The sequence below is a fragment of the Canis lupus genome, chromosome 25, assembly GCF_048164855.1.
Source record: "Canis lupus baileyi chromosome 25, mCanLup2.hap1, whole genome shotgun sequence".
Classification (NCBI taxonomy): domain Eukaryota; kingdom Metazoa; phylum Chordata; class Mammalia; order Carnivora; family Canidae; genus Canis; species Canis lupus.
In genome coordinates, this window is record NC_132862.1 from 1,808,460 (window position 1) to 1,880,043 (window position 71,584).

Consider the following 71,584-nt stretch of genomic DNA (forward strand, 5'->3'; position numbering starts at 1 on the left):
TTGTACAAAAAGGCCAAAAAAAAAAAAAAAAAAAAAAAAGCCCCAAAACACCCAGAGACAAAAGGGTAGGGGGAGAGACAAGAAGGAAGATACAAAAGAGCAGGAAGAAACCGAAAGACAAGAGATTAGCATCATACATACACAAGATCAGGTGAGGGGGAAAGAGCAAGAAAGATGAGAGAGCATTTAAAAGTATTTCCCCACACAGCCCTGGTGATAATCGGATTGGAATCAACAACAAACACAGCATGAGAATATTAAGAGGTTTAAAAAGGCAACAGTGGTATGGAGACTGGTTATCGCCAGTGTTGAGAAAGAGAAATAAACTTGTTTTAGGCACCAGAGACTGGAGCACTGCCCCTCCCTCCCAGAGGATGACAGACTGGGTAAGAGGAAGCAGGCCCTGGGGCAGCTGCCATTGGTGTGTGTGAAAAGGGTCTCCTCAGGTCAATCTCAGCATATTTCCCCCATCTTCCCCCAAAGTCTTTGTGCCTAGACTCCAGGTGAGGGCTATAAGATGCCACTGGGAGAAAAAAGGTGAAGACCTGCCCTTGTCCACACTGTTCAAGAGCAGTTGCTGGGAAAGTGGAGGGCTGGGTAGACAAAGCCCATTCCCCTGTGGAGAAGGCACAGTGTAATTCCTGAAGGTGAGATGGAGGAAAACACACACCCCAGGAGAGGTATCAATGGAGTCCTCACCACCTGCAGTTTAACCCCATTTGTTACACTTTTTTTTTTTTTTTTTTTTGATACTGAAGGGAGTTGAGGGACAGATCACCACACCTCTTCTCACTTAAAAGGGACAAGGAAGGCTGGGACTGTTTGACAATAAGGAAAGAGGAAAAGGGGACAAGGTACTCATTTCTCTCGAATGTGGTAGAGGAAATCTTTCTGGGTTTGGGGAAGTCAAACTGGAAAGATCTAGGGGAGGAATGAAGCTAGGGAATCCCCACCCCCCCTTTTTTTTTCCTTTCCTAGCCTTCACTCTAAGGCAAGTGAGCCAAACTGGGAAGAGGGAGTAGGAATTTAAGCTTAAGGCTGCTTAATATCCTCCTGGGGGCTGGTGTTTAGGGAAGGCAGACAAAGAAAAGAAACAGGTCAACCTCAAAGCTGGTCTGCTCATCCTCCTAGAAGAGGTCTGTACCCCAGGAGGAGAGCCAAGAGAGGCACCAGAGAGAACACAGGCTCCAAAACAAAAGTAATAACCTGCCCATGTTTTATCAGCAGTTTCAAAAGCAATGCTTTCCGGGATTGGAGGAGTGCCATATCCTCCTCCCTTTCCCCAAAACTACTGCTGCCACCTTTCATCCTTGCATATAAGTTACTGGCTCTCTTCTAAGGGAGATGAAACTCTGAGATTTCACATTTCTCTTCCCCACCCCAAGAGGCTACCCAGCTTTGAATAGGGGGAAGGAGAGCTATGCTAAGGGTCCCTCACTTGAGGCAGCTAGACTATCCACATTTCCTTGGTACCGGGATCTCCAAAAATTGTTTGCTTTGATCCCAAGGTCCAAAAGGCATCAGGGTACTTAAAATTGAATGAAAACTCTAAGCGAGTAGCACCAGGGCTCCCCCAAAGCATAACAGGGGCCTGATTAATACCCCCAGAAGAACCCCTCACAAAGTATATAAATTTATTGCGTCCTAGCAAAGATCTGCAGCTTCCAGTATTCACACATTGTGAAGATATTAACAATACAAAATATATTCTGAAAGTCAAACATCTGCAGTTCATAGTGCTTTCTCAGATTTGTTAAAAAAATACAATGCTTAGTTTCCTATATAGGATATACAAAAGCAAAAAATATATATATATATGTATATAGTAGAAATAAATCAATCAGCCATAGTAATTTACAGCTTTTGTCTCTAACCCTCCCCCAATCATAATCTTTACCCCACACTTCAGTCTATACTTTCTGGGATCAAGGGTTCTATTTATTCTGAATCAGGCTGAGAAATATCCATTAAATTGCATTCTGCATAGCACCCACAAACAGGGTGCCAGCTGGGAGGTCCCTGAAGGAAGATGGTGTGGGTTGTTACTGCTCTGGGTTAAAAGTGAGACAGTCAAATGGCACGCAGATGAATGTGAATAGGCAACCTGAAAGGGCAAGGGAATGAGTGCTTTAATATTACCACTCCTCTGGGCATCCCCTGCCCCACAGGTTTGGTCATTTAAAAAATTTAAATAAAAAAGCAACTCATGAAAAAAATGTTAGAATCAATATGCCTGTCAGTTACATTAATTTCTGCTGGCCAAAATGTTCAGGGAAAGGGATTTTCAGCAATAAGCTCATGACTCAAGGAATGTAGGCTCCTAACTCCCTGTGGAAAAGACTGAGCGGCTCACTGCTGCTGGGAGACAAGAGCAGAAGCTGCTTCAGTTTGGGGGCCAAACAAGATACTGGATCTGGAGCTTCCTTGGTGATAAGGAAAGAGGGTAAGTGGAAAGAACGGATTATGAATTCACTTATAGCAATGTTAATGGAGGGTCGAGGGTAAACCAGCATTCCAACCTAGACAAAATCATCATGAGATAACCTTCTAAACACCTGTAGTCCTCAGCATCATTAAGCTGGTTTATATCAAATAATTTCATACTGGGGAAGATTCCATTCCTTGAAATTCTCTAGCAAAATACTACACGCTATGGTGAGTTATCCTGCCCCTTTCTTCCAAAAGATGCCTACATGTACATGATTACAGACATAAAATAACAGGTTCTGAGTTCTGCCTTTCAGTGGGAATAAAGGGTGTGTGATAGGTGGCTGGGCATGGATGATTTTTATTTCAATATTAATTTGATCTGGGGAAAGTTCCTCAAAATAATTCCTGAGCGTGTTAAAGTCTGCAGAGAAAGGACCAAATGGAGCGAACTACTGTTTAGAATATTAACAGTTATTGTATTTCAGGTTAAACAACAACACAAACTTACCCAGACCCTAATTTGAATAGATTTGGTATAAAATATATAGTAGAATCATAGCATCATCTATTTGTAGTCAAGGTAAAAAGACTTATGAAAGAAACTAGGACTCTGGTATAGTTCTGGATGTTGGTTTCACTTTCAAACACAAAAATAGTTTCTTCTTCAAAAGTGCAGTAGAATATCCCCCATCATTAATTGTAACTAATTTAGCATAAGCAAAGAAATGACCTCAGGAACATACCCAGGTTTAAAGACAGATTTCTAGGTAATGGGCCTGAAAGGCATTTTGAGCTGAATTTGATTTATTTTCCAACAATTTCAAATATAATTTCTCATCTGTGTGTAGATATATACAGGCACAAACACACACTCACACACAGTCATACACAAACACTTCATTTTCTATCAGATCAGGGCAATTTTTTATTGCAGGTCTCTTTTTAGTATAGGCTAACAGAAAACCTATCCCCAACCTAACAGGTTACACACATACACACAGCCATTTCCACACTTCCTCACAGTGAAAAGCTCTCTGACAGGATACCAGAAGGTCAAGAGAGACAACGTTTTAATGGCTGGGCCTTGAGGACAACTCTGGTTGCATTTAAATCTCAGTGCCAAATGCACTAAGAGTTCCCTGCCGCTATAATTTTTGGATCAGTCTCTTCAGGAATCAGGCCATGGAGAAAGCAGGATGGTGTCTCCCGATCTCTCTTATAAACCACAGTGGTAAGACAAGATTTCTTTTTGTTCTGGGCTATCACTCCCATGATCGTGTGCTTCCTTTTCCCTCAGGAACCACCCAAGGAAGAGTTAAGGGAAAAGGTCAAAGAACCTCTGCCTTGCCACTAGTACATGCTCTGGAGTTCTGCGGAATGGAAACCCGAACAGATTCATTGGCTGATGTTCCTTAATAACATGAGAAAGAAACTACTGGGGATGTTCAAAAGAGGAAGTGCATTTCCTTTCAGAATATGACCTCAGAAACCCATACACCAAAGCTCAGAGCTACTTTGGAAGACAGCTGTACAAATGTCCAAATACTCTACTAACTCCTGAACTGGACTACTCTGAGTCACTTCCACTTCTGAGCACATCATTTTCCTATTGAAAGCCCCTAGCTTTTACTTGACCATTTTTGACAATTTATACAAACTGATCCCAGATTATATAACCTTTAAAGGGTCTTTTGTACAATTCCATAGAAAGACGTCTGACTCTTGATGCTTAGAGCAGCTAATGAGGAGAGGTGCCTTGGACTCTCCAGCGCCAAGAGGGTGCCTGCGTCAGTAGTATTTTGAACACTCTCTCCACAGCTAACTCAAGCATCAGCCTGGGCTTCAAGGCTCTCTCCACTCTGCTGCTAGGACCAAGGACCTTAAAAGATTGACAGAAGTGCCTCATCCAGGGATCATTATCAAAACCAAAACATGAAGTGATCAGGTGAGAGAAAGGGAGACAGAAAGGTTGAGTCAAGAAAAGAGTACAAGAAGCTGATCCCAAATAAAAAGACAAAATTAAGAAAAAACATTATGTATGTATATATAAACTAAAAGCAGAGCATATGAACGCTTAATCTGGTGGGAAGCCAAGACAACATCTATAGAAAAGCTTGATGTGTCACAACAAGGCTCAGCCATAGGGAAATAAGGCAATATAAAAAAATGACCAAGGTATTTTTGGTCACAGAATGGTCTCCTTCCTCCTCCCAGCCAACCCCTGCAAATGCATCTCTATATATCTTTTATATATATATATATATATATATATATAATATAGAATCTGGTTTTTTTTTTTGTTAAAAAGTATTTCAATGATCATATATATTTATCAAGGCATGATGGCTTTAGGAAAGGGGGGATCCATCATGGGGGAGCTGAGAAGGGAAATGCAAGAAGGGAAAGCTGGGGAAAGAAGTGTAAGAAACTGTGTGGGGTCAAACAAATGCTCATAAAGGGTGGCACCAACAGAATTTTCAATAACGTTTCTCACTTCAGGAGGTACTGATGATAATAGATGGATGCCAGGACCCCATCTCTTGTATCCCTCCCCCAATTCTTCCCACCACCATGCATTTTAATGCCTCATGGCTCTCTCTCCCACATGTCTCTTGGACCCATGCTACCTTGTATCCCAGGGTTGATGGGTATGGCCCATATGTCTCTGGCCCCGGGTGCCTGATCTCAGAAGCCATTGCCACTGATATTAATGGACTGCAGATCTGCCACCTGCATGACGTTGATGCCACTGTTGGCAAGACGGGCAATACCCTCTGGACAGATGGCCTCCATGGCTACCATATTGGTGGTAATAAGGGCTGAAGGGGTAGCAGTGCCGCTGCCTTCTGAACCTGCCCCACTGTCCAGGGGCAAAGTGCCCACACTCAGGGATACACCTGGACCTCCCTTCTTATTCTGGTGGGTCTTGATATGCTTTGACAGGTGGTCACTCCTCATGAAGCGCTTGGGACACTCAGGGCAGGCAAATTTCTTCTCACCTTGGTAAAAGAGAAAGAAGACAAGAAATGAACATCTTACGAAGTAGGGTTACCTTGTCCAATTTACTGCTTTCAAACTATATGGGACAGAATATTAGTCTTAGAAGGTAATAAAAACAAGAAAAATCTGGTATCTTTTTCTTTTTGAGAGAGTGGGGGCAGAAAAATAGGTAAAGGTCAAAGAGTACTAGAAAGGAAGGACTACAGTAGAAAAGTAAGGTAGGACCGAGAAGAATAATGGGGCCATGGTCCTCCTTTAAAATCCCACTGAACACCTAGCTCCTTCCTTCTGAAAGGTTTTCCAGATAAACTCCAATTCGAATCATTTATGTTCCATATATTCACTTTCAAACTTAATTACTCAGAAATTTAATTATTTCATAGATATATTTTGTGTCTTTTTATGCTATTACTATTTCTTTCCTCCCGGGGCTCCTTCTCACCTGTATGTGTGCGTTTGTGTCTTTGTAGTTCATCCGAACGTGTAAAGCGTTTCCCACAGTATGACCAGGTACACATGAATGGCCTCTCGCCTGTATGCCAACGCAAGTGTGCCCGTAGGTGTGAGGTCTTGCCATATACTTTGCCACACCCTTGGATGTGGCAAATGTGCTGTTTCTTTTTGCCGGGATCCCCAGAGCCTCTGAAAATAAGAACACAACTATTCATAATGCATTCTAGAGACAAGAATTAAAGAACCCCAAAATGTTAACATTTATTACCTGACCCACTCAAAACTAACCCAAATTTCTATTTAAAAACAAACACTTCTCTTGGGGCACCTGGTGGGCTCAGTCAATAGAGCAAGCAACTCTTAATCCTGCTGTCATGAGTTCAAGCCCCATGTTGGGGGTGGAGGGAGAGAGGGAAGGAGGGAGGGCAGGCTTCTCTTTAGTACCAAAATATCAATCTTTAGGGGTGCCTGGGTGGCTCAGTCAGTTAAGCATCTGATTCTTGATTTAGGCTCAGGTCATGATCTTGGGGTCATGTGACTGAGTCCCATGCTGGGCTCTACGCTCAGCATGGAATATGCTTGAAATTCTCTCTCTCCCTCAACCTTTCCCCTACCCCTGCTCGTACCCTCTAAATAAATAAATAAAACAAAGACATAGATCTTTAGTTGATGCTGATTCTTAATACCCCAAATTCAAGTTTTAAATTTTTTCTCTACTGGATATTTACTATTTCCTGTTTTTCTATTCCTTAATCAATTCTGATGTTTGATGTATGAAGAGATAATTGCTCTCCGGATGACTTGTGAAGTCTGTGAGGCTTCTTGTATTTTTCACAAAGTTTGTCTTAATACAAGCATTTCCTTCCTCCCTCCCTCCCTTCTTTTCCTTTTCTTCTTTCTTCCTTTCTTTTTTCTCTTAAGATTTTATTTATTCATTCATGAGAGACACAAAGAGGGGCAGAGACTCAGGCAGAGGGAGAAGCAGGGAGCCAGATGTAGGACTTGATCCCAGGACCCTAGGATCATGACCTGAGCCAAAGGCAGACGCTCAACTAATGAGCCACCCAGATGCCCCCAAGCATGTTCTTTTTCTTTTTTTTCTTCAAGATTTTATTTATCTATTCATGAGAGACACAGAGAGTGAGGCAGAGACACAGGCAGAGGGAGAAGCAGACTCCCTGCAGGGAGCCTAATGATGTGGGACTCGATCCCAAGACCCCAGGATCATGACCTGAGGCCAAAGGCAGATGCTTCAACCAGTGACCCACCCAGGTGCCCCAAAACAAGCATTTTCTATGAGAACTGTGAATATATATTAAAAAAAAAAAAAAAGAACTGTGAATATGGTGCTATTTTTGGCTAAGAGCTTATTTAAGGAACAAAAGATCTTGCCACCTGAACACCTCATGGAGAACTTTAAAGAAAATATAATGGTTTACAACTATGAACTTATTTTCTAAAATAAAGGTCAAGAGCCAAATGGTAAATATTAAAAGCTGAAAAGCCAGAGCACTATCAGGGACTTCAGTGGAAGAGAAAGATGGGCTAGATAAAAGTTAAAAGAGGAGAATAAAAACCCTAATTTAAGGTAGGGGAGAAAAAAAAAATATATATATATATATATATAAAGCAATATATATAGTTCCCCCCTATATAAAGTAATCCCTAAGCTCCTCTCAGAAATCAGTACTGAAATGTTTTTGCCAAACCAATTTGTTCCATGTGTGATCCATTAGTGGGTATTGGGGAGATTTCCAAGAGGGACTTTTCTTGAGTTTTAACAGCAGAGAAAAAAAACCATAACGGAAATGAAATCACATTAGGGGGAAATCAGAGTTTCCTTTGAAAATTTAAATCCACTTTAAGTTTTTGTTTTTTTTTTTAAAGATTTTATTATTTTTAAGTAATCTCTACACCCAACATGGGGCTTAAACTTACAACCCCAAGATTGGGAGTCACATGCTTCACTGAGTCAGGTACCCCTCAGTGTTTCTGATTCAGATTTTTTTCTGTAATGTAGGGTTGACCTATAAGGAACTTAAATTATATTTGGTTTTGGTGCTTTTCTTTTTGTACTTATTTCTGTTGAGACAAAACTTAGATTTTTTTCCAAAGGCATTAAAAAATCTGTATGACTTTCTATATTCTTTTTCAAAAGCAGTGAGTTGAAGAAAAACAAACTTGGAACTCTCCAGAGATAATACTAAATAAAACCAAAATATTCTACTAATGAGAAATATTTGTCAGAACTTTGTTCTACATGACACATTAGATTCCATGATGGAAGAATTTTCTATCTGGAGTAAGCATGTCTATTTTGAGGGAACATAGACTCTGAAAACCCTTATAATTCTCACACAGCCACTGTAAAAAAAAAAATAATTACAGTAGGTATGTTTCTTTTTCTTTGCAAGACTATTTTACAAGCAATATTGTTAAAACCATCTCAAAACAGACATATGGTAATAATCATTTGACCACTGGCTCCATCTGATTACCTTATCTCTGGAGAAGGCAGGCACCTATTAAGGCCCAAGGATTTAGAGTAGATGAAAGGATCAGAGCTGGAAACAAAATCCTAATATAACCCAATCAAGTGTACTGTACTATCTCTGGTCCCTTTGCAACACTGCCAAGTCTTAAATGTTTAAAAAAAAAAAAAAAAAAAAAAAAAATCAACCCTCTTCTGCTTACCTCCAAATCCATTATTTTTTCTCCTTTATACTCTTAAAACTGGCTTGGTAAGAAACAACTTACCTTCCTTCACTGTCTTTACAGTAGGGGCAGGTGCATGCTTCCCGCCTAGTCCTCCGACCAGCTTGGGGCTGGGGATCTGGGCTGTTTTCCCCTTCTTCTCCACCTGCTGTGTCATCATGTATTCCATCACCACCAGCTCCATGAAGGCCAAGCTGAGCTCCATGATCACCTTAAATTAAGAGAGTAAAAGAAAGAGTCAAGGTGGGAAGTAGAGGAGGTCATCAAGTTGTGGTCACTTAGTGATACTTTACATTTACAGCACCATTTCTTCATAGCTTTGAAGCCATATTTACTGATACGGCTATCCATTCTTTAAAAATCTCAGGAACCATTACTGAAAATACAGAGTTAATAAATATGTAAAAATATGGTCAATCTCATTTAAAATTTATTTTAAAAAAATAAATTTTATTTTTTTGAAGGGGAGGGCAGAGTGAGAGAGAGACTCTTAAGCAGGCTCCAAGCCCAGCACAGAGCCCAATGCTATGCTCAATCTCACACCCCTGGGATCATGACCTGAGCTAAAATCAGGAGTCAAACACTTAACCAACTAAGCAACCCGGGCACCTCTAATTTTTTTCTTTTCTTTTTTTTTTTTTTTAAGATTTTCTTTTTAGGGATCCCTGGGTGGCGCAGCGGTTTGGCGCCTGCCTTTGGCCCAGGGCGTGATCCTGGAGACCCGGGATCGAATCCCACATCGGGCTCCCGGTGCATGGAGCCTGCTTCTCCCTCTGCCTGTGTCTCTGCGCCTCTCTCTCTGTGACTATCATAAATAAATAAAAATTAAAAAAAAAAAAAAAGAAAAAAAAAAGATTTTCTTTTTAAGTAATCTCTATACCCAGTGTGGGCCTCAAACTTATAACCTTGAGTTCAAGAGTCATATGCTCTTCCAATTGAGCCAGCCAGGTACCCCATTCTCATTTAATTTTAATTTTTTAAAAAAATTTACTTATTTATTTATGATTGACATAGAGAGAGACAGAGAGGTGCAGAGACACAGGAGGAGGGAGAAGCAGGCTCCATGCCGGGAGCCCGACATGGGACTCGATCCTGGGACTCCTGAATTGTGCCCCAGGCCAAAGGCAGGCACCAAACCGCTGAGCCAGGGATCCCTCATTTAATTTTTAAAATGCAACTCTTTATAGGGAACTTTCGTAATTTTTCACCTATCAGATCACAAAAAGTTAAATAAAAACCCCACGAAAAGTCAAAACTAAAAAAAAATTAAAAAAAAAAAGGAAAAGAAAAGCCAAAACTCTAATAGTACATAGCATTAGCAAGGGCATGGAGAAATAGGCATTTTTTTTTTTTTTTGAAATAGGCATTTTTATATATAGGTGGTGATAAATCAGCACATTTTGAAGTCCAATTTGGCAATATTATATTTTTTTCAAAGATTTCATCCAATTATTCATGAGAGACACACACACAGAGAGAGAGAGAGAGAGAGAGAGAGAGAGAGGCAGAGACAGGCAGAAGAAGCAAGCTCCATGCAGGGAGCCTGATGTGGGACTCGATCCTGGGTCTCCAGGATCAGGCTCTGGGCTGAAGGCGACGCTAAACTGTTGAGCCACCCAGGCTGCCCATGGCAATATTATTAAAAATTTAGGGGCAGCCAGCTCAGTTGGTGGAGCACATGACTCTTGATCTCAAGGTCATGAGTTCAAGCCCCATGCTGGGCATAGAGCTTACTTAAAAAAATAAAATTACATTTAAAAAATTTAAACATATATCTTCAAAGTAATTCCACTGTGAATCAACAATATCCTATGGATATATTCATAAATATACAAAATTAAGTGACAATAATACTTTCTATCGCTTTATAACAAAAAACTAGCAACAAATGGTACACATCAGAGTAGTTAAGTAAATTATGATGAACTTATGCAACAGGATACTATACACCCACAAAAAAGAATGAGATAAAGTTACATACTGTTACGGAGTGAGTGGCCAACAAATCTATTCTTCATTCCCAGTGCCAAAATACTATAGAGCCAACCAAATAGAAAGGACTAAAAATAACACTAATTCCAAACTAGAAACAATTGAAACTTCAGAGGTAAAACTTCCAGAAATGAGCAAAAAATTGTACCAAACATTCAGCAGAGGATAGTACATTTATATTATCAATTTTGACACAATAAACAGAGGAAAGAGCTGAGGTCAAAGTTAATTCCGTACAGCCAGCTATATATCCCAGGGAGGTTTTGATTTGGGACTAGATGATTTTCACAATGTTAGAAAAACAAAGAAAATATCAAGCATACATTCTGTCACTTGATGTCATTTACTTTTAAAGATAAAATCTGTATAAAATCACTATAATTGGGACGCCTGGGTGGCTCAGCGGTTGAGCATCTGCCTTTGGCTCAGGGTGTGATCCTGAAGTTCTGGGACCGAGTCCCACATCGGGCTCCCTGCATGGAGCCTGCTTCTTCCTCTGCCTATATCTCTGCCTTGTGCTCTCTCTCTCTGTGTCTCTCATGAATAAATAAATAAAACCTTTTAAAAAATCACTATAATTTCTGTTCTGGTTAAAATAGATAAATGCTACAAAGCTCTAGGTCAGTGTTCTTCAAACTTTCTAAACTTGTAGCACACAGTAAAATATATATTTGACCTGTGACCTAGTACATGGATACATAATTGAAACAAAAGTTTCACAAAGAATGCTTGCCCTTTATAATAAGGGTATTCTGAAATTTGCTGGGCTCTATTTAATTTTTTTTCCTTAAATCTGGTCATGACCCAGTATACTGATTTTATGAGTACTAATAGGTCACACTTAACATTTTCAAACACTTCTCTAGGTCGGTGAACAGACTTTTTAAATATTTTATTTATTAAGATTTATCATGAGACAGAGAGAGAGGCAGAGACACAGGCAAAGGGAGAAGCAGGCTCCATGCGGGTAGCCTGATGCAGGACTCGATCCTGGGAGCCTGCGATCACGACCTGAGCCGAAGGCAGATGCTCAACTGCTGAGCCACTCAAGTGCCCCAGTAGTAATGTTTTAAAGGAATAGATAACATATCCTCAAGTTTTCAAAGCATCTACTAAACAATAAGTATTCACCTATGAAAGTATCTCGTAAAAAAGTCGATGACTCTATCCATACTTAAGATTTCTGTAAGTGGAGATTGGTCTGCTTTGTTTTTATCTGTTGTATAAAGAAACAAACAGTATCTACAAATCTCAGCTCTTGGTTTTACTTCTGTACCTAATCTCCACTCTACTCAGTGCATCAACATAATTCTGAGTTACTATACCTAATAATAAGCTCTCTTCATGATTTCCTTCTCATTCTACCACTTTTTTTTAAAGATTTTTTATTTTTTATTTATTCATGAGAGACACAGAGTGAGAGAGAAATGCAGAGACACAGGCCGAGGGAGAAGCAGGTTCCATGCAGGGAGCCCGAGGTGGGACTCGATCCCGGGTCTCCAGGATCACACCCCGCCTGCAGGCGGCACTAAACCGCTGCGCCACCAGGGCTGCCCTCACTCTGCCACTTTTATTTTTTTTAGTTTTTATTTTTTTTAAATTTTTATTTATTTATGATAGTCACACACACACACACACACACAGAGGCAGAGACACAGGCAGAGGGAGAAGCAGGCTCCATGCACCGGGAGCCCGACATGGGATTCGATCCCAGGTCTCCAGGATCGCGCCGTGGGCCAAAGGCAGGCGCCAAACAGCTGCGCCACCCAGGGATCCCCACTCTGCCACTTTTAAAAAAGATTTACTTGAGAGAAGGAAAGAGAGTGGGAGGGGCAGAGGGGCAGCTTTTTGTTTTTTAAAAGCTTTTTGTTTTTTTATTTGTTTGAGAGAGAGAGAGAGAGAGCGAGCACATGCACAAGCTGGAGGAGAAGCACAGGGAGAGAAAGCAGCAGAATCCCAGCTGAGCAAGGAGCCAGACACTGTGAGGCCGAATCCCAGGACCCTAGGATCATGACCTGAGCTGAAGGCAGGCATTTAACAGATTAAGCCACCCGGGTGCCCCAGAGGGAGTCTTAAGCAGACTCCCTGCTGAGTGTGGAGCCCTACATGGGACTCAATTTCAGGACCCTGAGATCATGACCCAAGTGGAAACCAAGATTCCAATGCTTAATCAACTGCACCACCCAGGTGCCCCTCACTCTACCACTTCCAAGCACCAGCTGATGGCATTAAAATATATTGGAAAATACACAAACAAACAAACAAACAAATAAATAGGAATGTTTCAAGATTTTCATGATATTGGCAGAGCTAAACTAGAAGGATGGGAGTACAGGGTTAAGAACAGGTTTTGGAGTAGGACAGCTGTAGATAGGAGTCCCTGCAAGAGTCATTTGATTAGCTTTCTGACAGGGAGCCAGTTAAAACTTCTCTAGTTATCAGTTTCTCCCTTAGTAAAAACCGGGATGAAATATTATTCATCTCATAAAATTACTGTGAAAAACAAATGAAGTAATAACATAAGGTGCTTAGCATAGTATCTGTCATAACATTTAACACAGTACAGCCAATATTATTAGGAAATTATCTTGTGGGCAAACCATAATGAGAAATCATGGAATAAGATATACACTGCTATTTTAATCAATGCCTTAAAAACCAAATGTGAAACTGAGAGGAAGCTCCCCATAATGGGGATGGATAATTTCTCCTCTTGAAATTGAAATAAGCCCAAAAAAGCTCAACAGGTAAGCAGAATGCTATTAATATCACCAGTGGTTACCTATCAAAAATTAACTTCAGAAGAGAAATTTATGAAACTGTAGATCCAGCTATCTACAATAGGTTTCAGAAACAAAGTAAAACCATGGTCCATACAATCAAATTATCTTTGATGTACTTTCCAAACTACCCTTCCTCCATTAAAATCAAAGAAGCAATTTATTGAACCCTAAAGTTCCCCCGTCCCAATCAATTGGAAAGAAGCAAATTTTTCTCCATTTTATTGAAACATAAGTGTAGGGACACCTGGGTGGCTCAGCGGGGTTGAGCGTCTGCCTTTGGCTCAGGGCCTGATCCCAGAGTTCTGGGACCAAGTCCTGCATTGGGCTCCCCACAGGGAGCCTGCTTCTCCCTCTGCCGGTGTCTCTGCCTCTCTCTCTGTCTCTCATGAATGAATACATAAGATCTTTTTTTTTTAATAAATAAAATCTTAAAAAAAGAGAAACATAAGTGTAATATTCAGGATATGGCATGAGTCAGTAAAAAGTGAAACAAAGAAATACTTAGATATTAGAACACTGTAAAACCTTATCTCTAAGCCTCTTTCAAATTCTTACAAAATGGACAGTTAAAACTAGTATTTTCCTCGACCCCTAATATGATTTCAAAGGATTTTTTTTAAATATGAAAACTGGAAATGGGGTTAATTAAATAAAAGGAGTTTCATTTAATAAAATGAGGGATGAAATGCCAACAAAGCATCAACATCAGACCAGAATCTGTTTCCAGCCTCTTTTAATAACAGTTTTAGAAAAAGAACAGTTTTATCTTAAAATGTGGCATTGGTTAAGCAATGAAATAAATTAAAGATTTTCCTTTCCATGATGAAAATAACAAGTAAACCAAAGGCACACTTTAATGACAGTCTCGCCCAGCCCAGTGGTTGCCTCTAGCCATCAGTTATAGAAATAGCTATGGTAGTTAACACACTTTTTCAGTTTCTTCAAAGGGAAGACGTGTGCTGAAGTCATGAACTTTTAAGACCACCATGATAAATCAAATATACTATTCTCTGAGAAAAAACGTGGGCAATACTAAAATAAGATGAAATGAGAAACTCTTCAAGAATTTTCTTTTTTTTTTTTCTTCAAGAATTTTCAAAAGGGTAGTTCCCATACACTCCTCCATTCATCTGGTCTCTGGAATGATTTTGAGAACACTATGTTCGTTCGTTCGTTCTTTATTTTAAGATTTTATTTATTTATTCATTAGAGACAGAGACAGAGAGAATGAGAGAGAGAGAGAGAGACAGGCAGAGACACAAGCAGAGAGAGAAGAAGGCTCCATGCAGGGAGCCCGACGTGGGACTCGATCCCGGGGCCAAAGGCAGGCGCTAAACCGCTGAGCCACCCAGGGATCCCTGAGAACACCATGTTCTTTAATTCAGTAAATATTAACACAGTATAACTGATTTTCAAAACTATACCTATATTAAGCACAGAGTTTTCTGAACATATTTCATTTTACACAATAGATTTAATCCAAAGAATTGTATCTCAGTCCAGAAAGTGTTTGTGTGTTCAGCCACATTCAAACAGAATACTGGTAACACATCACTTAGTGTGAGGGATGGATATCAGGTCTGGAATACAGACCTAAATCAAGAAATAAAAGAGAAGCAGATATTTCATAATTCAACGTACTTTTTCAGAATAATAATTCTATTAATCTAGTTTCCATATCTAATGAATCAGAAGTAGCAAATCAGAGAGAAAGGAAGAGAAGGATTATACTTTTTTTTTTAAAGATTTTTTTTTTTATGGTTTTATTTATTTATTCATAGAGACAGAGAGAGAGAGAGGGGCAGAGATACAGGCAGAGGGAGAAGCAGGCTCCACGCAGAGAGCCTGACGTGGGACTCGATCCTGCGTCTCCAGGATCACGGCCTGGGCTGCAGGCGGCGCTAAACCGCTGCGCCACCAGGGCTGCCCCAGGATTATACTTTTAATGGCAGAAAAGCTGACAACTGGGAGTAATAAACTGTAATACCAAAAAATACATATAGATGGCCTCCAAATTCATCCCTATCTTGACTACTTGATTATGCCTGAGATACAGTTTTACATAAGAGATAAAATAAATGTTTGACTCTGTCGATTACTAGTTTCTAAAATAATTAATTTCCTAGAATCCTTGCAGAATCACTAAGGACTCCTCCTTTTCTTAAAAATCAAATTTATTGGGGTGCCTAAAAGCTCAGTTAGAAGAGCATGCAATTCAAACTCAGGGTGGTGAGTTCAAGCTCCACGTTGAGTGCAGAGATTACTTATTTTAAAAAAAAAAATCAAGTTTATTAAGATGTAATTTACACACAGTAAAAATTCACCCAATTAATAAGTTTAGACCAGGATTCTCAACTAGGGCCATTGTGCTTCCCAGGAGACATCTGATAATATATGAAAACATTTTTGATGGTCACATCTAACATCTACTGCTGCTGAACATTCTACAATGCACAAGACAACCTTCTCCTCCCCCTAAATGAAGAATTATCTGGTTCAAAATATTAATGTGGCTAAGGTTGAGAAACCATGGTTTATATAAATGTATAAGGTAAGTAGTATAATCACTTAATACAATCAAGATATAGAGTATTTCTACCATCTCAAATAGTTCCCTCATACCCCTCTGCAGTCAGTCCTTTGTTGTTGTTGTTTTTTTCCTTTGTTGTTTTTTTTTTTTTTAAAGATTTTATTCATTTATTCATGAGACACACAGAGAGAGAGGCAGAGACACAGGCAGAGGGAGAAGCAGGCTCCATGCAGGGAGCCCGATGTGGGACTCAATCCTGGGACTCCAGGATCACACCCTGAGCCCAAGGCAAATGCTCAACCCCTGAGCACCCAGGTGTCCCTGCAGTCATTCCTTTTTGTATCAATATGATCTCAGGATTTAAACTTATTTGATATTTCAATCCATTGTAATTATTGCTCTTATTGATGTTCAAACCAAGTGTAGGAACACTTGGTCACAGAAATTTATCAAGTTGTCTCCTGTATCCTTTGATAAAATATCCCACCTTTAATATTAATTTCCTATTCTAGATCTAAAATCAGCTATTTCTTCAAGTATTCCTAATAGCCCTAGTTTCTTTTAACAGAAATTAGTATTCAGACACCATAGTCTGGTTCTCTAGTTATTTTGGTTATTTGAAGCTCTAGTAGATTCCATACAAAAGAGATCATATGAACACTACTTCTTGAATTCTTACATGTTTACTGATATAGGGCACCTGAGTGGCCCAGTCGCTTAAGTGTCAACTCTTAGTTTCAGCTCAGGTCATGATCTTGGGGTTGTAAGATTGCTCAAGATTTTCTCTCTCCCTCTGTCCTTCCTCCTACTCTTGTGTGCTGTCTCTCCCACAAATAAATCAGTCTTTAATAAATGGTCTGTGGTTCTTATACTTAGGGGTCTACTTGTCTGGATATAAAATTCTTGGTTCACGTTTTATTTCCTTGATTTTCCTAAATGTTCATCAATTGCATTCTGACACTACACATGCTGTCAAAAAATGACAGGGGGCACCTGACAGGGGGCACCTGAGTGGCTTAGTCAGTTAAGCAGCTCACTTTTGATTTCAGTTCAGGTCATGATCTCAGGGTCCTGGGATCAAGCCCCACATTCTCCCTCATCCTCAGGCTCCATGCTCAGCAGGGAGTCTGCTTGCTTCTCTCTCTGCCTATGCCCCTCTCCCCCCACTCTCTAATAAAATAAATCTTTTTTCTTTAAAGATTTTATTTATTTATTCATGAAAGACAGAGAGAGAAAGAGAGAGAGGCAGAGACACAGGCAGAGGGAGAAGCAGGCTCCATGCAGGGAGCCTGACATGGGACTCGATCCCAGGTCTCCAGGATCACATCCTGGGTCGAAGGCAGGCGCTAAACCGCTGAGCCACCCAGGGATCCCTAATAAAATAAATCTTAAAAAAAAAAAAAAAAAAAAGTCTAGTGACAATCCATTTTCTTTCTTTTTTAAGTGATTAGATTTTTTTTTTTTTAAACTAGGATACACAAATGGTTTGTTTTGCCCTTAAAAGTCTATCAGTTTTACTAAACTATGTCTCCATGTTGGCCATTCTGGGTCAATTTCCCCAGACACACTTTCACAAAGTTTTCTTTCTGTCCCATGGCTTTGTTTTCTTCCTTGGAGACTTTGTTCATATAAATGTCAGTTTTTCTTTGCCTACTATTACTATTTTTAAGATCTTATTTATGTATTTGAAAGCGATAGCACAAGTTGAGGGGCTCCATCCCAGAACCCTGGGATCATGACCCGAGCCAAAGGCAGATCCTTAACTGGCTGAGCCACCCAGGTGCCCCTCTTTGCCTTCTATTATGGTATTTTTTTCTCAATCCCTTTTACCTCTTTTATTTTGATTTTTAAAAGCTACTCTATCTGGGATCCCTGGGTGGTGCAGCGGTTTGGCGCCTGCCTTTGGCCCAGGGCGCGATCCTGGAGACCCGGGATCGAATCCCACGTCAGGCTCCCGGTGCATGGAGCCTGCTTCTCCCTCTGCCTGTGTCTCTGCCTCTCTCTCTCTGTGACTATCATAAATAAATAAAAATTTAAAAAAAAAAAAAAAAAGCTACTCTATCTCATTTAAAAAAATTGTTTTACTTTCTATTTTACTGAGTTATTACCTGTTATGCTTCTTCATTTATGTGTTCCTTTTAGTTTCATCTTTATTTCTGAAATAATTTTTTCCCTTAATTCTAATTTTTTCCTGAGGTCTGTCACTTCTCTCTTCAAATTCTTTTCTGGGGATCCCTGGGTGGCGCAGTGGTTTGGCGCCTGCCTTTGGCCCAGGGCGCGATCCTGGAGACCCGGGATCGAACCCCACGTCGGGCTCCCGGTGCATGGAGCCTGCTTCTCCCTCTGCCTGTGTCTCTGCCTCTCTCTCTCTCTCTATCATAAATAAATAAAGAAAAAAAATATTAAAAAAAAAATTCTCCTTTTCTCTGCAATCACCTCATTTCTGAGATTCTTCTAATTTGAATTAATTAAGTAAGTAAGTAAGTAAGTAAATAGGCTCCAAGCCCAATGTTTGAAATCATGACCCCAAGAGCAAAGGTCATACGCCCTATCAACCGAGCCAGCCAGGCACCCTGATCTTCTAATTTGAATTTAATTTTTTAAATATTTATTCGAAGAGAAAAAGAGAGTAAGTATGTGGTAAGGGGGGATGAGGGAAAGAAAGTATCTCCAACAGACGCCCTAAGCAGCAAGGAGCCCTATACAGAGCTCAATCCCACAAACCTGAGATCATGACTGGAACCCAATTCAAGAATCAGATGCCCAACCAACCGAGCCACCCAGACGATACTCTAATTTGAATTTAAAGTGTTTTATTTTGGAACACCTAGCTGGCTCAGTTGGAAGACCATGAAATTTTTTTTTTTTTTTAAGATTTTATTCATTCATTCATCAGAGACACAGAGAGAGGCAGAGACACAGGCAGAGGGAGAAGCAGGCTCCACACAGGGAGCCCAATGTGGGACTCAATTTCAGAACACCAGGATCATGCCCTGGGCCAAAGGCAGATACTCAACTGCTGAGCCACCCAGGTGTTCCAAGACCATGCAACTCTTGATTTCAGGGTCATGAGTGAGTTTAAGCCCCACAATGGGCATAATTAAATATTTAATTAAAAATTAAATAAATAATTATTTAGGTGGAGTCTTCATTCTCTGTGATTGTTTCCGTGGTATATGTATGCATGTGCATGCATTGGGCTATGGTACTCAACAGTAGATACTATTATTCGTTCCTAGTTTTCATTCTCTTCCTCTTTCTGCCTAAAAACCACCTGTTTTTTCTCAGGTTAACATAGTGTCAGGTTACAAATATTCCCCTTCCCAAGTACCCTTGCAGGTAAGAAGTAGCCAAGTGACAAGGTGTTAGCCAATCAGCTGTAAAAATTGCTGGGTAAGACCTTCAGGAAAGCTCTTTAAATGGGAACAATTAGGGCAGCCCGGGCTCAGCGGTTTAGCGCTGCCTTCAGCCCAGGGCATGATCCTGGAGACCCAGGATCGAGTCCCATGTTGGGCTCCCTGCATGGAGCCTGCTTCTCCCTCTGCCTGTGTCTCTGCCCTTCTCTCTCTGTCTCTCACTAATAAATAAATAAAATCTTCAATAAATAAATGGGAACAATTAAAAGCTTGCTGCCTCCTTTATCAAGCTTCACCTTTCCTTCCTTTATCTTGTCTGGAAAGAAGTCACAATGCCCAAAGGTGGTGCACCTGCCTTGCAAGCATGGCAGCTGTCCCACACTAAGGCAAAAGTAAACATGGCCAGGGTTTCTACTGTTACCTTGAGCTGCCACATGAACTTTGGACTCACTACCTTCAGACTTCATGCTACATAAAAACAGTTAAGTACCCACACACCTGGTTAAGTTACTGTAATAGGTTTTTGGTATATACAGTGTAATATGCATCCTCTAACTATAAAAAAAAGAAATTATTATTTTTTTTAAAGATTGATTTATTTGAGAAAAAGAGCACATGTATGGGGGGAGGGGGGTTAGGGGGGATTTTAGGCAGGCTCTACACCCAGAGCAAAGCCTGACGTGACCTTAAAATCATGACCGGAGCTGAAATCCAAGAGTTGGATGCTCAAACAACTAAGGCACCTAGGCACCCCAAAATATTTTTTTAAGTAAATCATGATTATGCTGGGCCCTCAGTTTTTCTTAACTATGTAGTTTATACCTTAGTATATCCTACAATTATTTTGTGTCACTATTTTTTGTGTGTCAAATTGGTAAGAGCCTTTAATTTTTTCTGTCCAGCTCCCAGAACTCTAAGTGGGTAAGCATCTAACAAAGAATTCTGATACTTTTATATTAAATTAGATTACATAAGAATAGAAAACAGATACCAGAAACTTATTTCTTCCTGCTCCAGAACGTAAGTCTTTGCTAATTCATTAGTAATTTGTGCTTGACACAAATCCATATAACTTTGTTCTAGGGATCCCTGGGTGGCTCAGCGGTTGAGAGTCGGCCTTCGGCCCAGGGCGTGATCCTGTAGTCACAGGATCGAGTCCCACATCGGGCTCCCTGCGTGGAGCCTGCTTCTCCCTCCACCTGTGTCTCTACCTCTCTCTGTGTCTCTCTGTGTCTCTCATGAATAAATAAAATCTTTAAAAATAAATAACTTTGTTCTAAACCTACTTTTTCCACATTAAATCTTTCCTGATTATAGAATTATTATAGCATATTATACACATATGCACGCAATTTACAGGCTTTACTATAAATAAACTTCCTTTAGGCTTATCCCTATAGTGTCCTATACTGTGTGGACTCCCTAAAAGTAGGCTGTAGAAATGTTTATCAATTATTTACTTTCTGTTGTTCCAGGTACTATACTAAGCTCTGAGGAGTCAAAGAAATAGTTCCTGCTCTTGAAGAGCTTGTAGTTCACTAGAAAAAAGAAAAACCTGGAGTCCCAGGATCGAGTCCCACATCAGGCTCCCTGTATGGAGCCTGCTTCTCCCTCTGCCTATGTCTCTGCCTCCCTCTCTCTCTCTGTCTCTCATGAATAAATAAATAAAATCTTAAAAAAAAAAAAAAGTCATTCCAATGATGTTCTGGTATTGAAAAAGGTAAATTCCCCAGCCTGGAATTTCAGAGGTTTACTTTCTAGAGGAGCTGACATTTTGACCAAACTTTAAAGAATGAGTAGGAATTAGCCAGGCGAAAAACAGCAAGAGAACCAAGCAGAGGGAACACCAGGAACAAAGTGAAGGAATGTAAAGGAGTAGAACATGGTGTGTAGCATGACTGTGGAGTAAAGGGAGAAGATGGACGTGGAGAGATGAACTTCAAAACATGTTATCATCAGATCCAAAACAGATATTCAAATGAGACTGATTTTCTGAAGTAAATGGCAGAGAGCATGAAGAAATAAACACTTTAAAAAATATTTTATTAAAAAATATATATTTTATTAGAGAGAGGGAGAGTGAGCAAGCACAGATGGAGAGGAAAAAGCAGACTCCCCACTGAGCAGGGAGCTTGACCAAAGTCAGACACTTAACCAACTGAGGCACCCAAGTGCCCTGAGATAAGCACTTTCATACAACTCCCAGTAGCATAAGTGCACAAAAGTGTAGGGCAGGGAATCAGCATGGTTTGTATATATAGCACATGGTGGCACAATGCAGATCAAATCTTTAAAATGTGACTAATCTTGGGGCGCCTGGCTGGCTCAGTCAGTAAAGCATGCAACTCTTGATTTCAGGGTCATGAGTTCAAGCCCCACAATGTGTGTGGAGCCTACTTAAAACAAAACAAAACAAAACAAAACAAAGATGGGGACCTGGGTGGCACAGTTGGTTAAGCATATGACTCTGGGTTTCAGCCTAGGTTGTGATATCAGGGTTGTGAGATCAGGCTCCATGCTCAGCCCGGAGTCAGCTTAAGAATCTCTCTCCCCCTCCCCCTCCCCCTCCCATCCGTGCTCTCTCCTAAAATAAAGAAATCTTTTTTTTTTTTTTTTAAGATTTTATTTATTTATTCATGACAGACACACACACACAGAGGCAGAGACACAGGCAGAGGGAGAAGCAGGCTCCATGCAGAGAGCCTGATATGGGACTCAATCCTGGGTCTCCAGGATCATGCCCTAGGCTGAAGGCAGTGCTAAACCGCTAGGCCACCAGGGCTGCCCAAATAAAGAAATCTTAAAAAAAAAAAGTGACTACTCTTTTAACCCAGTAAGTAAACATCCAGGAATAAGGACAAGTGCCAGATACGGTATTAAGCTGTGGTGATAGTTAGAATCCTGGCTATTACAAAGGCTCTATCTTACTGGGAAGTTATAAAATGAAACTATAATAACTGCCCTACAATTTATAAAATAAAGTTAATAACATGCTCTGATAAAAGGAGTATAAGAGGGATGCCTGGGTGGCTCAGCAGTTGAGCTTCAGGCCAGGGCGTGATCCCAGAGTTCCAGGATCGAATCCCACATCTGGCTCCCTGCATGGAGCCTGCTTCTCCCTCTGCCTATGTCTCTGCCTCTCTCATGAATAAATAAATAAATAAAATCTTTTAAAAAATAAATTAAATTAAAAATTTTAAAAAGGAGTATAAGAGTTGGAAGCAGAAGTATTAGAAAAAAGTAGAATATTCTGGGCTAGCTACTCCACTCAATAATGGTGAAAGATAATGATGGCCTAAAACAGGGTTATGAGAGATGCCTGGCTGGCTCGTTTGGTAGAGCATGTGACTCTTGACCGCAGGGTCACAAGGTCAAGCCCCCACAGTGTGGAAGCCTACTTAACAAAAACCAAAAAAAAAAAAAACTAAACTAAAATAAAATAAAATTAAGTAGGGCTATGGCTCTAACGAAGAGCAATGCATGAATAAGAAATATTTAGGAGTAGGGACACCTGGGTGGCTCTATTAAGCGACTGCCTACGACTCCAGTCATGATCCCGGGGTCCTGGGATGGAGACCTGCATTGGGTTCCCGGCTCAGTGGGGAGCCTGCTTCTCCATCTCCCCCCTGCTGATGCTCTTTCTCGCTCTCTAATAAATAAATAAAATCTTAAAAAAAAAAATTTAGGGGGATCCCTGGGTGGCGCCGCGGTTTGGCGCCTGCCTTTGGCCCAGGGCGCAATCCTGGAGACCCGGGATCGAGTTCCACATCGGGCTCCCGGTGCATGGAGCCTGCTTCTCCCTCTGCCTGTGTCTCTGCCTCTCTCTCTCTCTCTGTATGACTATCATAAATAAAAAATTAAAAAAATTAAAAAAAAAACTTAGTAAAATCAGAATTTTTTTTCTTTTTTTAAGATTTTTATTTATTTATTCATGAGAGAGGCAGAGGGAGAAGCAGGCTCCCTCTGGGAACTCCAAAGCACAACTCAATCCCAGGGTCCTGGATCACGACCTGAGCCAAAGGCAGATAGATGTTCAACCACTGAGCCACCCAGGGGCCCCAAACAGTCAGAATTTAATGGCTTAAGGGAACTTCAAAGTTTCTGGGACATAACTGAAACAGCAAGACGGCCAGAAATATGAAAAGAGAGGCAATAAATAAAAACAGTCATCTTGGGATCCCTGGGTAGCGCTGCGGTTTGGCGCCTGCCTTTGGCCCAGGGCGCGATCCTGGAGACCCGGGATCGAATCCCACGTCAGGCTTCCGGTGCATGGAGCCTGCTTCTCCCTCTGCCTATGTCTCTGCCTCTCTCTCTCTCTCTCTCTCTGTGACTATCATAAATAAATAAAAATTAAAACAAACAAACAAACAAACAAAAAAAAACAGTCATCTCTCCTTATCTGCAGATTCTCTTTCTGTGGTTTCAGTTACCGATGGGTCAATCACAGTCGGAGGCAGATAATCCTCTTTTTGACATTATCGTGAGAAGGTCAACTATAGCCTAACACTATGTCACAATGCCTACATAATTCAATTTACTTCATCTTATCATATAGACATTTTGTCATCTTGTATCATCACAGAAAGGGTGAGTACAGTACAATAAAATACATATTTTTTACAAGAAGATATTGAAGGACGCCTGGGTGGCTTAGCGGTTGAGCATCTGCCTTCAGCCCAGGGCGGGATCCTGGAGTTACGGGATCAAGTCCCACATCAGGCTCCGTGCATGGAGCCTGCTTCTCTCTCTGCCTGTGTCTCTACCTCTCTCTCTCTCTCAAATAAATAAAATCTTAAAAAAAAAAATTTACAATAAGATATTGTGACAGAGCCCCCCATTCACATAACTTTATATTTTATTACAACCGCTGTTTTATTATTATTGTTGCTAAGCTCTTATAGTGCCTAATTTATAAAATAAACTTTATCATAGAACTATATGTACAGAAAAAAACAACAGTATATATAAGGTTCAGTACTATCCTCAGGTTCAGACATCCATTGGAGGCTGAACGTACCCTCAGCAGATAGGGTCAGACTACTGTATTTTTAAGATTTCAAAGATACAAAGGAATTCATTAAAATTGAATCTAACCCAGTAGCTCCACTCCCTGGTATATAACAAAAAGAAATAAAAACTTATTTCCATATAAGAACTTATACTCAAATGTTCATAACAGCATTATTCATAATGCCAAAAACGTAAAGCAAGCCAAGTGAGTGTCAGTTTGATGAATGGATAAACAAAATGTGGTATATCCCCATAATGAAGTACTATTTGGCAACAAAAAGGAATGAAGTACTGATACATGCTACAACATATGTGAACCTTGCAAACATTATACTAACAGAAGCCAGTCACAAAAGACCACATACTGTATGATTCCATTTATATAAAATGTCCAGAAGTGGCAAATTTATAGAGACTGCAAGTAGTGGTTGTCTAGGGCTGGGAATGAGAAGTGAGGATAGGGAAGGACAGCTATTGGGCCACAGTGTTTCTTTTGAGGGTAATGAAAATGTTCTCAACTTAGATTGTGGTGGTAGTTGCACAATGGTGTAAATATACTAAAATCTACAAAACTGTATTATTTTAAATGGTTGAATTGTATGGTATATGAGTTACAGCTCAATTAGGATGGTTTTTTTTCTTAAAGATTTTATTCATTTATTCATGAGAGAGAGAGAGAGAGAGAGAAAGGCAGAGACACACATAGGCAGAGGGAGAAGCAGGCTCCATGCGGGGAGCCCGACGTGGGACTAGATCCCGGGTCTCCAAGATCAGGCTCTGGGCTGAAGGCGGCAGCTGCCTTCAATTAGGATGTTTTAAAAAGCAAACTATAGGGATCCCTGGGTGGCGCAGCGGTTTGGCGCCTGCCTTTGGCCCGGGGCGCGATCCTGGAGACCCGGGATCGGATCCCACATCGGGCTCCCGGTGCATGGAGCCTGCTTCTCCCTCTGCCTGTGTCTCTGCCTCTCTCTCTCTCTCTCTCTGTGACTATCATAAATAAATAAATAAAAAAAAAAAAGGAAAGTAAAAAAATAAATAAATAAATAAATAAATAAATAAAAAGCAAACTATAGTTCAAAACATTCCTTTTTTAAAAAGGAAGAGAAGAGGGCACCCCTGGTGGCTCAGCGGTTTAGTGCCGCCTTTAGCCCAGGGCCTGATCGTGGAGACCTGGAATCGAGTCCCACATCAGGCTCCCTGCGTGGAGTCTGCTTGTGTCTCTGCCTCATTCTCTCTCTCTCTCTGTCTCATGAATAAATAAATAAAATTTTTTTAAAAAAGGGGGAGAGAAGAAAAAAATTAAAAAATAAAGAAGGAAAAAAAGAAGAAAAAATGTTCAGAGGGGAAAATTGAAAAAAAGAAAAAAGAAAAAAAAAAACACCTATACTCCACAAGGGATGGGGGGGGGCACCACAGGAGGGAGAAGAAAAATATTTATTTTATTAATTTTAATTCAATAAATCTTTATTGCACATAGGCTATGTTCCACATATTAATGTTATATGCTAAAATGTATTGAGCCATACTCTAGTGAGATCACACAAGATAGCAAGTAGTATCTCCAGTTGCCTTTCCTGCTCTAGATGTCAGGAGACTCAGAGATAGCTCTTATGTTCAAAATAACTTTAGATACCTCTGCCCTGGGACATCTGGGTGGCTCAGCAGTGAGCCTCTGCCTTCGGCTCAGGGCATGACCCCAGGGTCCCAGGATCAAGTCCCACATCAGGCTCCCTGCATGGAGCCTGCTTCTCCCTCTGCCTGTGTCTCTGCCCCTCTGTGTGTCTCTCATGAACAAATAAATAAAACCTTAAAAAAAGATAGATACCTCTGCCCTGACTGTTCAAAAATAATTCTAGGCAGATAAAAGTTTATCCAAATATGTAAAAAGTCATTTGAACAGATATCCAACAAATTACTTATAAAAGCAATATAAGAAATGGATTAAAATGTGAACAATGAGAAAACTGCTAAGTAATCTGATGGAATACCAGGCAGTCAGTAAAAATTATGATTAACTGAAGCATAATAACTTGGAAAAAATGCTTATACCGTATTAGTGAACCAAGGAACAATTACATGCATGCCAAGAATAAAGCTATGTTTAAAAATAACATTAAAATTTAAATAAAGTAGAAGAAAACACACCGAATTTGGTGAATTGTGATGGGAAGTAGTTATTAGTTTTGCTTTTCTCCTGTTTCTCATATTTTCTGTAATATGATTACTTAACTTATATCATTAAAAACATATACACTGGGCACCTGAGTTGCTTAGGCAGGGAAGCCTCTGCCTTTGGCTCAGGTCATGATCCCAGGGTCCCAGGAATGAGTCCAGCTTCAGGAACCTGCTTCTCCCTCTGCTTCTGCACCACCCCCTCTCTTTCTATCATGAATAAATAAAATCTTAAAAAAAAAAAAAAAAAAACCACATACAGAAAAAAAAAATCAGCCTGTGCATCTCACCCTTTTATTATTAACAATATTTTATAGATTTAACAACTGATGTTTCATATCTCAGTAAATGGGTAGTTTTCAAGTATGGGACAATTTGCACAATGACGTCAAAGATTCTTACCAGTAGGGGTCACTGTAACTAAGTGATAGGAGTTTTTAAAGTCCACCGTCCCAGCAAAGGAGTTTAGAAGAAAAAAAGGAAAAGGCAATCCACAAATTTCAAATGGGACCATTTGAGGAAGTTTAATTTGGATGTGTATTAAAACCAATTTTTTTTCAGCTTTGGTAATGTTTCTTTACTAAACACTCTAGTCTTACATTATGTATCGTTGAATCCAAACATATAGATATCCCTATTTATCGTGTCCAAAAACACGAAGATCTCAAAAATTAATTACTAGCATACTAAAATTCTTCTAAATTCCAAGGCTTTCACCTACTTCCCACCTCTGTCAACATCATTCCATAGTGAAAACTGTTTTTTAAGACCAAGAAATGAATTAGAATTATCTTTTCCCCCAACTCTCACTACAGTGATAATTTTCTAGGGGAAGGCTCTCACTTTAATATTCCTCCCAAACTAGCTATAATTACTTATTATTATTCAGACTGGTATGATTTAAAATTCATTTACTTAAATATATACATTCCAAAGGAAAGCTGTAGGAGAGGTATATAAAGATTAAGTGAGAAGAAAAAAAAAAAAAGATTAAGTGAATATAGTCATTTGGTTAAGAGCAAGACAGTGATAAAATAAATAGGAAATGATGAAATTAAAATTAATTTTGTACTTAATTCATGCCTCCACCATTTTCCTGATTTTTTTTTTTTAAGATTTTATTTATTTATTCAGGAGAGAGAGAGAAGAGAGAGAGAAACAGGCTCCACACAAGGAGCCCGATGTGAGATTTGATCCAGAGACCCTAGTATCAGGCCCTGAGCCAAAGGCAGGCACTTAACCACTGAGCCACACAGGCGTCCCTCTTTTTTGTTTTGTTTTGTTTTTTTTTTTTTGAGTAGACTCCACACCCAGCATGGAGCCCAACAAGAGGTCAAGACCTGAGCTAAGATCAAGAGTCAGACACTTAACTGAGCCACCCAGGTGCCCCCTATCTTGTTGGTTTTCTTTTCTTTTTCTTTTTTTTTTATCTTGTTGGTTTTTAAATCAGGTCCTTTTGACAGATTTTTTGACTGTTCGTATCCATAAACAGATGTTTTTAAATTACTAGGAGCTTCTGATGATTAAAATTAATAAGGACCATTACATACACTTAATGCACTATAATGGTACAGTTGAACAAACTTAGATTTTTTTTTTAATTTTTATTTATTTATGATAGTCACAGAGAGAGAGAGAGGCAGAGACATAGGCAGAGGGAGAAGCAGGCTCCATGCACCGGGAGCCTGACGTGGGATTCGATCCCGGGTCTCCAGGATCGCGCCCTGGGCCAAAGGCAGGCGCTAAACCACTGCGCCACCCAGGGAGCCCTACCCTTTTTCTTATACTGGTTTCCTTCACTACTGCTTAATATGGCAATGGATAATTCAGACATATTTTACCTAATATATTTTGTATTTTAAGTTCTCTGTTCTTGGGACAGTAATAGTGGTAATCTTATTAGCAAGACAAGAATGAAATGAGGTATAAACATTAGAAAGTAGTAGGTAAAATTATTTGCAGATAAGACTGTATACCTGGAAACCTAAAGAAAATCATTAAAAATATTGAAAGCAATAAGATTACAGTAAGATAGCCATTATAAAATCAATGTCCGTTAAGTCAACAGCTTTCATATATACACAAAAGAATCAGAAATAAAATGGGGGTGGCGGGGATGGCACAGCTGGTTGAGCATCCGACTCCTGATTTTGGCTCAGGTCATGATCTCAGGGTCCTGAGCTGGAGCTGTACATCCGGCTCCACAATGGGCATGGAGCCTGCTTGCGATTCTTTCTCTCCCTCTCCTCCTGCCCCTCACCTCCCTCCCACCCCTGCCCACAAGCATACACTTTCTCTAAAATAAAAAAAGAAAAAAGTAACATCTGAAAATAATAATAAATAAAATGGAAGAAAAGGTCCTATCCACGATGGCAACAAAACCCAAAATACTAAGCTTAAAGCAGCAAGAAATGTGTAAGACCAATAAGAAAATAATGAGGGGCACCTGGGTAGCTCAGTGATTGAGCATTTGTCTTGGGCTCAAGGTGTGACCCCAGGGTCCCGGGATCGAGTCCCACATCAGGCTACCCAGAGGGAGCCTGCTTTTCCTTCTGCCTGTGTCTCTGCCTCTCTGTCTCTCATGAATAAATAAATAAAACCTTTAAAAAAAATTAAAATTAAAATAAAATAAAGCAAGAATCTTTCCCCCCTCATATTGGCAAAGGCTATTATATTTTTAACTATATTATTTATTTGAAAGAATGAGTGAGAAAAGAGAGAGAGAGAGAAGGTGTAGGGGGAGGGGCAGAGAGAGAGGGAGAAGCAGATTCTACTGAGCAGAGAGCCCTATGAGGGGCTCCATCCCAGCACTCCAGGATAACGACCTGAGCCAAAGGCAGACACTTAACCAACTGAGCCACCCAGGCGTCCCTGGCAAAGATTGATATATTTTTTTTTGCAAAGATTAATATTAATGCTAGCTATAAATTGCTAGCTTTCTGAAAATCACTTTAACTATAAATATCGAAACTTTATTTTTTTTTAAAGATTTTATTTATTTATTCATGAGAGACACAGAGAGAGAGAGAGAGAGAGAGAGAGAGGCAGAGACACAGGCAGAGGGAGAAGCAGGCTCCATGCAGGGAGCCCGATGCGGGACTTGATCCCGGGACTCCAGGATCACACCCTGGGCTAAAGGTGGCGCTAAACCTCTGAGCCACCAGGGCTGCCCAATATCAAAACTAAATGTATAAAACCTTTGACCTACCAACACTTAGAATTTTTTTTTCAAAGATTTATTTTAGAGAGACAGAGACCAAGAGACAGAGAAAGTACATATGGGAGAGAGGGGAGAGGGAGAGAATCTCAAGCTAACTCCCAGCTGAGCACAGAGCCTGCCTGACTTGGGGCTCAATCCCACAACCCTGAGATCATGACCTGAGCAGAAATCAAGAGTCAGATGCTTAGAGGACTGAGCCACCCCAGGCGCCCATAGAATTTTTAAAAGTATGTTCTATGGCCAACATGAGGCTTGCACTCACAACATTGAGATCAAGAGTCATATGCTCCACCAACTGAGCCAGCCAGGAGCCTCTTTTGGAGTTTTTAAAAAAATTAACATGAAATTCACATAACATTCAATTAACTATTTTAAAGTGTACAATTCAGTGGCATTCAGTGTACTACTCACCATGCTTTGCAACCACCACCTCTCTACTTTCAAAACTTTCATCACCTCAGAAAGACATCCATATCCAATCATTCCCCATTTTTTCTTCACCCCATACCCTGGCAAACACTCTCTCTATGGATTTTCCTGATCTAGAGAAGTCATATAAATAAAACCATAAAATATATGACCTTTTTTTCTCCAGTTTATTTCTTTCACTTAACATAATGTTTTCCTTGCTCACCCACATTGTAGCATGTATCAATACTTCGTTTCTTTTTATGGCTGAATAATACTCCCTCATATGAATACATACTTTGTCAATGAATATTTAGGTTGTATCTATCTTTTGGCAGTTATGAATAATGCTGCTATAAACATTTTTGTGCAAGATTCCATGTGGACCTACGTACCCTTTTCTCTTAGAAATATACCTCATAGGGGATCCCTGGGTGGCGCAGCGGTTTGGTGCCTGCCTTTGGCCCAGGGCGCGATCCTGGAGACCCGGGATTGAATCCCACATCGGGCTCCCGGTGCATGGAGCCTGCTTCTCCCTCTGCCTGTGTCTCTGCCTCTCTCTCTCTGTGACTATCATAAGTAAATAAAAATTAAAAAAAAAAAAAAATGAACTTGGGACGCCTGGGTGGCTCAGTGGTTGAGCATCTGCCTTTGGCTTGGGGCGTGATCCAGGGGTCCTGGGATCGAGTGCCACATCGGGCTTCTTGAGGGGAGCCTGCTTCTTTCTCTGCCTATGTCTCTGCCTCTCTCTTTCTCATGAATAAATAAAATCTTCAAAAACAATAAAATTATTTTAAAAGTTAAAAAATAAAAAGTGTGAACTTAAATGTTCACCACAGCACTGCTTATAACAGTGAAACTGTGGAAACAACAGGGTTAAGTAAATTCTAGTACATACTATGAAATTACCTTATGATCATTTAAAATGATGCAAAGGTACATTTATTATTATTTATAGGAAAGATGTTCATACTGTATTGTCTGGTAAAAATAAATACTGATAGTATAATTCTATTAAAATATTAATTAAGATTGTATATAGACTTCTTTGTAAATTATACACAAAAGTACAAAAAGCTGGCTGGATGTTCATCAGAATTTCAACAGTGGATATCTTTGGATAGCTAAACTTCAATTAATTTTTACTTTTTTTCTACATTTGTGTTGTTTAATGTTTTTACCAGTATCATTTAAACAAAAGTTTTTTTTTCCTATCCTCAAAGGTTTCTAATTTCAGCTCTAGAGATTTTTTTTTTTTTTTTTTTTTTAGCTCTAGAGATTTTTTAAAGATTTACTCATTTATTTGAGAGAGAGAGCACTAGAGAGACAGAGCAAGCACAAGTAGGGGGCAGAGGAAGAAGCAGGCTCCCTGCTGAGCAGGAAGCCTGATATGAGGCTTGATTCCAGGATCCTGGAATCATGATCTGAGCCACAGGCAGACACCTGACCGGAGTCACCTAAGTGGCCCAGCTCTATAGATCTTTATAAAGCAAATCCTTTGAATTTTGCCATTTCCCACAAGGAAACTGTAATTAACATCAGCAGTCCTTTGCGGACAACCAGTGCTCTCTCTTCAGATCATTTATTCTGCACCCGTATGTTTATGGTATCAAATCTACCCTGTATAAAGAAAAGAGAGGCTCCTGGGTGGCTCAGTGGGTTAAGCCTCTGCCTTCAGCTTAGGTCATGATCCTGGGGCCCTGGACTCAGCTGTATCTGGCTCCCTGCTCAGCTGGGAGTCTGCCCCTCCCCCCACTTGTACATGTGCACACTCCCAATCTAAAAAAAAAAAAAAAAAAAAAGGAAATAGAAAGAGAGAGTCCCTTCCCTATAGACATTTAAGAACTAAAAGAGATACCTAAACTTGTACAAAGAATAATCAGTCTTAGATATTTGTTTTTATGTGTTTGTACATCTATGAATCTACATCACCACAAAGAACTAAGCAAGCATAATCATTCTTGTTCCATAGATGAATGGAAGTCAAGAAATTCCAAAACCACAAATTAATAGTTCAGACTTAACCAGTTTCTTTCATCGTACAATAGAAAAAAGTGTGTACATAAGCACAATTAAAACAACCATTACTTAATAAAATCATATAGTTCAGTAGCAATGTTAAAAAATGTTAAGGCAGATTTATTTTATGAGCTTTATTTTTTTCTTAAAGATTTTATTTATTTATTCAGAGAGAGAGAGAGAGGGAGAGAGAGAGAGGGGCAGAGACACAGGCAGAGGGAGAAGCAGGCATCATATAGAGAGCCTGACGTGGGACTCTATCCAGGGTATCCAGGATCACGCCCTGGGCTGCAGGCGGTGCTAAACCGCTGCGCCACCAGGGCTGCCCTATTTTATGAGCCTTAGTAATATTTATAATCTACTGTTTTATTAACTGGGATATAGGTAAAAGAATATCCATTGTATTATTCTTTCTATCTGCCTAGAAGTCTTAAATCACTTCACGTCACTTTTTTTTTTTAAGATTATTTATTCATGAGAGACAGAGAGAGAGAGAGAGGCAGAGACACAGGCAGAGGGAGAAGCAGGCTCCATGCAGGGAGCCCGAACATGGGACTCGATCCCGGGTCTTCAGGATCACGTCCTGGGCTGAAGGCAGCGCTAAACCGCTAAGCCACCTGGGCTGCCCCTTCACATCACTTCTGATGTGTTGGGGGTTACTTGGGAATGGAAAGGATGTAACAGGTGAGACAGGAATCAGCTGAGAGTGGAAAATGAAGTAAAATAATGCTTTAGTAACAATGAATTCCAGAAAGGTAAAAGAAATAAATGAAGTTCTGTTAATTTACAGAGAATCAAACAACTCTTTAAAAGAAATGGGGACAGAAAAATAATTCATTGAAATAAAAAGAAACCCAATTATCATCATTAGATGGGGTATTAGCAAAGTGTTCATCAAGAATGTCAATCTAGCGGCAGTCTGTAGAGAAAACATACACTGCACAAGTTCATAGCCAGGCCAATGAGAAATAAAGAAAAAGAAAATCCATGGATAATTCTAGAAACTTTCTCTACTGTCAACTATCTTTTTTACTAGAATGGTTTATGACAGAACAAAGCATACTAACTGGAATTTACTTCCTTTGGTAGTTGTGATAGTTTAATGACTGCACCAATGAAGAAAATAAAGAAAAAAACTTAAAGACCTGGACACTTCAACAACCTGGAAGAACAGCCCTGAATTAAGTGATTAATACCCTACTTTTAATTGAATGGGAGGACTACATAGAATGGAACTTTTACTGAGATATGGGCACTAATGTGTTAAGTACCCATTATGTGCTCCTACAGGTTATCTAACTCATTTAATCCTAATAATCTCTTAACCCTCTTTTACAAATAAAGAAACCTCAGCTCAGAGAAGATGAAGAACTTCCCCTGAGTCACAAAGCCAGTAAGAAGCAAAGTTATGACTTGGACCCTTGTGGGTCTGCCTACAAATACCATATGTCACTTTCTTGTCCATGCTAAATATCTTACCTCAGAATAAGCTTTCTTTCTCTTTCACAAAGGATATTCAATCAATTACCGCTAGTTTTAAAGCTGGAGTTATTTCATACATCAGATTAAAGATTATATCCATAGCTAAACCATTCAACCTATGTTACACAGGATGTGAGAGGTTCATTTGTCAAAAAAAAAAAAAAAAAAAAAGGACATAAAACAAAAACAGTATTCTAAGTTTAAGATCCCATTTACAGTCAGTCATCCATATCACTTCCCATCCAAAAAAGTATTAAGTGGGAAAACTCATCCTAAATTATTTCCCAACAATTTTGTAGATTTTTATATTACACTTCCCAAAGAGCCATTTCATTCTCCTTTATAACAGCGTATAACAAATGGGGGAGCAGGGGGGACAGTTCTCTTTATTAAGCTCCTGAATTTGTTCATAGTACCAATGTCTCATGGGAGGCTGGGGATAGAAAAAAAGGGTAGGGTAGAGGGAGTACAGGAAAACAGAAGACATAACACAATATAATTCATTTATAAATACAATCATTCCTGGGCAGTATACAATTCATTATCAACTTCCATTTCAGCTTTCAGAAGGCAGGTGCATGGACCTGATGGCAGTTTTGAACCAGAACTAGAAAAGCTTCTATTGTTTTTTATTTAAATTTTATTTTTTAAAGATTTTATTTATTTATTCATGAGAAACACAGAGAGAGAGAGGCAGAGACACAGGCAGAGGGAGAAGCAGGCTCCATGCAGGGGCCTGATGTGGGACTCAATCCCAGGACTCCAGGATCACGTCCCAGGCAGAAGGCAGGTGCTAAACCACTGAGCCACCCAGGGATCCCTAGAAAAGTTTCTAAACCTGACTTCCTAACCAAACAGCTTATATTTTCCCACATAATCTTTATGTTTTTGTTTCCTCTAGATACAATCTTGTAGGACATGTTGAGCATAATGCCAGCTTGTGGCATCTCCAAACAAGTCTCCACTGGGGATCTGAATTTTTTTAAAAAATATTTTATTTATTCATTCATGAGAGACACACAGAGAGGCAGAGACACAGGCAGAGGGAGAAGCAGGCTCCCCACGGGGAGCCCAATGTGGGACCTGATCCCTGAACTCCGGGATCACCCCCTGAGCAGAAGGCAGACGCTCAATCACTGAGCCACACAGGCGTCCCTGGGTATCCCACTTTTATCAGGGGTCTTCAGAAGATGCAACACTAGTCCTTTAGTAACATTCTCACTAAGAGAATCACTCTGAACAATGTAACATATGGCAGTGAGGCTTTAAGGCAGCTAAATGAAAACTTCACTGTTAAGTCTGATGCTCGGCTTTTTGGAAAGGAACAAATTTCTTGGCTGGTACTACTTTTTTTTTTTAAACATTTTTTATTTATTCATTTGAGAGAGAGAGAGAGAGAGCAAGCACATGCGCACAAGCAGCGGGGAGGATCAGAGGGAGAAGAAGCAGATTCCCCGCTGAGCAGGGAGCCTAATGTGGGGTCGATCCCAGGACCATGACCTGACCCGAATGCACCATTTGGCTGAGCCATCCAGACACTCCAGGCTGGTACCACTTTTAAACAGCATCAAATTCCTCTGCAAGCAAAGCGATGATTAAAAATCAAATAGTCCATGGAGTATTCAATACCAAGAAAGAAGTGTAGGAAATGAAGATGCCTATTTCATGCAAGCCCCATTACATGTATCTATTTAAAATGAAATGCTTCTTTCTTAAATTTTTATGATAAGGCACATCTAGATAATATAATAGTATTCTGTAATACCACCACTTCAGTTACTGAAATAAAATTTTTAAGACTTAGGGGCATCTGGGTGGCTCAGTGTTGATAATATATAACATAGAGAAAACTAAAATCCAAAATAGTGTGGCCCTATTATTCCTTATATTTTCTGCAACTCTCAATATTAGCCATGTGAAAACTTGTCCTTTCTGAAGTGCACTAAGTGTAAATAACTACAGCACAACAGCAACTGGAGCTCCACGAAGGCAAGAACCATTATCCGTTTCAGTGAATTCTGAGAGCCTAGCACATTTGACACATAATAAATGCTCAATAAATTTTGCTAAAGCATCAAAAAATGGAACCCATTTTCACTATCACACTTTTCCCCCATTACACTTTTGTCTCTAACTCTGAAGCCTGCTGGGAGCAATTATATTACTAAGTATACTGGTGGTTCAGTAAATGCCTTGGTAAGTTAACTGAACCATGAATATTATTGAATTTCTTAATAGCATTAAGGCTAAACAAGGAAAAAAAAAAAAAAAGGCTAAACAAGGAGGCCATTCAAAACATGATAATGCCAACAAGATATTCTGTTAAGAGAACACCAAACCAAACAAAGAAGTTCTTGATAATATGGAAAATTTCCAAATGCAGTTTTCAGAATTAAAAGCTTTTTACCTTAAGACAAATAGTCTGTATAAAATTAAAATATAGTTTTTCACGAGTGCAAAAAACTGCCAAAGAATTCTAAGCATAGTATTTTCACATACCACCAGTGACCGTAACTAATAGTATGTTAAAAAAAAAAAAAATTCTTAAAACTCAAAAAAAAAAAAAAAAAAAAAAAAGAAAGAAAAATATTATACATTGTCTATGTCAGCCTGGACAAAATTGGACCCTATATAGTCTCTCAAACTGCATGCCCCACAAGTATGTCAGGATAATATATTTTTTTCAAATCAGAAATGTGGTGGGTAGAGAAGGCAGGCACTGAAAGGGAATTTCCTGGTAACATGGAAAACAACAGATGAGGAACAATAAAAGTTTGCTATGAAAATGTCTCAAGCATATCAGGAAAAAAATAAGAAAGGTACAGTCAGGGAAAACACATCACATCTTAATTGTAAAAATTCTTCTACACACACACCTCAATGACACAGCTGACCTTCAGGTTTTCAAAGTGACTGTAGGTCTTTGATTTCTCTTTTGCCATCTTGTTCCTCTCTTCTTAATGTTTTGATCACATCACTAATTATATTTCATTAAATTACAGATTAAATAAATTCAAATTAATCTGATCACAACGAATTACGATTCATAAAAAGTTTACAAAGAAGTTGTTCATTAACCATGCTATTTTTTCCTGTTATCTTAGACTACCAATGTTAGTAACACTTCAGAAAAACAAATCCATTTTTCTATTTGAGAGAAGTCCTGTAAAAGAAAAAAAAAAGGGAGGGGGGGACACCTGGGGGGCTCAATGGTTGAGCCTCTGCCTTCAGCTCAGGGCGTGATCCTGGAGTCCCGGTGATCCCACATCAGGCTCCGTGCATGGAGCCTGCTTCTCTCTCTGCCTGTGTCTCTGCTTCCCTCTCTCTCTCTCTCTGTGTCTCTCATGAATAAATAAAATCTTAAAAAAAAAAAAAAGTCATCAAAAAGGGTCAATTCAATGAAGAACATATTGAATAATTTGAAAAGATCCATCTCGATAGCATTTAACCTTTTTTAGATTATTTGCAGCAAATATTTCCTTTCCTAGAAAAATAATTTTTTAAGGGACACCTGGGTGGCTCTGCAGTTGAGCGCTGCCCTTGGCTCAGGTCGTGATCCTGGAATCCCGGGATCGAGTCCCGCATCAGGCTCCTTGCATGGAGCCTGCTTCTCCCTCTTCCTGTGTCTCCGCCTCTCTCTGTGTCTCTCTCATGAATAAATACATAAACTCTTTTAAAAATAAATAAATAGGGAACCCTGGGTGGCGCAGCGGTTTAGCGCCTGCCTTTGGCCCAGGGCGCGATCCTGGAGACCCGGGATCGAATCCCACATCGGGCTCCCGGTGCATGGAGCCTGCTTCTCCCTCTGCCTATGTCTCTGCCTCTCTGTCTCTCTCTCTCTCTGTGTGACTATCATAAATAAATAAAATTTTAAAAAAATAAAAAAATAAAAATAAATAAAAATAATATTTTACAAGTTTCCAGAGATGTATAGATTTTTTAAACTTAGTTTTCTCATCTCTTAACAGTAAAGTCTTTGTCTTGATGCAAATATATTTTAACTCCTTCAAAATTATTATTTATTTTGTACTCAGATACAGAGTTAGAGTCATAGTAAATTAGGCACATCCAAACTTGTCAAACAAGTAATACTGCCCAGTTTCCATAAGCCATTCAAAGTTTAAAAAATGTTGGAGCAAAAGTGCAAATTCAAATTATAGCCCAGATTTGCAACCAACTCTGAAAAAAAAATCTTTTTTTTTTTTTTTTTCTGAAAAAAAAAATCTTAATACAGAAACTTTTTCAGGGTTTTCTAAGAGAAACAATTCTTAAAATTTAGCATAGTATTAACAATATAGTCACAATCTGGGCATTTACATTTAAAGTAACACTTCAGCACTCCAGAGCCTGAATAATAATGCAAAGAAAGGGAGAGCTCTATTGTTGATACACCTGTAAGAAATATGAAAAATACATAGCAAAGTGGAAAATTTCAATTAATACTATCTATTAACATTTACAGACATCCAGTAAGTAACTTACAAAGCTTTATGTAATAAAGCTTTTCTACAGATGTTCATCTTACATCTCAAAACATGTTCAAGGAGGAAAAACAAAACAATTAGAAGGAAATGAGCAGAACTAGATTAGTGGTAACATTTATATGCTACTTTACAAAGTAGAACAGTTAAAAGAAAAGGAAGATGTAAGAATAAAACAGATACTAAAGTTTCCTGAAACACCAGGTATCCTTGTGCTCTTGTTATTTAATTAAGAACTAAAATGGCCACGTTACACAATGAGACGTGATTTAACAATGACGTCATTTACAAAAAGCCACTGGAATGAATAAATAGGAGCAACTGAAAAGGTCTGAGGACTGTCTTCTCAATGAAGGCACTTTGGTTTTAAAGGGGACCTTTTAAATTGAAATCAGTTAAAAGCACTAACATTATCTTCAGAAACAAATATATTAGATTAAAAAGGCAAATGATGCAGAAACATTTGACATTGTATTTGATAAAGTATATTATTTTAATAAATTATCTGGTATGATGTTTTGCAAAAGAGTAACTCTGAACACATTTAAACCAACTAAACCTACTAGTCACTAATGTTCATATACACTAGTCTAAAATACAACTTTTTAATAAATTAGGTCTCAGCAATCTGACCCCAAGTTTAGCGATACCGTTGGCAAAGTAACTCTGGTATCACGTTCAACTTAACTTCTAAGAGAAGACATTTTCCTGACCCCGATAAAACCAAGCAGATGTGAAATTTTTATTTTTAGTGCCTGAAATTTGTTTCTTGAGTGAATTATAGCCATCAAGGAAATATGTTCTATTCTCCTGCCAAAGACTAACCCTGAACTCTTTATTAGGCAGAACTCCCACGAAGTCATACAAACTGTCTTTCAAAGCTGGCTCCCCCTCAACCTGGTGGAAGAGTTTTCAGGACATAGCAGTGTCTGAGAAAAAAACCTGAAGTTTTAAACTGGAAAAAAACAAGATCTGTGAGATTGTAACTACAAAATGAGAGGAAAGGGTGCTGATAACTGGGAAAGAGTGTTGATTTAAAAACAAAAAAAGCTGCTGATAACTTAAAAAAATAAAAATAAAAGCAACCTCAGAGCTCATAGATCATTTCGCTGTCTGGAAACTATACTCCATTTACTGGGTGGTCCCCTCCTCACTACCACCCACCAGGGGCTGAGCCATAAAAAAACACAGGATACTGAGATGCCTGGCTTACTTTGGTTCTAAGTCTGCGCCTTTGCCTGTGTATTCAGCAAACAGAAATAAACACTGAAAGTCAACAGAAAAGCTTAAACAATTTCTAAAAGATGATTTTTTAAAACAATAAATCTAAACAGCCTAAGTGAATGCCCTGGAAGTTGCAGTCTTCCACAGCCACCTAATAATGTCTCACTTCGTAGAGTGCTACGTATCTATCCACTTATCTATAGATGATTTCATATCCAAGACTCTTTCTACTACGTTATACTGCCAAGAGATTGAGTTTTTCCAGTAAAATTACTATATACCAGAAAAGGGGGTAAAAGGAGATATTTTTTAGCAGCCAGGCAACAGCTGAACAGCGCTAAAACTTCTAGGAAATGATTTTATTATCTTTCATGAAGGACAAAGTCGACTGACCAATTGAAGAAGAAAAAAATGTTGCACAAGCAAAACTAATCAGAAAGGAGGAAACTTTTTATCTTCAGAAACCACTATTAATGAGGCAACCAATCTTAACTCACAAAATGGCCTTTCAGAGACTCATTCTCTCATTAGTGAATGTCAAGCTGCTGCTACTTCACAGAAAAGGCATGCATTTTCTTAAGCTCTGAGACCATCAATAATAGCTAGGTAGCCCTATCCTATGACATATTAAATGGCAGACTTCCCCAGAGCATGATTTAGCAATGAGAGTGCCTCATAACTGTTCTCTAGCGCCTAAGTTCTAAACCTCTTTAGAAATTGCAAGGATCCAAATTATTACCAAGGAACAATCCCACAGCTTTGCTTTCCTTTGAGGAAGAGCAAAACTGCTGGATACAACAACCCAAGAGCAAAGAGAAAACATACTAGTGTAGCAAGTGTCTAATTTTCCAGGCTGTTGCTTTCATTAACTTTTCCCACTTCTATTGCCATAATTTTTAGCCTGTGAAACACTTGCCAGCTCTAGAGCATTAATTATCAAATAAGCAAAGATATCTTTTCTAAAACATTAACAATCTAAAGGATTTCTTATGTCCTAAATTAAAACTAATAAGTAATGCCCTACACTAGAGTTAACCACAAGCCCTAGCTCTAACTATATGTCGTCTCACCACTTAACTGTTTCTCTGTAACTCCGTGCCCTTAGAAAAGAAGGCAGTTGTACTACATGACTTCTTGGGTCCCTTTCAGCTCTGACTTTTATTCCAAGATCTGATTCATTAAGAAAATTGTTAAGGCTCAAAATGTAGTCATTTTAAACACACCTCAAGTACATAAGAAAATTAGGGAACTTCAGCAGACCTCCCCCCACCATTTTCCAAAACTGCAGGCGGCAGGAAATACGGCTATTTGTTAACCTCTTTTATATAACAACCAGTTTAAGTGAAATGAGAACTCTACAATAAAAATATACAATTAATAAACCCACATATATTCTGATAAAGCTAAGTTCAGTGATATTAAACCATTTCCCATCATAATTTTTATGTATCATGTCAGAATATTAAAATCTATAGTATCCCACTGGGTGGTGCAGTCGGTTAAAGCGTCCGATTCTTGATTTCGGCTCAGGTCTGATCTCAGGGTCATGAGACTGACCCAGTGTCCGAGTCCACACTCAGCGAGCAGTCTGCTTGGGTCTCTCTTTCCCTTCTCCCTCTGCTCCTCCCCCCCAAAAGAAATAAATCTTAAAAAAAAAAACAATAGTATCCTCTGCTTGTGCTTTATTAAAGATTAGCTCCATCACCACAGAATTTAAAATAAATTCTAAATAGATTTTCATTTTTTTAAGTGGACATATTTCCAATTTCAAATTAACCAACAGTGAAACACTGTTTAAAACAAACAATTGAATATTGTGGTCAAATGATTCAACATACATTCCAATACATACCTCTTCCCTGAGGACTCTCTCCCTTCAATGCTCTCCTTATTCCTAACTCCTCTCACACCTCCCCACTCCATTTCAGGCTTTACTCCCATTCTCTCCCCACCCCCCTACTCAACCATAAGCTACTTTCAAAGCATCTAGGAAGTGGCTCTCCTAGCTAGGAAGTACCAGAATTACCTAGGAAGCTCTTTAAAAATGTAAGGTGAGACCAGAAAGATGCTTTTAAAGCAACTAGAAGTTTACAAAAATTAAACCTTAATTAACAAGCTTGCTCAGAGAGTAAGATATTCTAGTTAACTAAAGATTATGGAATTTTTTTTTTAAATACTTCCGGAACCCACTATATCACTTTTCCCTCACTTAAGAATTACAGTTTGTAAAAATTACCTGATTATTTAATAACTTTCCCACAAACAGGTCAAGTTTATAATCAATCCTCATCCTACCAAAGAAGTGGGCCCACAGGCCAAATAAAGCCCTTGAGGTAAGAATGTTTTTACATTTTTAAAGGGTTGCATAAAAACAAAGAAGATTATGTGATACTAGCCCACTAGCCCATAATATCTCCCATCTGGCCCTTCACAGAAAAAGTTTGGTGACCCTTGTTCTGTAACACCAAAAGCACTGAAGTACAATGACCCCAGAGACATTGCCCAGAAGTGCCCGTTTCTCATAAGAGTAACTGAAAAAAGTTTCCGTTAAGTGAGTTCCAAATGACTTAAATAGAATCATTGCTATTTCTCTAATCGACTTGCCCTCTAGAAACTGTTACCCACAAAAATCTCTATTTCCTTCCTTAGACTCAACAGTCTCAACTAAGACACTAGTTAACTCTGGAAATTAGTGTAAAAGATTAGAAGCCTTACCTGGGGCATTTGCTATAGCCAGTGGCAGGCTTGGAAGCTGGTGCACCTGGATTCCTGAAGCACCCAATGCACTGAGGTTAATGGTCTGGAGGCCAGGCATGGAGGAGAGCTGAGCAGCATTCACAGTGACTGTGCCGGTAGGGATGGAGGCAGCTGAGGCAATGGGTGTAAGGGTGGTATTGCTGCTGCTGGTCTGCCCCAAGGAGACACCCTGCATTGGGGCCAAGGTGATTGTCTGGGCCTGCGGGTTCTGAACTTGGAGATTCTGCAGCTGAAGAGTCTGCCAACTGACCTGTCCATTGGGCCCCACTGTTGGTGTCCGGATGATGATGGGGCCGGAGTTTGGAACAGCCTGAAGCTGGAGATTCTGGAGGGTTTCCTGGGAGATAGCTTGGGTTGTAAAGGTCTGCCCTGACAATGGTGCTGCTTGGAGGGCCTGGAGAGCCTGTCCCCCTTGAACTAGCTGAGGCTGGATAAGAATTTGTTGCTGTTGCTGTGTCTGCTGGTTTTGCTCTCCCTCTTTTTGCTGACTTGCTTGCAGAGAGCCTCCAGATGTCTGGTTCTGCTGAATGTTTAGAGCATCAGACCCCTGTAGCCCACTGACCCTCTGGGGTGTCTGCCCTTGAGAGTTGGTCCCTGCTGATCCGCTGGTGGTGAAGTTCATAATTCCCATGTTGCTGGTGGTAGTAGTTGTTGAGTAGCTATTGGCATTGGTGAAAAAGGAGCTGGAACTGGCTTGTGATGATACCAAACTGGCAGAACTGATGGCAGTCCCTGAGGTGGAGGGCTGTGAGCCACTCTCCTGGGACCCAGAGCTGCTGATAGTGACTGCCTGAGAGCTAGGAGTCAAGGTAGCTGCAGAAACGCTGTTGACAGGTAGCAAGGTGATATTCCCGTTCAGGGCCACTGGTACATTGGTCACATACTGAGTCTGTCCTGAGAGTACGTTATTAGTCAGGCCTTGGAGGGGGACAGCCTGCTGGAGTAGGTTTGGCATAGCAGCAATGATGTTGCCTCCACTTCCTCGATTTGTGATGATCTGTTGGTTTGCACCTGGTATGATCTGTATTTGACCAGAACCATCCTGCTGCACTTGGGCCCCAGTGGCAGCGAACTGCAGCTGTTGCCCATCAACGGTCTGGAACTGTGGGATTACTTGATACTGAATATTAGGCATCACTCCAGGTAATCCTGTCAGGACTTGCTGGTTCTGTAAATTGGAGGTGGCGGCCACAACATACTGCCCACCAGAGACCGCACGATTCTTGGAAGACTCACTGCCATTGCTGCCATTGGTACTGCTGCCACTCTGTTCCTTTGAGGTAGGGGTAGCCCCAGAGGAGGAAGAGATGATCTGCCAGCCATTGGCACCCTGTGAGAGCTGTGTGGCTGTGAGGTCAAGCTCACCTGTACCCCCTGACTGGCTTGGGCCTTGGGAGTTGTTGCTGTTTTCATTGGGTGACTCAATTCTGCTGCAAGTTGCTGCCAGCAGAGCCAGAGGGGATGGCTGGGATTCCTGGCCGGAAAATAAGGGAGAGGATAGGAGTCAGAGACACCCAGCTGCCAGCCCTGGGGGCAGTTTTAAAACAAATAAACAGCAAAACTGCAGCCAAAGAGAGGGAAAAAAAAAAAAAAAAAACCTGAAACAAAAAGCTGACCTATCCATACTGCTGAAATCCTCATCTCTGGAGATCTCCCAATCATTTGTCTCTCTGTGCTAACTTCCCTAGCTACAAAATGGTTTAGCGCTTTCCTAAAAACGTTTCTGTGAAAAGACAATAATCTAAGAATATTTACATTCTCTAGACATCTCCCCTACTCTGCCCTGGTTTATCACTTACCTGCCCTCCTCCTCCTCCACTGCTGCTACTGCCTGTGCTGCTGCTTCGAGCCTGAGAAAAGGCACCACCACCATTACCGTTGCCCCCATTATTGCCACCAACTCCTTTTTCAATCTTCACCACGGCTGTCATTTCATCCATGGAGTGATCTTGGTCTAAAAAGAATTAAAAGATAAACAACTTAGAGTTGGAGGAAGGAAAAGGGTAAGGTTAGGAGGGATAAAGGACGCTATGATGAAACAAATAATTAACAGTAAGGTGAAAGGCACCAGCGTTAAAAAAAAAAAAAAAAAAAGTGGATTGAGGAAAGGGCAATTGTAGGACACATAGAACACAGACTTGGCTTAGCAGTGCTGAAACTGGGCCTCAATTCTTCCCTGGCACAAAATTACACCCAGGAAACATTAAAAATGTACTTTTCGTATAGGAAATGTGAGGGGCGATGGACATGTTCAAAGAGTTTCAAAATAAAAAAAAGTATCCTGGGGATAAAAAGGAGAGGGATAGGTAAGGCAAAGAACAACATGTGGGTGGATGGAAAGCTTGCTAAAATTAGGGTCAAAGAATATAGAGAAAGAGAAAAACTCAAGGGTAAAAAGCAGCACGAGGAGAAGAGGGGCAAAGGGGAAAGAAAAAACAAAAAAGTGTGAGTGGGGAAACATTTGTGGATACGGCTAAGGGGCTACGGGGTCCAGGGGTTACGAATCTGGAGGTTTCGGGGCGGACAGAGGGCGGGCCCTGGAAGGAAAGGGCGGTTTCGGGGTGAGGGGCGTGGAAAGGGCGGGACGGTGGGGGGGAGGGGAAACCTACGGGGGGAGGGGAGGGCCTTGGGGCAGGCGGCGACCAGAGGGCGGACCGGGGAGGCGGTTGGCCCGGGCGGGGCCTGCACTGCTCGGGCCGCCCCCGCGGCTCCAGCCCCCGGCGGGAGGAGCCTCAGGCGGGCGGCCGAATAGTGGGGGGTAAGGCCCGTCCCCCGTGGCCGGGGCGGGCAGGGGGCGGGCGAGGCCACGCTGCCCCCTCCCCCGGGGCGGGCGGCCCATCCCCCGCTTTCTCGCAGGCCCCGCCACTGCCCCTTCTCCCTCCCTTCCCTCCGCCCCGGGCGGGACCAAGGCCGCCGCCGCCGCCTCCCGCCCGCCCCCCCTCACGGCGGGGACCGCCCGGTCGGCCCTCGCGCGCGCCCCCTCATTCCCCTCCCACCCCTAAGCGTGGAGTGGACTCATCCTTACCGCTCATGGTGGCAGCTGAGGGACGAGCTCAAGGGGGTCCTGTCCGGGGGGGTTGGGGGGGGCCGGGAAAAACGCGGACGCTGACGAGGCAAGCGAACCCGGACCGGACAGGGAGGGGGGGGGTAAGGAGGAGGGAGCAGCGCGCCACAAGCCCGGCCTAGGCCCCGCCCCTTCGCTGCTGCCCCGCCCAATGAGGGAGGGAGAAAGGCGGGACTTGCGGAAGAAAGACGCGTGGGTCATCCAATGGCAAGGCTCACTGGCTCTCTAAGGCGTGTAGGACAAAGTTGCGAGCCTGGTGTCCGCCCAGGGAGGCCGCCCTCTCAGTTTTAAGGCCCAATGAAAGGCGCAGGAAGTGGGGGTGGGCGGGAGCTAGTGATGACAGGCTTGGGAGGGAGCCAGTCAACCGCCAGGCGGGCTCCCTGAACGGTGGGGATAGGGAGAGCTTAGGTTGGAATGACAGAACATCGGCCAACCAGAAGCCCGGACATGCCTGGGCAAAGTCCCCGGTGGGAGGGGGTAAGAAGCAGGCCGAAATGGGATAGGATGAAGCCGACCACAGCCAATCAGAAATCAGGCGGGCAGCCAGGAAAGTTAGGATTGGGCCAACGCTGAGACAAGACAAGCGGGGACGCAAATTGACGTGAACGAGAAGCCAATTGAACGCCGAATGCACTCCGGGGGCGGGACTTTGGGGTGGGCCGAGGAGAAGCGGCGTCTCCCTCAGTCGGTCCGCCCAATGAGGCGGCGAAGGGGGCCAGGCCCCGCCCCCAGGGGGGCCAATGGGCGCCGCCAGAGCCGCCCGTCGCGGGGGAGGGAGCAGGGCTGTGCCAAGAGGAGGCCGCCGCCATCTTGGCCCTCCTCAGGGGACGTCTTTGCAGTGGTTAGGTGGCGCGCTTCGGTGGGGCCGTGCTGCGCAACAAGTGTCAGGGTCGAGACGGGCGGAGCGCGGCTCTGCCTCCCGCCGGCCGCTCTCTCGGGGGCCCCCCCAGCGTCCCCCTCCCCGCGGTGGGCGGACGGGCGGGCGGGCGCCTCGGAGTGTGGGTGTCGGCCCTGTGGGTGCGCGCGCGCCCGGCCAACCCCGCGCCGACCGTCCGCAAGGGCTTTTGTGCGACTCCGGCGGACGCCATCTTCCCGACTTCTCCCGCAGACGGCGGCCGGCGGCTTCCTTCCGCGGCGCTGACTTTCTCGAGAGCTGGGCCTGGAGGACCTCCCAGAGTCCGCGTCCTGTCAGCCACTTCCTGCCTCTCCTTCCCCACACACCCCGTCCGACGGCAGGAGGAGAGCGCGGGCCTTTGTAACCAAAGTCACAGGACACTTTCCCCTCAGACACCTGCGTTTCTGGCACCTCCCGTTCTACCTCGCTTCCCCCCCCTCCCCTGGTGTTGGTGGAGGCGGCCTGGGTGAGTCGTCAATGACACGGAGGTCATTCCCTGCGGCCCCTCCTGGTATCTTCGTGTTGTCACTAAATTATTTTCAGTGCGGCACTTGGTGACCTGGGGTCACGCTTTAAAGTCCGGATCCCGGGGATCCCCGGGGGGCTCAGCGGTTTGGCGTCCGCCTTATGCTCAGGGCGTGACCCCGAGGTCCCGGGGTCGAGTCCCGCCTTGGTCTCCCCTCAGGGAGCCTGCTGCTCCCTCTGCCTGGGCCTCTGCCTCTCTCTGTGTCTCTCATGGATAAATAAATAAAATACTTTTTAAAATAAATAAGATATAAATAAAGTCTGGATCCCCCTAAAGCAGGCCTCTGCCGCCTTGTGTAGGCCCTGAGGGGGGTGAAGGGATTGTTGGGTGCGAGGTGCCTCGGTCAGTTAAGCATTCTGCGTTCCCGTGCCCTCCTCCTAAGGAAGATACTGCTACCAGGGATGTTACCTAGTTTATAAGAAACTTAGGCCGGGAAATAACTGGCCCAAAGTCACGAATCTAGTGAGCTGTGGTGCCGGATTCCAACCCAGAACAGGCCCACTCAAAGTCCATATATTTTTCAACAAATAAAGCAAGCCTGGTATAACCATTTATAAAAATAGGCTTGATTTTTTTTTAACGTGTATATATACACATTTTCTTTAATGCTTTTGTATTCTAGCTACTGGAAAAAAAAAATCTAACTTCTAGGACAGTTCAAAAGGCACCATCGTCTGTAAGCCTTTATGTAAAACTTCACATTACAATTAAGAGCATCTCTCCCTAGATCAAAGCTTCTCAAAATACTATGTCAGACAGTCTCTATCCAAATCCTCTGGGGCTCGTTTAAAAAAGCAGATTTGTAGTCTCCCATCTCAAACCTAGTAAATCAGATCTCTGGGGTGGGGCTTCAGAATATGCATTTTTAACTAGTTCTTTCAAGTTGACTAGCCCCTAAACCAAGAGTGTAAAAAACAGTAAGGGATGAAACTGGAGAGAAGAAACTTCCAGAAGAGAAGAAACTTCCTGGATGTTAGAAACTGCATTAGTCATCTTTGTAAACCAAGCTCTGGAGATTCTAACAGCTGTTTAGTCAGTAAAAGACCACACCTAAACTTGCTGGGGGGCGGGGGAGGAACTAACATAGTTAGCCTCTGAACATACATATATTGTGTAACTTAATTACTTCAATTAATTTAAGTTGCCATCCCCTTTTACAGATGAGAAAACTGAGGCTCAAATATGTAAGTTAAATCATTCATGATGGTTCTGTTTAGTTCCAAAGCTTGGGTTTTTTTCCCATTGTTCTAAGCGAGTCCATCAGTGAAATGAGAACTAGAGTTTGATTTTCTCCTAGGTACTGAGAAAAAGGCCTAGTTGTGTGTGTGTGTGTTTTAAGATTTATTTCTGAGAGTGCGAGTGACAGCACAAGCCAAGGGAGGGGCAGTGGGGGAGGGAGGAGCAGGCTCCTCCCTGAGCAGGAAGCCGGATGTGAGACTGGATCCCATGACCCTGGGATCATGACCTGAGCTGAAGGCAGATGCTTAACTGACTGAGCCACCCAGGTGCCCCAAAAGGTCTAGATTTAGCCTCTGAAATTCAAGAACCATCATCCTTTTCTTGTTGCTTCCCCAGGGTCATGAGGGATATCCTCAACATATGCTTATTTACTCAGAACAAATGGGCATGACCCATCTTGTCCAATTCATCTGTGAAAACCTGAACAAAGTTCCTTTAAACAAAGCTAAAATGAAGTTTTAAAAATGAATAACTTATTTCAGGGTTTCTCAAATCCCACACATGCCAGTGTCTATCTATATAACCATTTATGAAATCATTTAAGTAACTCCTAATGACTGTGTTTAAAAGGCAACGTGGGTCATTTGAAAGATGTTTTACTTCAAAATCAGTCCTAATGGTCCATGCACAAAGTGATATCATTCCAGAGTGGCAGTCAGGCCCTTAGTGGTCCACCCGGCACTGATTCAGGCTCATCTTCCATAACTGTCCATTGCAATCTTACCTTTCACTTTGTTCTCTGCTGGACTCTTCCCCCAAAGATTCTTTCTTGGGGCTCCATAGTCCAGAACCACAGTCTATTCAGCTTACCCTCATCTGGCCTACCCGACTCTTCCTCTTAACTTTGATTGGAATGACTTCTATGATGTCTTCCCTACATCCCCCACGTTGAATATTCTGTCCACTATACTCTTTTTACATACTTCTATCAGAGATCTCTGAATATCCAATCTCTTCCAATTAGATAAAGCATTCTGAGGGCCTGGTTGCTAGCTAGCGTTTCACTTCTTATCCTCAGGGCCTAGCATATAATCAACACCCAGTAAACAAACACTGAAGTGAAAGAAACCTAGTTCTCAAAATCCTGAATACATCTCCAGATGATAAAATGCCAAGGATTGATTCTCAGCCTTCAGTTGTTTGCCTTTTACAAATTAAATCATTCTTGATTTTGAAGCCATTCTTGTTTTCAATTTCCCACTTGTGATACTTGGCTGGCTCAGTTGGAAAGGCATGCGACTCCTAATCTTGGTGTAGTGAGTTTGAGCCCCATGTTGGGTGTAGAAATTATTTAAAAAAATAAACTTGAAAAAAAAATTGATCACTTAACCGGGAAGATTTTACAAAATAAAATATGCAGGTATTTTAAAACCTTCCTTTTAGACCACCATTGTAAGTTTCCTTCCCAGTTAGCTTTCAACTACTACTGTTAAATACAAACAGACTAATTTTTTTTTTTTGAGAGGAGAGAGCGTGTGCATACAAGCATGAAGGGCGGGGGGAGGGAGGGGGTGGAATCTCAAGCAGGCTTCACACCCAGCACAGAGCTCCACACAGCTTCTCCATCCCACAATCCTGAGATACTGACCTAAGCCAAAACCAAGAGTTAGATGATTAACCAATTGAGCTACCCAGGTGCTCCTAATTTTTTTTAAAACCTTTTATTTACTCATGAGAGACAGAGAGAGGCAGAGACACGGGCAGAGGGAGAAGCAGGCTCTGCGCAGGGAGCCCGATGTGGGACTCGATCCCAGGACCCCAGGATCACGTCCTGGACTGAAGGCGCTAAACCACTGAGCCATCCGGGCTGCCCTCTTTTTTTTTTTTTTTAAACCTGTTCTGCTTACTCTAGGATAAAGGAGTTCAGGAAAGAAAAAGTAAGAGAGAATCCCTGATAAGATGATAAAGTATCAACAGTCTTCTAAGCAAGAAACCTTCTCTCTGAACAAGAAAATAAGCCTAGAGTTTTCACATCATGCTATCTAAAGTCATCTGAAGTGAAATGGTGACTGGAGAAGCTGGATGGATCATCGTGCACATTCCTCAGTCTTTTCTGGGCCCTGGAAAGGCAAAAAACTAAGAACAGAATTATAACAAGTCTGGTTTCTTTGGGAAGCCCAACCTGTTGATGAGAAATCCAGGACTGACTACAGATATTCTCTACTATTATCATTACTTAAAAGGATTCATTCTGTACCTTTGCTACGTCTTTATTTCCTTATCTGCGAAGCATTGTGGTTCACCCCAGCCTATTCTGTACTTTGTACTAGGAAGGCCTCTTCAGTCTGGCAAACTGTCCGTGGCTCTGGCGGTCCTGAAGGCTCTGGAGGGGGAAGAAGGGCTTGGGGGTTAAAATGAGAGTCTTTGTTGGAGAGTTGGGAGGCATGGTCAACCACACAACTTGATTATTGTTGGAGCTGAATTCTGGCCCAAACTTCTCGAGTATTCTCTTTTTCTGAGGAAGGCTGCAAGATGACCGGCCTGACTTTACACCCAGCTGACGGTCTCGGGAGCTCGAAGACACTTTGGCAAATAAATAAAAGCAGGGTTGGTGGCGAAGAGGAAGAGGAAGGTCTGAGACTAAATTCCACAACCCATGGGCATTCTAGAGGGCTAGAAGGCAGGCTCCGGCTCCATGAAGGCTCAGAGAGGAGCCTAGACCCCAAACCCAGCAAGCAGAGAGCTTTTTTTTTTTTTTTTAAATCTGCCCCCAAAGACTCCTCTTGAAACGATCAAAACATTTGCCTTCCCAAAATATCCAGACCCTTCTGACTCCTGTGGGAGCCTCCGTTCACCAGAGCGAGAGGGATGCCAGTGCTTAATGCCAACTTCCGCACCAGTCACCCCCACCCGGACGTCTGCCCCCCACGGGTGACTGCAGTCCTGCCCGGCAGTGCAGCATTATAAGAAGAGGAAAGTTCCTCTTTTAACCAAAAGTGAGACGGTTTCCTCCCCGGGGACAGACAAACAGCCCCGAGCGTCCTCCCGAGTCCCGGGGTGAGAGCCCTACGCCGCCCCCAGCCCCCGGCTCCCGAACGGGCACGGCCCCGACAGACAGACGGACGGACGCAGCAGGGCTGCAAAGGGCAGCCGGCCTCCCCGCGCCTCCTCGGCCGAGCGGGAGGAAGGAAGGGGGGAGGGGGCCGGCCCGGTTCCCCCTCCCACGGAGCCGGGGCCACCCCGGGGGCGGGCGCAGGGCCGGGCTGGGGGAGGAGGGAGCCGGCTGCATAAACAAACCCGCCCGGGCCACGAGGTGCCCGGAGGAATGGGGTGGGGCCGGCCGGCCTTGGGGCCCGGCCCGCGGCTCCCCACCCCCGGGGTCGGGGGGGCCGGGCCCTCGGGCTCCCCGCCCCGCCAGCCCCTCCTTCCCGCTCTGCCCTCCCTCCCCGAGAAGCCCATGGGGGCGGGACTCCTGGCTTCTCGTCGCTCCTCCCGGGAGCCTGCGCCGGTTCCCGGGGGTGGAGACGGGGCGTGGGACGGGCCGTGGGACGGGCCGTGGGACGGGGCCGGGGACCCTCCTGGAGGCTAGCGCCTGCTCGGGTGCGGGGCCCAGGCCGCCGAGGCTCCCGGGAAGAGCTGGCCGCCCGGGTCCGCAGCGGGGCTGGGCCTGGCTCCTGGGCAGCCGCGGCCCTTCCTGTAGGTGGGGAAACCGGTCGGCGCTCGAGCTGTTGCCCAACCGGGGTCCCACTGCCCCCGCATCTCCCCAAGTGTGATGCACTCACTTCCTACGGTGGAGGGTGAACTGTGGAAACAAACTGAACTGCATACCAAGCCTACCGTTCTCAGAAGTGTTGTTATGGTAAAGAAAAACTTAATAGGGGCAGCCTGGGAGGCCCAGGGCCTGATCCTGGAGACCCGGATCGAGTCCCACGTCGGGCTCCCTGCGTGGAGCCTGCTGCTCCCTCTGCCTGTGTCTCTGCCTCTCTCTCTCTCTCTCTGTCTCTCGTGAATAAATAAAACATTAAAAAAAATTAATGGTATGCTATGGAACCAGGGGAACCTGGTAATGTTAAAAATTATGCAGGTGGAGTGTGAATGATTGAAGGCTGGGGAAATACACATTGTACATCCTGGTTTCCCCATACAACATGCAGCTATTTCTTTTTTTCTTTTTGTTTTTTTGTTTTGTTTTGTTTTTGTTTTTTAACATGCAGCTATTCCTGAGGAAGAAGAAATTCTTCGCTGAGGGGCTAGGTAAGGTGGTGCAGGAGCTTCCTTCCAACACCGACATTCTAAAGTTTAAAAGCAGTTAAAGAGAGGCACCTGGGTGGCTCAGTCGGTTAAGCATCTGCCTTCAGCTTGGGTCATGATCCCTAGCTGACCCTAAAGAGTCCCTAATCAAGAGTCCCTAAATCAAGCCTCCTCACATCAGGCTCCCTGCTCAGTGGGGAATCTGCTCACCCCCTTTCCCAACTCACTCTCTCAAAAAATAAAATCTTTCTTAAAATAAGATAAAAGCAATTAAAGAGTATTATAAGGCAGGAACCGGAAACCAGAGAACAAGAAAAACTGAGCTAGTAGAGTCAGGAACTTTCTTAAGCCACGGCTTCACCAGGCCCACCACCAAAGGGCCCAGAGTTGAAGAGGAAGGTTTCTACTACAGGACAGAGTGAGCAGGTCCTGGAAAGGTTCCACTCCCAATCCTGGGGAATTTTGCCTGGCTAGTCTCTCCACTCCTGTAAGGTGCACTCAGGACTAAAGGGAGACACTGCTGCCTCTGTCTTATCTATCACAGAACTCTGCTCCATCTTGCTCAAGGACTGAGCCTGTCCACGCTGCCAACCTCAAGCTTATGCTTCCCTCAGAGCCTCCCCCAAGAGCTCACCCCACTCTGCCTTGCACTCCAGCAACCCTGGAAGTTGGGGCTCAGCCGGACCTCATTTTCCGTGTCTATAGGGGGTTGACTGCCTAGGTCCCCTCAGGCTTAACCTCCTCCCAGCTTCAAAACCATGAGTCAGACCACCAGACATGTGCGTTATGCATCCCTGATGTAATGTCATAGGAAGAACACTGCATCACCCAACAAGTATTCTTCCCAAAAATATTCAGCCTGAATCTAAAGGAGTCTTCAGACCTAATTGCTGGTTTGCAGAGAATATGGGGCCTGGTGGAACAAGGTAAGTAGAAACACAAAGAAACAAAAAAGAAAAATCCCAAATGTAGGACATTCTACAGGGCAATTGACTGTTTATTCAACAAGTCAATGGCATGGAAAAAGAGGAGGAAGGGCCGTTCTTGCTTAAAAGAGACGTAGGAGGCAAAACAGTCACATGCAATATGATCCTATTTTGAACAAATCACTTGTAAAAAGACACTCTGGGGACATGGGGGAAATTTGAATAAGGACTGGGTATTACACAATATTAGGGAATTATTGTTAATTTATGGGGCATGATAATAGTATTGGGATTATATAAGGACCTATTTTTAGTAGCAATGCCTAATATTTCATTACAGGGTTTAAACAAAATTAAAAAGAAATATTTAAGGGTTTAATGCCTTGTCTGTAAATTATTATTATTTTTGTTTAAGTAAACTCTACTCCCAGTGTAGGGCTCAAACTCAATGACCCTCATGTCTATAAATTACTTTAGAATACTTTTAAAAAGGAATAACTGGTTGGGGAGGGGCGTGAAGCAGCTTCAGGGTAGGGAAGCAAATAATAAGAAGAAAGGAATAACTGAAATATGGCAAATATTGATGCTTGTTAAGTCCAGAAGATCGTTCTCTCAGATTCATTTCCTCCTCTATTCTGATTGAAGTCACTTTTTTCCTTTTTTAAGATCTTATTTATTTATTCACGAGAGATCCAGAGAGAGAGGCAGAGACCCAGGCAGAGGGAGAAGCAGGCTCCCTGCCTGCGGGGAGCCCGATGTGGGACTTGATCCCAGGACCCCAGGGTCATGCCCTGAGCTGAAGACAGATGCTCAACCACTGAGCCCCCCAGGCGTCCCTAAATCATTTTTTAAAATAACAAAAATGGTTAACATTTTTTTATTAAATAGTCATGCTAGTTAAAATACCCACTGAGTTCTCCTTTTGCCTCCCCAGTATCAGGCCCATGGCCTCCTTTTCTTTCTGCTGGAGTTCACGTCTCGCCTATTCTCTCCTCTTCTCCCCTTGCCACATCAGCTGATGGCACAGTGCCAAAGACATGCCACCTCTTGCCACACAGCTCAAGATTTGGTGGTTTAGAGGACAGAAGTAGAAGTCTGAGGCTTCTTTTATGCTGCCTTTTTAGAATCAGTTTCTGGGTAGTGGTAGCCGACTTGGGGGGGAGACACTCTCCCCCACCACTGAAGCCACCCATTTCTCAGCCAGCCAGGAAAGGACTTGGGGAAAATTGGGCAATCTCCCCTGGGGCAGGCTTCTGACCAAGGAGACAGGCTTCTGAGAAGGGAGACAGTAGGCTGGGGAACTTCCTGCCTCCCAACCTGTGTCATTTTTTTTTTTTTTTTTAATCTCCCACCATTCCCATCTTCTCTGACCCACCCCAGACTAAAGGCAATCTCTCCCCTGTGCTCCTTCATTCAGAATCGGAACAGTCTCCATGCAAGAAATGGGGCTAGACTCTGTGGGAGACAGAGGAACAAGACATGGTCCTCCCTCAAGGAACTTGTGGCTTAGTAGAGAAGGCTGACTCATACACAGCTAATTATAATATCCTGTTAGTGCAACGAAGGAGATACATACACAAGCCAGCCCCTTTTTAAGGGGCCGGGTGCCCAGTTCTCTCCCCAACACGCCTCTGCCTTCAGACTCCTGCCCATCCCCCTCACAGCAGTGATCCGCCATCAACCACACCAGTCCTATTGCACAAATGCCTGTCAGATTCATCCCCTCCCCTCTCTCCACATCCCTAGTCACTGCCTTATTATCACCGCCTTATTACGCGTCCTCACCACTGCCTACTTGGTGTGGTTACTATAGAGAATGGATTCCTTTACTCTTCAAAATAGGCTCCATGGCCCCCAGGGAGTCTTGTCTTATCCAAGAGAGATCTCATCATCTAGTCCAAGTGGAATCAAATGTTTCCAGGCCCTAACTTTCTTTCTATTATTATTATTATTATTATTATTATTATTATTATTATTAATTCATTTGAGAGACAGAGAAAGAGAACGAGCTGGGAGGAGGGGTAGAAGGGGAAGCAGAATCCCTGCTGAACAGAGAGCCCTAGACTCTAGGGCTCCATCCAGGGACCTTAGGATCATGACCCAGGCCAAAGGCAGACGTTTAACCAACTGAGCCACACAGGTGCCCCTCTAGGCCCGACCTCTCATCTGGAGATGTAAGTAAAGCTCCAGCCATGTACACTCAACTATTTACCCTTCATAAAATAGGCCAAGTGGTTTCCCCTGTCACATCCTGCTGATGCACACACAGGTATGTGCCTAGAGTGCCCTTCCCCCATAGTAGTTCAAGAACTCACCTTTCGGGCCACCTGGGTGACTCAGCTGATTGAGCAGCTGCCTTGGGGTCAGGTCATGATCTCGGGGTCCTGGGATCGAGCCCCACTGTGGCCTCCCTACTCAGCGGGGAGACTGCTTCTCCCTTTCCCTCTGTGCTCTGTTGCATGCGCGCATGTGCTCTCACTTTCGCTCTCATTCTCTCAAATAAATAAATAAAATATTGAAAAACAAAAAACCTCATTTTTCAAGTCTGAGTTCAAGCTTCATCTCTGGAACTCTTTCCAGAAATATCCTTTCTCTCCCTAGAATTGGGCATGCTTCTCCAATGTGCCCCCATTGCAACCTCTGCTGTCTTCCCCCTGGCAGCCTTCCACGTCTTATTGCGCTTACATGGTTGTACATTTATAAACATAGTGGAGTAAAGTGAGCCTGGGTCCTGGAGCTATAGGTCAGAGTTCTCATCCAGGCTTAATAGCTGTGCAACATGAGGCAAGTTACTTAACCTGTCTGAGTCTTAGCTGCTTCATCTATAAAGTGAGGATATTATTACTTAGCTGGAAGGGTGGAAGAGAAATGAAAATGTGGCAAGTCATTTTCATTTTTGCTTTCATTGTAAGTTGTTGTTATTGTTGTTTTAATCTGTTTGGATTTGTGTGTGAGATTTTTTTTTTTTTTTTTTTTTTTTTTACTTAAATTCCACTTAGCTGGGGCACTTGGCTGGCTCAATTGGTAGAATATGTAACTCTTGATCTTGGGGTTGTAAGTTTAAGCACCACATTGGGTACAGAGATTACTTTAAAAAAAGTCTTAAATGGGATGCTTGGGTGGCTCAGCAGTTGAGCATCTGTCTTTGGCTCAGGGTGTATTCCCCATCCTGGGAAGGAGTCCCTCCCGCATCGGGCTCCCTGCATGGAGCCTGCTTCTCTCTCTGCCTGTGTCTCTGCCTCTCTGTGTGTCTCTCGTGAGTGAATAAATAAATATAAATAAATAAATATATATATATATATATATATTTTTTTTACATCTGCAATTTTATTTTTGGGGGTAGTTAGGGTTGAGGGAAAACAGAAGTTTGGGCTGAGGAATAAACTTTTTCCTGAAATTACATCTTGAAAGTTTTAAATAAGTAGAAGAAGGAGAAGATAGGTAGCTGGTAAACTGGGGTTGAAGGTTGCTATCTCATTTCTGCCGCCAGGACTTCCTGTCCCAAACCAAATTATTATTATTTTTTTAAACCAAATTATAATAGAGAAAAAAACTATTTATATTTTGCTCATTAATGATCTAAACAAGAGATAGAGAAGGTGGTACCACCACAGGTTCCTAAGAAGGAGGGGCACAAATCCATTCATTCTGTCTGTGTCTGAGATTTTATTTATTTATTCACAAGAGACACACAGAGAGGCAGAGACACAGGCAGAGGGAGAAGCAGGCTCCATGCAGGGAGCCTGATGTGGGACTAGATCCTGGGTCTCCAGGATCAGGCCCTGGGCTGAAGGCAGGCGCCAAACCTCTGAGCCACCCAGGCTGCCCTCTTTTAAAAAGTCTTAAAAAAATAAAAATAAATAGTTAACATACAGTGTAATATTAGCTTCTATTGTACAAGATAGCAATTTAATGCCTGGTGCTCATCACAAGTGTATTCCTTACTCACCATCACCTATATAATTTTTTTTTTAAGTAGGCTGTATGCCCCCCCGCCAAAAAAACAAGTAGGCTGTATGCCCAATGTAGGGCTTGAACTCATGACTATGAGATCAAGAGTCACAGGCTCCATCCAACTGAGCCAGCCACATGCCCCCCCATCACCTACTTAACCCATCCGTCCACCCACCTTAACCGGTTTGGTTTTTGTTTTTACTTTACTTGAGTATCACATGAATGTCATCTCTTTGTATAAGATTCAAGCAGCCAGGGACACCTGGGTGGCTCAGCGGTTAAGTGGCTACCTTCAGCTCAGGGCATGATCTCAGGGTCCGGGATCAAGTCCCATGTTGGGCTCCCTGTAACGAGCCTGCTTCTGTCTCTGCCTCTCTGTCTCTCTCTGTCTTTAATAAATAAATAAATCTGGGATCCCTGGGTGGCGCAGCGGTTTGGCGCCTGCCTTTGGCCCAGGGCGCGATCTTGGAGACCCGGGATCGAGTCCCACGTCGGGCTCCCGGTGCATGGAGCCTGCTTCTCCCTCTGCCTGTGTCTCTGCCTCTCTCTCTCTCTCTGTGACTATCATAAATAAATAAAAATTAAAAAAAAATAAATAAATAAATAAATAAATAAATAAATCTTAAAAAAAAAAAAAAAAAGATTCAAACAGCCAGAAGTTTAGGGGAGTACATGCACACCTCTCTTCACTAACCCATCCTGTACACACCTTTCTCTTTTTTCCCAAAGTAGGGAAACACTTTCACCAGGTCATAGCTTGGTTTGTAGCTTTTCAATCTCTATTCTATGATTTATACATATTTATATACATCCAACAGATATTTACTCAATGCCTACTCTGTACTGGCACCATTATGGTATAACAATGAAGACATGACGGTGAACAAAATAGAAAAAGTCCTGTGCTCTCTTTTGAGCATACTTGCTATGTTCACACTTATGTCTTCATTGTTGGTATTTTTTATGTAAATATGTAGTATAAGTATTATTCTATAGTTTGCTTTTTTTTTTTTACTTAGCAAAATCTGTTAAAGATCTTTTCACGTTACTTTAATTCATTCTTTCTTAATATTTCAAACTCTCCCACAGCAAATATCTTCATATGTATGTATTTGTGCCTACATATAGCATTTAGGAGAGAGTGGGGAAATGCATAGTACAGTGGTTAAGAGCACAGATTCTGGAGACAGACCATACCTGTGAATCCTCACTCTGTCACTTACTAGCTGTATGACCCTTGGGTAAGTCACTGAACTTTCATTTATAAAATGCAGAATAGGGCAGCCCAGGTGGCTCAGGGGTTTAGCGCCGCCTTCTGCCCAGGGCATGACCCTGGAGACCCAGATCGCGACCCATGTCAGACTCCCTGCATGGAGCCTGCTTCTCCCTCTGCCTCTCTTTCTCTCTGTGTCTCTCATGAATAAATAAATAAAATCTATAAATAAATACATACATACATACATATATACATAAATACATAAAATGCAGAAATAAGAGTATTTACTCCAGGTGCTCTGGGTGGCTCGGTTAGTTGGGTGTCAGACTCTTAATTTGGGCTCAGATTGTGATCTTGTGAGATAGAGCCCCAGGTGGGCTCCATGCTCAGTGCGGAGTATGCTTCTCTCCCTCTTCCTCTACCCAGCTCACGTGCATGTGCTCTTACTCTCTCAAATAAATAAATCTTTTTTTTTAAAGAGTTTTCACTTCATAGAATAGTTAAAGTGCAGTCAGAATCCCAGCACACAATAAGCACTTGATACATATTATCAGTAAATTGAAATTTTTGATACACCAAAATATTCCCAGTTACACTCATAGTGGCTCTGTGAAAGATTGTTACCCAAATTCTCACCAATTTAAAAATTTGTCAACCTGATAATTCCATAATTAAGATCTATTTTTTCCAAAAAAAAAAGATTTATTTTTTTCCTGATTTACCAAAATTTATAAGGACAAATGTCTTTTCTGTTATTGTCCATTTGTATTTTGTTCTCTCCTTTCATTTCCTCTATTTTTCTACTGAAATGTTTGACTTTAGGAAGCTCTTCATGTATATTAGATATTAATTCTTTGTTAAAATCCATTTGCAATAAGGGATGACTGTTTGGCTCAATCAATAGAGCATGTGACTCTTGGTCTTGGGTTGTGAGCTCAAGTCCCACACTGGGTGTAGAGTTTATTGAAAAAAATAAAACATTTTTTTATTTTTATATAACTTTTTCTTTTTTCTAAATATTTTATTTATTTATTCATGAGAGAGGCAGAGACACAGGCAGAGGGAGAAGCAGGCTCCCTGCAGGGAGCCCGATGTTGGACTTGATCCCAGGACCCCAGGATCATGCCCTGGGCTGAAGGCAGTGCTAAACCACTGAGCCACCCAGGCTGCCCTAAAATATATATTTTTTAAAATTTTATTTGCTTATTTGATAGGGAGAGAGAAAGAACAAGCAGGGGGAGCAGCAGAGGGAGAGGGAGAGGCAGACTCCCCACTAAGCAGGGAGCCCGATGCGGGGCTGGATCCCAGGACCCTGGGATCATGACCCGAGCCAAAGCAGATGCCCAACTGACCCAGCCACACTGGTGCCCCCCAAAATAAAATCTTTAAAATAAAGTCCGAGGCGCCTGGGTGGCTCAGTTGGTTAGGCATCTGCCTTCTGCTCAGGTCATGATCCCAGCGTCCCAGAATCAAGCCCCCGTGTTGGGCTTCCTGCTCAGGGGGGAGCCTGCTTCTCCTTCTCCCTTTGCCCCTCTCCTCGGCTGGTGCTGGCTGTCTCTCTCTCTCTCTCTCTCTCTCTCATTCTGCACTCTCTCAAATAAAAAAATAAATAAAATCTTAACAAATAAAAATAAACATTAAAAAATCCATTTGCAAAAACAGAAAAAAATCCATTTGCAAGGACGTGACTGGAGCTAGAGAGTATAATGCTAAGCGGAATGAGTCAGTCAGAAAGAGACAAATGCCAAGATTTCATTCATATGTGGAATTTAAGAAACAAAACAAAGGAGCAAAAGGGAGAAAAAAAGAGAGAGAGAGAAATCAAGAAACAGACTCTTAATTATAGAGAACACACTGCTGGTTACCAGAGGGGAGGTGGGTGGGGGATGGGTGAAATAGGGGATGGGGATGAAGGGGGGCACTTGCCAGCGATGAGCACTGGGTGATGTGTGGAATCAGTGGATCACTGTATTGTACACCTGAAACTAATATAACACTGTGTGTTAACTAACTGGAATTAAAACTTAAAAAGCCAAAAAATATTCTTTGTTAAAATATGTCAAATATATTTTCCCTGTCAATTGTCTTTTGTTCTGGTTGGTTTGTTTTTAAAGATTTTATTTATTTATTTGAGAGAGAAAGAGCGTATTGTGGGGAGGCAGAGGGAGGGAGAGAAACAGACTCCCCACTGAACAGGGAGCCTGAATGTGGGGCTCCATCCCAGGACCCTGAGATCATGACCTGAGCCCAAGTCACACATTTAACTGACTGAGCCACCCAGGCGCCCCTGTTTGGGTTTTGAGATAAAAATCAACCTCAGTGAGGTATAATTTTTACACAATAAAATGCACCCATTTAAAGTGTATATTTTGATAAATTTAGACAAATGATAATACCCATGTAATCATCACAATAATCAGGATATAGAACATTGCACTAAAATGTTCCCTCTGCCCCATTGTCCCAATCCCTGCTAACCCTCCCCCACCTCAATCCACACACAGCCAGTAATGTGCCTTCTGATTAGATGTCATTCTAGGTTTGATTCTAAAAAAGGATTGGGGCAGCCCTGGTGGCCTAACGGTTTAGCACCGCCTTCAGCCCAGGGTGTGATTCTGGAGTCCCAGGATCGAGTCCCAGGATCGAGTCCCAGGATCGAGTCCCACGTCGGGCTCCCGGCATGGAGCCTGCTTCTCCGCCTCTCTCTGTGTCTCTCATGAGTAAATAAATAAAATCTTTAAATAAATAAGAATTAGATTTGTCTTTTGTCTCTTTTAGAGTTTCACGGAAACAGAATTGTACAATATGTACCTTATTTTTTTTTTGCTCTGGCTTCTTTCTCTCAACCTAATGGTTTTGAGATTCTTACATACTGTTGCGTATATGAATGGCTTATTCCCCAGTATCACTTCATAGTATTGCATTATATGAATATATCACTGTTTGTCAACCATTAACCTTTTTAAATTTTTTTATTATTATTTTTAAAGATTTTATTTAGGGGTGCATGTGTGGCTTAGTCTATTAAACATCTTCCTTTGGCTCATGTCTCAATCCCAGGCTCCCTGCTCAGTGGGGAGTCTGCTTCTCCCTCTCCCTCTACTCCTCCTCCAGCTTGTGTGCATGCATGCACTCTCTTTCTCTCAAATAAATAAAATCTTTTTTTTTTTATGATTTTATTGTTTTACTCATGAGAGACACATAGAGGCAGAGATACAGGCAGAGGAAGAAGCAGGCTCCATGCAGGGAGCCCGATGTGGGACTCGATTCCGGGACCCCGGGTCCATGCCCTAAACCAAAGGCAGACGCTTAACCCCTGAGCCACCCAGGCATCTCTCCCTACTGATTTGGTCACAGGAACTGAGACTGTGACCTGAGCCAAAATCAAGAGTTGGACACTCAACCGAATGAGCCACCCAGGGGCCTCTTTTTTTTTTTTTTTAAGATTTTATTTTAAAATAGTCTCTTGGGCAGCCCAGGGTGGCTCAGTGGTTTAGCGCTGCCTTCAGCCCAGGGCATGATCCTGGAGTCCCGAGATCTTAAAAAATAATAATAAAATAAAATAATCTCTATATCCAATGCAAAGCTTGAGCTTACAACCCTGGACATCAAGAATCATAGGCTACAGGGCCTGAGCCAGGCAGGCCCCTCATCCATCTACCTTTTGATGAATGTTTGGGATATTTCCAATATTTTGATTTTATGAATAAATAAATCTGCTATGAATCCCATGTATCTCTGTAGACATGTTTTTAACTCTCATGGGTAAATACCTAGGATTGGAGTGGCTGGGTCTCATGGTAAATGTATGTTTAACTTTATGGGAAACTGCCAAACTGTTTTCCACAGCTGCTGTACTATTTTACACTTTTAAATATACATAAATACAATATATTCATTATTTATTTTTTTAAGGTTTTATTTATTTATTCATGAGAGACACAGAGAGATTGGCAGAGACACAGACAGAGGGAGAAGCAGGCCCCATGCATGCAGGGAGACCGATGTGGGACTGGATCCCGGCACTCCAGGGGTCATGCCCTGAGCGCAAGGCAGATGCTCAACGGCTGAGCCACCCAGGCGTCCCTATACTCATCCTTTAAAAAAAAAATTGGAAATACTTTCTCCCTTGTCAGTCGCCTTCTGACTTTATTGTTGTTGATCTATGCAAGAAAACTTTTTTATGGATCAAAGCTGTTTCTCTTTTTTGTACATTGAGTTAGGTCTGATTTATCTTCATATCCCCAGCACGTGGACCTGTACTGGGCACAAAACAGCCCCCCAATAAGTGTTTATGGAATGACCCAACACCAGTGAGGGTTCTGCTATCCCTAGAAATTTGTAAATAAGGTCACATTCAGACCATTTAACTAACACAAACACGTCACAGGTGATAAATTGTACCATCAGGAAAAGACCCCAAAGTATTATCTGCAAATGAGAGGCTGATGAGATTTGAAAATGCCCAGATCCAATCTATGCTCCACAGTATATCCCTCTTAAAAACTCATCGGTTTGGGGCACCTGGCTTACTTAGTTGGAAGAGCATGCAACTCTTGATATTGGGGTCATGAGTTTGAGCCCCATCTTTGGTGTAGAGATCACTTAAAAAAAGAGTATTAAAAAAACTCTCGGGGATCCCTGGGTGGCGCAGCCGTTTGGCGCCTGCCTTTGGCCCAGGGCGTGATCCTGGAGACCCGGGATCGAATCCCACATCAGGCTCCCAGTGCATGGAGCCTGCTTCTCCCTCTGCCTGTGTCTCTGCCTCTCTCTCTCTCTCTCTCTGTGACTATCATAAATAAAAAAAAAAAAAAAAAAAAAAAAAAAAAACTCTCATCTCTAGATCTCTGGGCACCTGGGTGGCTCAGTTGGTTAAGTGTCTGTTTTGGCTCAGGACATGATCCAGGGTCCTGGGCTCAGCAGGGAGTCTGAGTCTCCCTCTCTCTCTGCTCCTCCCCCCCGCTTGTGGTCTCTCCTTCTGTCAAATAAATAAATAAAATCTTAAAAAAAAAAAAAATCTTCCTTGTTTGTATTACACTGCCCTGCTTAAATCTTTCCAAGGCTTTCCAGAACCCTGGGGATAAAGTGCTCCAACCTTAACTTGGCCTGCAAGGCTCTGAGTCATCTACTCTTCAAGTTTGGCCACAGCCTCCCCCCCCCCCAGTCTATTCATGTTCTTCCAAGGCCCCTCGATCTTCCTCAGGCCAGGGTCCCCCTGCCTGGGACCCTCCTGTCTCCCTCCACCCCCAGCTAACTTCCACTCATCTTTCTGGACTCAGTTTAGCTCTCATCTCTTCAGAGACTCCTTCCTTCCCAATTCCTGAAAGAGCCCCAGGTCCCATATCACCCTGTAACTACTCCTTCAACTTTTGTTTCCCCAAGAGATTGGAAGTTCCTCAGGGGGGAAAACTGCTGCTCCTGTTTGCCTGTTTGCACCGACTGCAGCGTGCCTGGCTCATAATAGACACTTGATAAAGGTTGAGTGGATGAATGAATTAAAGGTTAGCCAGGACCAGGAGGAATTGTAGGGTTCATTAAGGACTCTGGACTTCAGGGGCGCCTGGGTGGCCCCGTCAGTTAAGCATTCAACTTGGGTTCGGCTCAGGTGGTGATCTCAGGGTCCTGATCTCAGGGTCGCTGTGGGATGGAGCCCCGCAGGGAGTCGGCTTGAAGATTCTCTCCCCCTGCTCCTCCCCCAGTCTCTCTCTCAAATAAATAAATAAATCTTTTAAAAAAAACACACACACACAACTCTGGACTTTATTTTGGGGTAAGAGGAGCCACTAAAAGACCGGAAGCAGAAGAGTGAGATACAAAACTCTCAATCCCATTGACTATGGGGCGACTGTTTAGATCATTTGAAAGTAGAAGTTGCACGGTGATAGAGTGAACATACAAGGGGACCCCAGTCCAGCCTGTGAACTCCTCAAACTAGTAGAAAATCACGATTCTTTTTTTAAAAGATTTATTTATTTATTTTTCATGAGAGACATAGAGAGAGAGAGGCAGAGACACAGGCAGAGGGCAAAGCAGGCTCCCTGCAGGGAGACCGATGTGGGACTTGACCCCGGGACTCTAGGATCACGCCCTGGGCCAAAGGCAGGCGCTAACCGCTGCACCACCCAGGGATCCCAAAAAGTTGGTTTTATTAATAGATTATCTCTTAATATGTTTCTTCCCCTCAGAGGTAGGCTTCATGTTTATTTTAGCCATTCTTGAGTGGTGTAAAAATGTGACTGGTAGGGAATGCACAGTCCACTCACTGGACTTTTCTGGCAGCACCCAGACTTGGTGTCAGCACAGTGAGGGAAGAGCAATAGTGAGAAGACAGAGGCAAGAAGATCAGGCCAGCAAGGCTTCGAGGAGGAGATTTGGGCCCTTGTTCTTTCTTCTCCCCAATTTCTGTAGGCATCTGAGAATAAAGATCAGGCTTTTTTTTTTTTTTAAGGTTTTATTTTTAAGTAATCTCTATACCACTGTAGGGCTTGAACTCACAACACTGAGATCAAAAGTCACATGCTCTACCAACTGAGCCAGGTGTCCCAAAAATCGGGCTTCTATATTTTTCGTTACAACTTTTGAAAGAGGCTCATAGTAGGTGTTCACTAAGCGAATGCTGATTGGAAGAGAATCTGGACTATGCTAGACTCAAATGTGGGAAGCTAGCCTTGTCCTTGTCCTTTTCCTTGTTGCTCCCGAACCGGGGGTATGAATCCATGCTCCCTGGAGTGGAGTCGTCTAACCTTCCCTGTCCACCTCCCTCCACCCCCACCACCAGCTCTCTCTCCTAAGTACCTTCTACTCATCCTTCAAATTTCTACAACAGTGGTTCACTTTCTCTGGGAAGTCTCCTCAATTATGAACTGGGTGCTGCTCCCCTAGCATTCGGCACTTACACCACCTACACAACAGGCAATGAATTTGATTTATTTTACTTAAAAAATTTTGGGGGGGCAGCCCGGGTGGCTCAGCAGTTTAGCACCGCCTTCAGCTTGGGGCATGATCCTGGAGATACAGGATCGAGTCCCACGTCGGGCTCCCTGCATGGGGCCTGCTTCTCCCTCTGCCTGTGTCCCTGCCTCTCTCTCTCTCCGTGTCTCTCATTAAAAAATAAATAAGATCTTAAAAAAAAACATTTTTGTTTAATATTTTATTTATTTGAGAGAGAGCATGCACATACACGCAAGTGACAGCACGAGCAGGGGAAGGGCAGGAAGAGGCAGCAGGAGAGGGACAAACAGACTCCCCGTGGAATAGGCTCCATCCCGGGACCCCAGGATCATGACGTGAGCAGAAGGCAGTCGCTTAACCAGCTGAGCCACCCAGGCGCCCCTAAAAACACATTTTTAAGCATGAATTTTATATACTATCTTGCTGGTCTTTCGAGAGGACCGTTTACTCCCATTTTACAGACAAGGAGACCGAGGCTCACACGGCTTTGCACAACCAGCAAATGGAAGAGCTTGGCTTCACACCCTAGTCCGTCTGACTTTCAAGAGAACGGGCTTAAGGCACTGCTCAAACTGCCTCCCAGGGTCACAGGAGCTGTTTACCTGGTTCTCTTCTAGAAGATCGCACACTTCTTGTTCAGTGCTGCATGGGACGCTTCTAGCACACACCTGGTGCGCAACAGGCCTTCAGGAAATATCTGTGAAAGGAAGGCGGGCAGGCAGGGGGGGCAGGAACTAGACCTTGCTCAACTCTGGCCTAGGAGCCAGGACGCTGGGGACCTTTGCCAATTTGCCAAGCACCTTATCCCCTCTGAGCCAAGACCCAGGAAGGGGCAGACTCAGTGCCATAAGCCTCTGTCCCCCCCCCCCCCCCAGCACTGCCCCCGCTGCCCTGGCCCCAGCTACAATGTGCCACCCTCTGCCTCCAACCCGCACAGGAAGGGGCAGGGGGCCGCTGAGCAGCTCACTCCTGCCACCTGGCGGTGCCAAGGAGCCTGAGAAAGGCCTTGCCTGAAAGGCGAGAAGCTTTTGCACACTGCCCTTCCCTCCAGGGGTTTTGCCTTCTCTGGAAACCCTTCCCATCGCGGCACACATCAGCATTCCTACTATCCCTACACACGGATCGGAGCTGAATGAAGTTAAAACCCTCTAAGATGCTTCTACCATAAGGGCTTCAAGACAGAAACAATACTAAAAGTAACTACAAGCAAAGGTGAACCACAAAATTCTGATTTCTCTTACAATGACTACTTTAGTGCTTGTATTTTTTGAAACAGGAAATACAAATTATTTGTCTCAAAATGTGTTGGTTTTAGCACCCCTCCTTTGCTGCCCCCTGCACTAAGCACTAAGGTACTGTTGCGCAGCACCATGCACCCTATTTTGGAAGAGAGAATCTTCCTAACTTAAGCCCATAAGCTCCTCATTGAGGGCAAGAGCTGTTTTATTTTATTAAATTTAGCCTTTCAGGGCACCTGGCTGGCTCAGTAGGTGGAGCGGGTGACTCTTGATCTTAGGGGCTATGACTTCGAACTCCACGTTGGGAGTAAAGATTACGTAAAAATAAAATCTTAAAAAATAAATAAATAAAATCTTTAGGGGCACCTGGGTGACCCAGTCAGTTGAGCATCTGCCTTCGGCTCAGGTCATGATCCCAGGGTCCTGGGATTGAGCCCCATAGCTGGCTCCCAACTCAGCAGGGAGCCTGCTTCTCCTTTTCCCTCTGCCCGTACCCCCCTGCTCATGCTCTCCCTCTCTCAAATGAATAAATACAAAATATTTTTTAAAAATACAATATAATCTTGGGGGCACCTGGGTGGCTCAGTTGGCTGGGCGTCTGCCTTCTGCTCAGGTCATGATCCGGGGGTCCTGGAATCAAGACCGGCATCAGGCTCCTTGCTCAGCGGGGAGTCTGCCTCTCTCTCTCTCCATCTCTCTCTGTCCTTCCCCCTGCTTGTGCTCTCTCTCTCTCTCTCAAATAAGTAAAATCTTAAAAAAATAAAAATAAAATAAAATATTAGAAAAAAACAGTTTTTTCTACTGGAACTACAGCAAGAAGTCGCAGACTAAATAGAAAGATGGGAGATGATGGTTACACTGAATAAAGGACTTTCAGGTAGTTAGAGAAGGAAATCATCAAGCAAGTGAGTCATCCCCTTACCAGGTGAGCTTGAGAAAGAGGAGGCTATGCCTCTGATTAGGCCACGAGACCAAGGAAAGAACACAGTGACTTTTCCTCAGGCTGATTAGCTTTGGTCCTTCTTATGATTATTATCATATTTCCTTATCACCCTATGGTGACCTTGTATCCTAGATTCTCCAGAACTTTACAATTTCAAATATTTCTTCTCAGGGCATCTGGCTCAGTCACTAGAGTATGAGATGCTTAATCTCAGGGTCATGAATTTGACCCCATGTTGCATATGGAGCCTACTTAAAAATAAATAAATACATAAGTATGTACATAAATAAATAATAAAATTAAAATAACCAAATATTTCTCCTAAACTAGTGAGATGTTCCAGAAAAGAGCAGACTACTCCACCTTCAGCTTTTCCAATGCTCTGTCCCATATTGTATCCATGCCCCAAATCTGCACCCTTCTCACCAAAAGACAAGCATTCCAGATGTAAGAATAGATCCCTGAAAAAAAAAAGAAAGAAAAGAAAAAGAAGAAGAAAAGAATTAGGCCCCTGTACTGGAAAGGCAGAGGGCAGAAGAGGATAAGGCCAAAGACAGGGCTGACCAGGAGACACAATACCCACACTCTTCTTTTCAACCACCCTTCTAAGGAGGGGTCTGGGGGAGCAGTGGACGGTGGGCTGTCACCAGTGAGACCACAGGTCCCCAGGTCCCCAGAGCTCCCTGGAGCTGCATATTCTTGCCCTTTGTCCTTGGGCTGACATGAATGAATGCACTGGACACCATATGCTTTTTCTCTAGGAATAATTTGGAAACAACTAGAAAATGCCCTGAGGTCAGCACCAAGGGAAGCATCCCAGATTTCCTCTACCCTGGTCCCCAGGTTCCAGGAAAAAGAGGTCAGGCTTGAGAATCATCCAGAAGTGGAACAGAGTGGTAAGTGTTGTCCTGCAGGGCACAGGCAGCCTTAGCTGTGTCTGTCTGTCCCCTTACCCTGGGAGCTAAAGTCTCTCTGCTGTCTTATCCCCATGTTATTGGATCCCTATGGTCTCCTTAGCTGGCAGGGAAAACCCAGTGCCCAAGGGTAAGGGACCATGTAGAGCGAGAGGGATCACCTAGGTGTTTGTTGCATGTATTTATGTGACTTTGCATGTCTCCCTCCACCACCCGGCCCCTGTGGTTCATGAAGTGCCGCCATGAATATCCATTGGGTGTGTTACTGTGGCATGTGGTGTGTGCCTTTGTGTGTCAGGGCAGGGGCTCCCTGTGGTGTGCATGGGTTGGGAGGGGGTGATGGTGTGAGCCTGGCTCCCTCTCCTCCTCCCCCATCCCTGCTCCCATCTGGCCTTGATCAGCCGGTCCCTGGGGAGAGACTCGCGGTTTCGGATGCAGGAAAATGTTCCAGGAAGCGGCCACTGTGCGGGCCCTGCTCCGGCTCCCCCAGCGGAAATTGTTCCAGGAGGGGGGGAAGGGAGTGTCGAGATAGGATTAAGGGGGGGGGTGGCTCTTGGCTCCCCTCTCCATAGGATAAAGTAGGATAAGCTGATGGGAAGCTCAGGTCAGCCCGGAACCTGGATATTGCTACCTAAATCATTTAATGTGGGAAAATTGGGAGCCTGCAAAGAAGGTTCCTTTTCTATCTGGTTCTCTTTCTGGTGAAGTTTAAGGATTGGGATCTGGGTGGCCCTTGGGTTCCTTTTCCGGCCGGCTAGCATGTAAGCAAGCTGGGGACCAGGACACCTGGGTCTCGTCTGAGAGCGGTGTGGCTGGGGGCGGCAGGGAGGGGAGGCCTAGGACTCAGCCCCCTCTTCTCCCCTGTGAGGGGGCTTTGAAGCTTGGATCCAGGACTGGGAGGGCTGCCTAATTGGGATAATGGAGGTTAATGGGGCGCCTGGAGGGGGTGGCCACGCTCCCAGATCAAAGAGGCCAGCTCTTCCCAGCCACCACAGCTGGAGGTCACAGCTGGAGGGGGAGGGGCGGGGGCTCCGGGCCAGCCGGCAGGGGGTGCTCTGGCCCCTGGATGCCTGTCCCCTCGAGTCTGACCCCCTCTTTGAGGGGAACACCTTTTGCCTGGAGTGCTCACGGGGAGCGGGGGATAAGGGGACGGAGGGCCCCGGGATTCCGGCTCCTCCTGCGTGGACGTGGGGGTGAGGAAGAGGCTGGCCGCCTAGGGCCGACCGCACGTAGGGGCCGTCGCGACCCCGGGCGGGCCCTTCGGGGTGCAGTGGGGGACGCCCGGGGTCCGAGCCCCGGCAAAGCCGGCGCAGGGAGGCAGGACCCCCATCCCGGGTCGGTTGGCGGAGGAAGGCCGGGGCGCGGGGGGGCGGGGCAGGGGCGCACGGAAAGGGGGCGACAGGGGCGTGCGGGGCCAGGGGCCAGGGGCGCGGGGGAGCAGGGGCGCACGGAACGGGGGGGCAGTAGGGGGGCACGGGGAGGGAGGGGGCAGGGGCGGGGGCCGGGGGTAGGGGCCAGGGGCGCACGGGGCGGGAGGGGACCAGGGGCGGGGGCCAGGGGCGCACGGGGCGGTGGGGGTCGGGGGGCAGGGGCGCACGGGGTGGGATGGCCAGGGGCGCACGGGGCGGTAGGGGTGGGGAGGGGCAGGGGCGCACCGGGCTGGGGGGGCTGGGGGGGCCAGGGGCGCACGGGGCGGGGGGTGGTGGCCAGGGGCGCACGGGGCGGTGGGGGTCGGAGGGGGCAGGGGCGCACCGGGCTGGGGGGGCTGGGGGGCCAGGGGCGCACGGGGCGGGGGGGGCCGGGGGGGCGGCCAGAGGCGCACGGGGCTGGGGGGGCGGGGGGGCGGCCAGGGGCGCACGGGGCTGGGGGGGCGGGGGGGGCGGCCAGGGGCGCACGGGGCGCCGCCGCCGCCTGCCCCCTCCCCCGGGCTGGCGCTCCCTCTCGGGCTCTAATCGGCGCGGCGGCCGCAGCGGGCAGAGTCAGCGCCGCCAGTCTCCGGGACGCGACTCCCAGCAATTGTGGTCGGGACCGCAGATATGCAGCTGCCTCCCGCCCGGGCGCCCGGCCCGGCCGACCCCGCCCGCGCCCCGCCTCCCCCGCCGGCCCGCCCCTCCGCCTCCCGGCCGCGCGGGGACACTGAGGCACGCGGGGGCGGCCCCGAGCCCGGCGCAGGCCCGAGCGCCCGGGCCCCGCGTCCCCAGACCTCCCGGTCCGCCCGTCGGGGGTCCCCATCCCCGCCGCAGCTGGAGCCGGGGCGGGGACCCCCCGGCGGGGACCCCCCCAGTCCCGCCTTCGCTTGGCCGCTCACCTGGCCTCCCACCTCCGCGCCGGGAGGGTCGAGCAGGGCCTGAGGTCCCCGGGGGCGCCCGACCGAGGGTGCGGGGGAGGCGGTCGTAGTGGTGGCGGAGTCCCAGGGACCCTCCTTAACCCGGGCAGTGGAAAGGAGGGACGGGGAAGGGAAGGGTGGCCTAAGCAGACCCTAAATTTACAGGCTCCTTGGTAGGGGAGGGGGAGGGGGAGGGGGAAGGAAATAGTTCAGGAGGGGTTAGGGCTGGGGCGTCCTGGGGGCTGCAGGCTCGGTCCTCGGACCCAGGCTGGGGCCTGCGCTCTGGACCCGGTCCAGCGGCCGTCGGGGGCCGTTCTCGGAACCGAACAGGCACCTCCAAAGTGCCCGCGCGCCCCTGGACGGATGCACACGCACACGCAACCCCACTTGTCCCGGGAACCACTCCGCCCCCCAACTTCTCTCGTGCAGTAGCCTCCACCCCCGGCTCCAGGCGTCCCCTCCGGCTACGGCCACATGTCCCCTGGCCCCGCCGCGCACCGCTCCCCGCGCCCTAACCTCGCCCTCTCCCCGCTCACAGGGCTCGGGCCCATGTATGCAACAGCTACAAGCGCCAGGCACTGCGGTGAGGCTTCCACACGCATTATTCCTAATCCTTGCAACAACGCCGGGAGGCCGCTGTATTATGTTTCCCTGTTCTGAAGAAGAGTCTAAGGCATCAAAGGTTATATGGCCTGGCCAAGCTTACTCCCTAGTAAACGACTGATTTACCCAGAACCGTCTGGCCCTACGCCCCTACTGCCGGCTGCTCTCTGGGCCTGCCGGGGGCTCTCTTTCTACTATGGGCGCATATTCCCATATGTGGCCCTTAGGATCAGGTTCAGAGTCTTTGCAGAACAGTCTCCACCTTGTGCTCAATCTCACTCAATTTTGAGCGTTTCAAAAGTGTCCTTAATCTCTGATACCTCTGGGCCTCTGCAAACACTCTTCTCCCTGCCTGTGAACACTCTCCCTCTCTTCACCTGGCTCGCTCCTGTTTATCCTTTAATTTCTTTAGTCACTGCTTCTTCCGGGAAGCCTTCCTTGATTTCCCCAAATACTGGATTAGATTTACTCTTCGGTCTCCAGTAACATCTAGAAATTACTCTCTCCAGATACTTCGCGTTCTTTATCTTAGTTGCGGGTTTGTGAGGCAAAGGGCTAGCTAGGTC

At 43.8% G+C, this 71,584-nt stretch overlaps 2 protein-coding genes and 1 long non-coding RNA gene across 5 annotated transcripts in view; 1 reads left to right on the top strand and 2 right to left on the bottom strand.

The window, feature by feature from the left end:
- Window positions 1-1,617: 1,617 nt before the first annotated feature.
- Window positions 1,618-45,197, bottom strand: SP1 (Sp1 transcription factor). Of its 3 annotated transcripts, none has more exons than XM_072797765.1 (6): window positions 45,058-45,197; window positions 43,832-43,986; window positions 41,991-43,506; window positions 8,641-8,809; window positions 5,873-6,072; window positions 1,618-5,429 (listed from the first exon to the last, which is right to left on the bottom strand). In XM_072797765.1, the coding sequence occupies exons 1-6, from the start codon at window positions 45,062-45,064 to the stop codon at window positions 5,116-5,118; spliced, it is 2,361 nt and encodes a 786-aa protein (XP_072653866.1). In that variant the 5' UTR covers window positions 45,065-45,197; the 3' UTR covers window positions 1,618-5,115. The 3 variants fall into 3 exon arrangements, with proteins under 3 accessions (XP_072653866.1, XP_072653868.1, XP_072653867.1); XM_072797767.1 differs by lacking the exon at window positions 45,058-45,197 and adding an exon at window positions 44,642-44,760; XM_072797766.1 differs by lacking the exon at window positions 45,058-45,197 and adding an exon at window positions 44,171-44,575.
- Window positions 45,198-49,401: 4,204 nt separating this feature from the next.
- Window positions 49,402-50,948, bottom strand: LOC140617015 (uncharacterized). The gene is made up of 2 exons (XR_012017296.1): window positions 49,954-50,948; window positions 49,402-49,816 (listed from the first exon to the last, which is right to left on the bottom strand). It is a non-coding gene; the product is annotated as an uncharacterized lncRNA (long non-coding RNA).
- Window positions 50,949-67,800: 16,852 nt separating this feature from the next.
- Window positions 67,801-71,584, top strand: part of SP7 (Sp7 transcription factor) — a 16,865-nt gene continuing 13,081 nt past the window's right edge. Inside the window, exon 1 of the mRNA XM_072797757.1 lies at window positions 67,801-68,071. The gene's annotated coding sequence lies outside the window, so the exon portion shown is untranslated. The remainder of the gene's footprint in view (window positions 68,072-71,584) is intronic.

Excerpts from the sequence above, each read along its gene's own strand:
- SP1 (XM_072797765.1), bottom strand. Across the intron at positions 43,507-43,831 it reads GTGGAGGAGGAGGAGGGCAG|GAATCCCAGCCATCCCCTCT; the intron begins GTAAGTGATAAA and ends TTTTCCGGCCAG. Across the intron at positions 8,810-41,990 it reads GGCTATAGCAAATGCCCCAG|GTGATCATGGAGCTCAGCTT; the intron begins GTAAGGCTTCTA and ends TCTTAATTTAAG.